The sequence below is a fragment of the Moschus berezovskii genome, chromosome 20 (assembly GCF_049115385.1).
Source record: "Moschus berezovskii isolate FMDL1 chromosome 20, NW_MosBer_1.0, whole genome shotgun sequence".
Taxonomy (NCBI): domain Eukaryota; kingdom Metazoa; phylum Chordata; class Mammalia; order Artiodactyla; family Moschidae; genus Moschus; species Moschus berezovskii.
In genome coordinates, this window is record NC_142479.1 from 62,321,851 (window position 1) to 62,381,085 (window position 59,235).

At 56.2% G+C, this 59,235-nt stretch overlaps 8 protein-coding genes and 1 long non-coding RNA gene across 20 annotated transcripts; 6 read left to right on the forward strand and 3 right to left on the reverse strand.

Annotated features, from left to right (window-relative positions):
* The first annotated feature begins 1,798 nt into the window (after positions 1–1,798).
* MYADML2 (myeloid associated differentiation marker like 2) lies at positions 1,799–4,084 on the forward strand. Of its 2 annotated transcripts, XM_088829245.1 has the most exons (2): positions 1,799–2,748; positions 3,673–4,084. In XM_088829245.1, exons 1-2 carry the CDS (start codon positions 1,974–1,976, stop codon positions 3,684–3,686), a joined length of 789 nt encoding a protein of 262 aa, XP_088685371.1. In that variant the 5' UTR covers positions 1,799–1,973; the 3' UTR covers positions 3,687–4,084. The 2 variants fall into 2 exon arrangements, with proteins under 2 accessions (XP_088685371.1, XP_055253906.1); XM_055397931.2 differs by having other exon boundaries at positions 1,799–4,067.
* A 2,748-nt stretch (positions 4,085–6,832) lies between these two features.
* Positions 6,833–11,090, forward strand: PYCR1 (pyrroline-5-carboxylate reductase 1). 4 transcript variants are annotated; one of them, XM_055408304.1, is made up of 8 exons: positions 6,833–6,892; positions 7,310–7,410; positions 7,662–7,732; positions 8,486–8,665; positions 8,908–9,129; positions 9,437–9,529; positions 9,679–9,842; positions 10,671–11,090. In XM_055408304.1, the coding sequence occupies exons 2-8, from the start codon at positions 7,344–7,346 to the stop codon at positions 10,834–10,836; spliced, it is 963 nt and encodes a 320-aa protein (XP_055264279.1). In that variant the 5' UTR covers positions 6,833–6,892; positions 7,310–7,343; the 3' UTR covers positions 10,837–11,090. The 4 variants fall into 4 exon arrangements, with proteins under 4 accessions (XP_055264279.1, XP_055264282.1, XP_055264281.1 ...); XM_055408306.1 differs by having other exon boundaries at positions 6,867–6,885; XM_055408305.2 differs by lacking the exon at positions 6,833–6,892 and adding an exon at positions 6,996–7,147.
* An 803-nt stretch (positions 11,091–11,893) lies between these two features.
* Positions 11,894–19,159, reverse strand: LOC129544600 (uncharacterized). Its single transcript, XR_008683491.2, has 3 exons — positions 19,025–19,159; positions 14,843–14,892; positions 11,894–12,179 (listed from the first exon to the last, which is right to left on the reverse strand). It is a non-coding gene; the product is annotated as an uncharacterized LOC129544600 (long non-coding RNA).
* On the forward strand, positions 15,525–24,536 carry MAFG (MAF bZIP transcription factor G). Of its 4 annotated transcripts, none has more exons than XM_055408308.2 (3): positions 15,525–15,811; positions 19,558–19,621; positions 19,718–24,536. In XM_055408308.2, exons 2-3 carry the CDS (start codon positions 19,586–19,588, stop codon positions 20,168–20,170), a joined length of 489 nt encoding a protein of 162 aa, XP_055264283.1. In that variant the 5' UTR covers positions 15,525–15,811; positions 19,558–19,585; the 3' UTR covers positions 20,171–24,536. The 4 variants fall into 4 exon arrangements, with proteins under 4 accessions (XP_055264283.1, XP_055264287.1, XP_055264286.1 ...); XM_055408312.2 differs by lacking the exon at positions 15,525–15,811 and adding an exon at positions 16,745–16,766; XM_055408311.2 differs by lacking the exon at positions 15,525–15,811 and adding an exon at positions 16,800–16,923.
* A 58-nt stretch (positions 24,537–24,594) lies between these two features.
* Positions 24,595–31,137, forward strand: SIRT7 (sirtuin 7). Of its 2 annotated transcripts, none has more exons than XR_016035555.1 (10): positions 24,595–24,753; positions 24,824–24,961; positions 25,035–25,139; positions 27,151–27,221; positions 27,318–27,390; positions 28,430–28,528; positions 28,600–28,836; positions 28,920–29,049; positions 29,233–29,339; positions 30,449–30,586. XR_016035555.1 is itself a non-coding variant. In XM_055408303.2 (10 exons), the coding sequence occupies exons 1-10, from the start codon at positions 24,601–24,603 to the stop codon at positions 30,645–30,647; spliced, it is 1,263 nt and encodes a 420-aa protein (XP_055264278.1). In that variant the 5' UTR covers positions 24,595–24,600; the 3' UTR covers positions 30,648–31,137. The 2 variants fall into 2 exon arrangements, 1 of the variants encoding a protein (XP_055264278.1); XM_055408303.2 differs by having other exon boundaries at positions 28,969–29,049; positions 30,449–31,137.
* A 267-nt stretch (positions 31,138–31,404) lies between these two features.
* PCYT2 (phosphate cytidylyltransferase 2, ethanolamine) lies at positions 31,405–38,594 on the forward strand. Of its 2 annotated transcripts, XM_055408313.2 has the most exons (14): positions 31,405–31,584; positions 33,413–33,501; positions 34,070–34,231; positions 34,485–34,551; positions 35,187–35,271; positions 35,410–35,454; positions 35,641–35,694; positions 36,134–36,272; positions 36,526–36,608; positions 36,847–36,924; positions 37,100–37,165; positions 37,328–37,393; positions 37,672–37,760; positions 37,846–38,594. In XM_055408313.2, exons 1-14 carry the CDS (start codon positions 31,496–31,498, stop codon positions 37,955–37,957), a joined length of 1,224 nt encoding a protein of 407 aa, XP_055264288.1. In that variant the 5' UTR covers positions 31,405–31,495; the 3' UTR covers positions 37,958–38,594. The 2 variants fall into 2 exon arrangements, with proteins under 2 accessions (XP_055264288.1, XP_055264289.1); XM_055408314.2 differs by lacking the exon at positions 35,641–35,694 and having other exon boundaries at positions 31,406–31,584.
* A 2,269-nt stretch (positions 38,595–40,863) lies between these two features.
* Positions 40,864–41,330, reverse strand: NPB (neuropeptide B). Its single transcript, XM_055408315.2, has 2 exons — positions 41,082–41,330; positions 40,864–41,001 (listed from the first exon to the last, which is right to left on the reverse strand). The coding sequence occupies exons 1-2, from the start codon at positions 41,322–41,324 to the stop codon at positions 40,873–40,875; spliced, it is 372 nt and encodes a 123-aa protein (XP_055264290.1). The 5' UTR covers positions 41,325–41,330; the 3' UTR covers positions 40,864–40,872.
* A 2,174-nt stretch (positions 41,331–43,504) lies between these two features.
* On the reverse strand, positions 43,505–49,210 carry ANAPC11 (anaphase promoting complex subunit 11). 3 transcript variants are annotated; one of them, XM_055408317.2, is made up of 3 exons: positions 49,106–49,210; positions 48,496–48,616; positions 43,505–43,853 (listed from the first exon to the last, which is right to left on the reverse strand). In XM_055408317.2, the coding sequence occupies exons 1-3, from the start codon at positions 49,142–49,144 to the stop codon at positions 43,708–43,710; spliced, it is 306 nt and encodes a 101-aa protein (XP_055264292.1). In that variant the 5' UTR covers positions 49,145–49,210; the 3' UTR covers positions 43,505–43,707. The 3 variants fall into 3 exon arrangements, with proteins under 3 accessions (XP_055264292.1, XP_055264295.1, XP_055264294.1); XM_055408320.2 differs by having other exon boundaries at positions 49,102–49,186; XM_055408319.2 differs by having other exon boundaries at positions 48,817–49,168.
* A 5-nt stretch (positions 49,211–49,215) lies between these two features.
* Positions 49,216–53,143, forward strand: ALYREF (Aly/REF export factor). Its single transcript, XM_055408316.2, has 6 exons — positions 49,216–49,599; positions 50,076–50,207; positions 51,706–51,853; positions 52,407–52,470; positions 52,569–52,746; positions 52,840–53,143. The coding sequence occupies exons 1-6, from the start codon at positions 49,363–49,365 to the stop codon at positions 52,852–52,854; spliced, it is 774 nt and encodes a 257-aa protein (XP_055264291.1). The 5' UTR covers positions 49,216–49,362; the 3' UTR covers positions 52,855–53,143.
* Positions 53,144–59,235: the final 6,092 nt, after the last annotated feature.

Genomic DNA, 59,235 nt, shown 5'->3' on the forward strand with positions numbered 1-59,235 from the left:
AAAGACTGTGTATTATGTGCTTAGTTGCTCAGTCACATCCAACTCTTCATAACCCCATGGACTGTAGCCCATCAGGCTCCTCTGTCCATGGGGATTCTCCAGGCAAGAATACTGCAGGGGGTTGCCATTTCCTCCTCCAGGGGATCTTCCCAACCCAGGGATCAAACCCAGGTCTCCTGCATGGCAGGCAGATTCTTTACCGACTGAGCCAATAGGGAAGCCCATGACTGTATATTAGGTGATCATTCTTCAATTTCCCAAGTGTGGCCACTGAGTTCAGGTTCTGCAGGAGAATGGCCTCACTCTTAGGTGTTCGTGGAAGTATCTAGTGGAGAATTGTCACATTGCAAGAATTAATGTTATTATTAATTATTAATGGAGGAGGAGAAACAGCATGAACAGGGCAAAATATTAATAATTCTTGAATCTGGGTGAAAGACATATGAGTGTTCATTGTGCTATTTTGAAACTCGTCTATAAATCTGAAACTTTTGTAAATGAAATGTTGGGGGAAATACACATAAGACTATACTTATAATTGTCTCTCGTGTCAGAAGGGATAGGTTCTAGGCGCCCCCCCACTCCCACCACCAGGATACCAAAATCCACCGATACCCATGTCCCTTGTATAAAACGGCATAATATTATGCACATCCTCTCGTACACTTTATTTTTATTTATTTATTTATTGGCCACACCTAGTGGCTTTCAGGATTTAATTCCCCAACCAGGGACTGAAGCCAGGGACATAAGAGTTGATGTGCCAAGTTCTAATCAGCTGACCACCAGGTAATTCCTCTCCTTAATACTTTGAATCATCTCTAGGTAACTTATAATACCTAATAGAAAGTCAATATTCGGGCAACTGAACCCAGGTGATAGAATAGTAGGCAAATTAATTACACTTTTCATGTGTTGATTGGGCCTGAACAAAAACTTTCACGGTCAAAATTTTTTTTTCCTTTTCAAAAACATTTCCTATATTTTTAATATTTTATTTTATTTTAACACTTATTTATTTGGCTGTGGTGCCCTAGGTCTGGTTGTGGCATGCCGGATCTTTAGTTGTGGCACGTGAACTCTTGGCTGTGGTGTGTGGGATCTAGTTCCCCGGTCAGGGATCGAACCCCGGCCCCTACATTGAGGAGGCCACAGAGTCTTAGCCACTGGACCACCAAGGAAGTCCCTATTGTTAATATTTTAGGCTAAAAATGGGAGAGTTGAGTTTTTCCTAGGAGTTTACATGACTAGAAAGATCTAGTAAAAAGTTCCATTATAATCCCCACAAATAAAAGCTAAAACTCAGCCCCCAAGACAGGGTGAAGAGAATGAGGGTGGGCACCTTCGGAAGGAGGGCACAGAGTCTCAGGGTCTCCACTCCCCTTCCCCGCCACCTCCCAGGAATCAGAGCTGAGTGCGGGCTGAGGGACGAGGACAGTGGGGTCCTGACACCATCCTGGCTCTGAACCAAGCCCCGCGGGCCTCCCAGATAGATAGCTGCCTCAGAGTGGCTGCTGCCCTCTTCTCTCTGTGCCCCTCCCCCAGCACTGCCACCCGAGGCTGCTCGAGCTGGGGCGCCTTCTGCTCTTTTCCCTCCCCCTCTCCCCCAGGCAGTGGAGCTGACTGACCGACAGAAGCAGGTGCTTCAGAGATGGAGGCGGTGCCAGCGGCCAAGGGGTTAATGGCTGGGGCTTGGCGGGACGCAAGGGTCAAATGTCCCTCTAGGATGGGGACAGGCACTCAGGCTGCTATTCCGGGGCTCTGATCCCGGTCGCCTATTTATAGCGCTGGGGGGGCCGCCCCCCCTCCCCGACACACACACACAGGCGGCAGAGAGGCTGCTCTGCTGCAATGTCACCGGCGGCGTGACCGCCACTGCAGGCTGCCGGCACCTGCTACTGCCGCAGGAGACGGAGCCGAGAGAGACCCCAGGGTTTCCGGGCACTGTGCGAGGCAAGGACGCGGCCGGCCACATGGGCAGCACCATGGAGCCCCCCGGGGGCGGCTACCTGCACCTGGGTGCTGTGACGTCTCCCGTGGGCACTGCCCGCGTGCTGCAGCTGGTCTTCGGCTGCACCACCTTCAGCCTGGTGGCCCACCGGGGCGGCTTCTCAGGCGTCCAGGGCACCTTCTGCGTGGCGGCCTGGGGCTTCTGCTTCGCGCTGTCCGTCCTGGTGGTGGCCTGTGAGTTCACCCGGCTACACGGCTGTCTGCGCCTATCCTGGGGAAACTTCACGGCGTCCTTCGCCATGCTCGCCACACTGCTGTCTGCTACAGCGGCAGTCATCTACCCACTGTACTTCACCCGGCTGGAGTGTCCACCCGAGCCCGAAGGCTGCACGGCCAGGAACTTCCGCCTGGCAGCCAGCGTCTTCGCCGGGCTCCTCTTCCTGGCCTACGCTACGGAGGTGGCCCTGACCCGGGCCCGGCCAGGCCAGGTAGCCAGCTACATGGCCACAGTGTCAGGCCTCCTCAAGATCGTCCAGGCCTTCGTAGCCTGCATCATATTCGGGGCGCTGGTCCATGATAGCCGCTATGGGCGCTATGTGGCCACCCAATGGTGTGTGGCTGTCTACAGCCTTTGCTTCCTGGCCACGGTGGCGGTGGTGGTCCTGAGTGTGCTGGGCCACACGGGGGGCCTGGGCTGCCCCTTCGACCGTGTGGTGGTGGTGTACACCTTCCTGGCCGTGCTCCTCTACCTCAGCGCTGCAGTGATCTGGCCCGTCTTCTGCTTCGACCCCAAGTACGGTGAGCCTGGGCGGCCCCCCGACTGCCCAAGGGGCAGCTGCCCCTGGGACAGCCAGCTGGTGGTGGCCACCTTCACTTATGTCAACCTGCTCCTCTATGTCGCCGACCTGGCCTACTCCCAGAGGATCCGCTTCGTGCCCACCTTCTAGCATAACAGGTGGCAGCAGCCCACCCACCTCTGCTCTCCAGGGGCTCAGGCATCATGAGAGGACCCAGGTGAACCCAGACCCGTGAGGATGACTTGGAGGGAGGCAGCCAAGAGAACCATGCCTGGGCTTCTGGAAGTGCTCAGCGGTGCAGCTCAGGGAGGCACAGAGAGGGGACAGAGGGGCAGGGAGGCCAGGAGGCCATGAACAGGTCACGGGGGAGGAGTCTCACCAGGCAACTCCCACTCTGTCTCTCCGTCTCTCTGTCTCTCCTCTCTTTCCATCTCTCTCCATTTCCCAGCACGCCCGCCCTCAGTGCTGACCCCTGTAACACATGAGAAGCCTTTGAAGCAGGTACTCTGCTATGACCCACTATGCAAATGGGGACCTTGAGACCAGGATTACAAAGTTGGCCCAAAATCCCATCAGTGTTTAGAGACCACATCTGGGTTGAGTCACCTAAGCAGAGGGTGTGGGAAGCCAGCGCTTCCTCTGGCCTTGGGGGGGCAGATTCTGGAACCCTGGAAAGATCCAGGCAGATGCCCTCCTCCTGCTGGGGTATCTGTGCCCGCATGAGGAGAAGAAGCCGAGAACTAGGACCCCGCCTTGCCCATCTCTGGTGGCCACAGCCTTGGAAGCCGAGCAAGGACTCTAGAGTGGTCACATAGGGCAGACTCAGCAAGCTAGAAACAGCGCAGGCTTGGAGGGGCCTATGGGGCCAGCAACACTGCTCAGGGCACAGCATGCTAGGAAGACACTGGGTTCTCTCACCCACCAGGGAGTCACCACTGAGCCCCCAGCGTCTACACCGAAGTAGCAGCTCCTGCCAAACCTGCCAAGGACCTGGGGGGCCTGGCCTGGGGCAGCCCTGATCCAGAGGAGGACCAGCTTGGTGCAGCCACTGAGACACAAACCTGGATACCAGGCAACCCCTGGTGCTCACAGACTAACGACCTCCGCTCAAGAGTTCCTTTGCCTGGTCGCTGACCACCAGGGCCTGCTGGGGCCACTGCTCTCCACACTCCAGCCAGCTTCTCCCACTCAAGAGTCCAGACTGGGCCAGCTTGGAGCAGACCACTAGCTGCCCAAGCACAGTAGCTGCTCAGCCCATAGCCTGGCCCATGGCCTTGAGCAGGAAATAAACACCAATGCTGATTTGCACTGAGTAGTTTCTGCTAAGGGGGTGGTGGCCAGAGGGGGTGGTGGCCACCTGTACCTCCTGGGCCATCTGCCAGAATGTTCCCAGAGGAGAGCCTAAACTAGACCTGGCTGAGGAAGGAGGCAGCCGTGGTGGGGTGGGGGTGGGGGGGCGGGTGCTGGGATACTGGATGGGAGGGGCAGCCTTCTCAGGAAGTAGGGGGTGAACACAAGGGGAAGATGGGGGTGGGGAGTTCTCAGCACTCACCACCACCACTTGGGTTCCCAGGGGTCCTGGGCATGGCAGTGGCAGAGGGGGCACTACACTCGTGACAGCAGAGCCCAAGCAGCTTTTAGGCACAGGGTCTGAGGGCTCCCTGTGCTGGCACCATGCACAGTGAGAGAGACATGGCCTGTCTGCCCACCAGGGAGGGCACATGCACAGGGGTCCTTCACCTGCAGAGGGCCGAGTTCAGCAGCAGATCCAGGAGGGGGCAGGAGCCCCTGTGTCCCAGGGTGTCCTGATGGCCCCGCTGACTAAGGAGGGTGGGGGTTGGGAGCGTGTTCCGTTCCGTCGCTCAGTCATGTCCGACTCTTTGAGACCCCGTGGACTGTAGCCTACGTCCATGGGATTCTCCAGCCAAGAATACTAGAGTGGGTTACCGTTTCCTTCTCCAGGGGGTCTTCCTGACCCAGGGATCGAACCCGGGTCTCCTGCATTAGAGGCAGACGCTTTAACCTCTGAGCCACCAGCGTGTTACCAGGTGACAAAGGCGCCTACAGGCCACACCCTTCCCAGCCCACAGGGAGGCCTTAACAGTTTTCCTTCCTTTTCTAACCCAGTTTCTAAAATGAGTTATCTGTCACACGTCCCGTTTGTTCACTGCCCTGTGGTCTTCTGCCCCCAAAGCTCCATCCACTCTAAATTTCAAGGGTCCTGAGCGGGGAGATGGAGGAGGAGAGGGGTTCCAGGGCTCAAGACAAGCGTAGCAGATGTCCTCTGTCTCCTAGGAGGCTGCACTGGGGAATGTCCTCATGATATTCACTCCTTGGATCAGAGGACTCTTGCTTTTTGGAGGAAGGAGTTATTTGTTGTTGTCATGTGAAAAACAATACTTTTTAAAGGATGGACTCTTGTTCTCTGATTATATGTGCACGCGTGGGTGCTAAGTCATTTCAGTCACGTCTGACTCTTTGCAACCCCATGGACTGTAGCCCACTAGGCTCCTCTAGCCATAGAATTCTCCAGGCAAGAATACTGGAGGGGGTTGCCATGCCTTCCTCCACGGGATCTCCCATACCCAGGATCAAACCTGGGTCGCTTGCATTGCAGGCACAATTCTTTACCCACTGAGCCACCTGGGAGGTCCCCTCTCTAATAACATACAGTCAAAACATGGTAGGACCCCTGGCTTTGCATCTATGCGTTTGAGTCTGGGTCACTCCCTGAGCAATCCATTTTGGACCGGAACTTACAACAGCTCCTCCCTCAGAGGGTGAGGACTGAAGGCCACAATAAACACAAGGAGGCCTGAACATCTGCTGTGTACACGAGCTCACTGCACAGTGGTCTGGTGGTGTTGGTGTTGGTCATTATTATGTCAAGAACTCACAGCCCTGCTTTCTGGGACACAAACATCCAAATACACTGAAATTACATTTCAGAACTGCTTGTCATCATTTAAGATACAGAACCAAAAAAAAAGCAGCTCATCCCCTCCCCTGTCAATGAGGATTACTTCTTACTTTTGCTCTTAACTTTGCTGCTGACTGGGACTCCAGACTATTCTGAACCCCAAAAGCAGGCTCAGTTCAAATGAGCCCCGAGCATGTCCTTCACAAAGATAACTAGAGATCCTTTGAGAATCTTTTGAGAATCCAGGGCCAAAAGATTTCATGGACCCTGCAGACAAGATGTCAAGAGACATGGGGTGCTCTGTGGGAACTTGGGCCATTAGGAGGTCATTTTCCTCTATCTACTGGCTGACCACTACCCACCCTGAGAGCCTGTTTGGGGATGGTCATGTTGGTAATAGGCCAGTGACCCCCAGGGCCATGTGGTTTTAAAAGGGCACCTGAGCCTGAGACTAACAGAGGGGAAACTGTAGTGGGGAAGGAAGGGGTACAGATCTCAGGGGAAGGGACCTGGACTTCCCAGGTGCCTCCCAGTTTTGAGATTATGAGAAAGCCCGGACTGTCTCTCCAGTTTCCACACTTTCGGATACAATGAAAAAAAAAAAAAATTTAAGTGACAAAATACAGTATCAAAATAGTGTTATACCTTAAATGTTCTTATTTGATAAATTGCTTTCAATCCCCCCTTCCCAAAAATAAAGCAAGAAGCCTAGCAAGTAAAAATAAAAAAAAGCATTACAAGAAAGAAAGGAAAAAATCCCATCTGGTTGTACTCGTCCATACTCGACGATGAAGTTAATAACATGTCTGGATTCACAGCGAGCGAGAGCCGCGTCCGTGTTCAAACTACAGGGCCCCGCGAGGGGAGCCGAAGCCCAGGGCCGCTCTTTGAGAATCCGGCTCCTGCCGCCCCTCCGCCGCAGCTCTCGGTCCCCAAGCGCGGTCCGGGTTCGGGTGGGTAAGGGTCCAGAGCCCGGGCTGGGGGTAGTGGGGTGCGGGCTCTGGAGCGCGGGGGCTACTGGGCCTGGGGGGCGGGGGCGGGGGCGGGGGCGGGGGTCCGGGGCGAGCGGATGATGCAACGGCCCCGCGGCGCCTCCCGCGCCCCTGGATTGGCCGGCTCCAGGGCGGCCGCGCCGCGGATTGGCTGGGGCGGCGGGGGTGGGGCCCCCGGGAGTAAGTGCCGCGTGGCGGGCGCGGCGCTGCAGACTGGGGGCGACACGTACGGGGTAACTGGGTTATCGGGGGCCAGGCTGAAGTCGGGCTTAGGCGGATGGTGGTACAGCGGGAGGGAAATGTGGGTCCGCGCCCCCGCCTTCGGCCTGGGGAGGTGTGGGCGTGGGGAGCGGATTCGGGCGTGGGTGCGTCGGGGCGCAGATGATTCGTCTCCCCACCGCAAGCAGCTGCCGACCTCTTCCGGAGGCGGGCGCGCCTCTCCCTGCTCCCTGTGTCCGGGACCCTCGGGAACCGATCGGGAAGCCGCGGTGGGCGGGGCACCGGGATAGGGGCGAGTTAGACCGGCTGAGATAGGGCGGGGGCGGGGGGACTCCCTTTGGCGGTGGAATGGCCAGAGCTGGCACTGTCCGCCTAACTTCATGGTCTGGATTCTGCCCCTTCTGCCCCATCGTCCGGCGTTGTTCTTCCAGCTGAGAGGGCGGTGGGCACAGACCTCCAGACACCATGAGCGTGGGCTTCATCGGGGCTGGTCAGTTGGCCTTTGCCCTGGCCAAGGGCTTCACAGCTGCAGGTAGGCTCTATGGCCAGGAAAGGACAAACGTAAGAGGGTGGGCCGGTTACCCTTCCCCAGGCTGGGAGGTGAAGAGGGAGTCAGGATAACTTGCCTCATTTGAGCCCTGTGGGAAACGGTAGCCTTGGGAAATTTGGAATAAGGCAGTGGTTGCTGTTTTACTCTGGGGTGGGGGGATTTCTGTTCTTCCTGGGAATGTGGGGGAGGGATGCCAGGCCTGGCCTTGAGGGAGTGACTCTTGTCTCCTGCAGGTGTTGTGGCTGCCCACAAGATAATGGCCAGTTCTCCAGACATGGACCTGGCCACTGTTTCTGCCCTCAGGGTAGGTGCAGAGTTAGAGGGTGACTGGGTGGCTGTCCCTCTGGAGGTTAGCCAGTATTTCTGGAAGCCAGTGTGTGACAGCCTTGACCCTGGAAGACTAGGAGTAGGGACCCCAGTGGGCAGCACCATGCTGCAGTCCCCTACGCCAATGAGAAGAGGGTCCCTGGGCAAGACTATCTTAAAGAATCTGCCTCTTGGACTGTAGATGGCTTCCCTCCCTCGGCTCTTGGGACCTGCGTGATGGGCACATGTGCAGCTGGTGGGGAAAGGGTGCTGGTCAGGAATGCGGTTCCCTGAGTGGAACCCCCACAAGGGGTCACAGTGTGGGGGCCAGGACAGACATCCAAGGGCTGAACGCAGCTTCAGTTTGCTATAGCTGAGTGAGGGCTCCAAGGGTACTGGCAGGTTCCCAGCTTAAGACCACTATCTACAGCACTACTCACACCTGGAGGGCACGGGGCAGGGGTCTAGGGGCTGAAGACCCAGGTGGGGTGGGCCTGGACTGCGGGCAGTTTCCCTTTTCCACCCACAAAAGGGTTACTTTTCAGAGCAAAATGCTTCCTTCACCTTGGGATGGGAGTGGCAGTTAGAGAACATCAGCGCCCCATACCCTGAGCCCTTAGCCCTGCCATGCCGACATTCCCAGAATCGTCTATGATGAGGGGCTACGTGAGGGGCTTTTGGCCTGGGGGGACACTGCAGGGGCCAGCCAGCCACGAATCACAGGCTGAGCCTGCCTGGGCGCTCCCTGCAGAAGATGGGGGTGAACCTAACGCCCCACAACAAGGAGACCGTGCAGCATAGCGATGTGCTCTTCCTGGCCGTGAAGCCACACATCATCCCCTTCATCCTGGATGAGATCGCCACTGACATTGAGGCTCGGCACATCGTGGTGTCCTGTGCAGCCGGTGTTACCATCAGCTCCATCGAGAAGGTGGGCACTGCGGCTCGAGGCTGGCTTGAGGGTTTGGAGATGGGGCAGATGTGTGCGCTGCAGAAGGCTCAGGAGTCCTGGCCTGCTCCACACCTAGGGTCCCCAACCTGTGAAGTGGGTACAGCCCATAGAACTCAGGAAGTGTTCGGTTGGGTGAGTTGGGTGAGCACGTTCACACCCACATCCAGCACAGCCCGCAGGGCAAGAGGCCGGGATGGACACACAGCTGGTTTCTCCTCCAGAAGCTGACAGCATTCCAGCCAGCTCCCAAAGTCATCCGCTGCATGACCAACACGCCCGTTGTGGTGCGGGAAGGGGCCACAGTGTATGCAACAGGCACCCACGCCCAGGTGGAGGACGGCAGGCTCCTGGAGCAGCTCATGAGCAGCGTGGGCTTCTGCACGGAGGTGGAGGAGGACCTGATTGATGCTGTCACGGGGCTCAGTGGCAGTGGTCCAGCCTATGTGAGAACTGGGGAGGGGCAGGGGCAAGTAGGAGGTTCCCAGGACCTAAGGGCATGTCTCCCCATCTTCCACCCTCCTTGCTCTGGGCTCCTGCGGGCAGAGCCACTGCAGACACACCACACACAGTGGTTCTCAACCAATGCCCACCAACTCGGTCATTCACACAGCAGATGTTTATAGAGCTCTGGCCGGGCAGTGGGTAGGGCACAGGGAGCCATGAGGTTCCCTGGGGTTGCTGTTCTAAGCACTGCCCAGAGGAAAATGGGAATGGGCCTGGGACAGCAGCTTAAGTGCTTTCTCCCTGCAGGCATTCACAGCCCTGGACGCATTGGCTGATGGAGGTGTGAAGATGGGACTTCCAAGGCGCCTGGCAGTTCGCCTCGGGGCCCAGGCTCTGCTGGTTAGTGTTTTTTCTGACCCTCTGGTGGGGGCCACTCCTTGCCAGGACCAAGACTGGTGCATTGGGGCGGATGGGTGGTGAGTCAGTGGGTGTGGCTGGGATGGGGGGACAGTACCCTCACAAACTTCAGCCCCTCTCTCTGGCTTTAGGGGGCTGCCAAGATGCTACTGGACTCTGAACAGCACCCAGGCCAACTCAAGGACAACGTCTGCTCACCAGGCGGGGCCACCATCCACGCCTTGCATGTGCTGGAGAGCGGGGGCTTTCGCTCCCTGCTCATCAATGCTGTGGAGGCCTCCTGCACCCGCACACGGTGGGCCTCAGCCACTGCCCATCCACTCTGTCACTGGCTCAGCAGATGGTTATCGAGCTTTGACCTGGCAGTGGGCAGGGCACGGGGAGCCCTGGGGTTGCAGTGCACAGCATCCCTCACCATCCCCCATCATCTTGTGAGGAGGTGCTGCCTTCCAGGCCCAGGCTGTGCTCCTCATTGTTTCATCCCTTGTGGCCTTTTGACCGGGGTGGTCATCCAAGCCAGGGAGGCAGGCCAGGAGGAAATCTCTGTGGGGCTGATGATACCACCCTCCTCTTGGCCTTGCGGGGAGAGTGAGAGATGCTCAGGAGGTACTGGCACGACGTGAGTGCAATCAGTGAAAGCTGAAAGAGCAGGGGATGTCACAGCGTGGCATCTTGGTTCAGAGTCCCTGTTGCAAGTTCAGGTCTGCAGGATGGACAGGCCTGTTTCTCAGCATCCCGCCTGCCCTCCAGTCCAAGCCCCCAGGCTTCTCTACCACTGTCTGACACTGAGGCTAGAACACAGCACTGCCCTCTGGGTGCCAGCCTGCAAGGGAGGCAGCTGAGGCCCGTGTCCCGTGCTCAGGGCCGAGAGGGCTCCGTGTCTCCAGTGCTGCTGGTAGATTTGGTGACCCTGAACTGACCTGAATGGGGTGAGCGGCAGCTGGATGGCAGTGTAGGGGAGGGGTCGCTGGCAGAGGGCATTGCAGGGACAAAGGCCCTGACGTAGAAGTGAGAGCGCAGCAGCTCCCTGCTGGAAGCCATGGACTTCCTCCCACTTCCCTCGGGCCCCTGAGCTTGGAAGGAGGCGGGGCCCTGGACTCAGCCCTCCTCACTGTCTCCCCAGAGAGCTGCAGTCCATGGCCGACCAGGAGAAGGTCTCACCAGCTGCCATCAAGAAAACCATCCTGGACAAGGTGAAACTGGACTCCCCTCCCGGCGCCTTGCTGGCCCCTTCTGGCCACTCCAAGCTGCTGCCCCGCAGCATGGCCCCAGCAGGCAAGAAGGACTGAGGAGTCCAGCCTGCCTGTGGGCCACTCTCTGCCTTCTCCTGGGCTCACAGCTCTAGCACTGGGAGTATCTAGCCCCAGGCTGCACAGGGTGTCCTCACGTTGATCCACACTGCCCATGGTTTGGTCCACTCGGATCCACAAGTCATAGCCAGGGACAGGACACATCACCTCCCAGTGGGAACCTCCATGGTCCCCCAAGTGTGTCCTGGTCCAAAACAAGGATTCTCTGACCTCAGCCTCCCGATTCATCCATCCCCAAACCATGTCAGGACCACCTTCCTCCAAAGCTCAGGAGGCTTGAGGGGGCTTTACTCTCCCCCTCCAGCATTAGCTGGCTTCAGCTTGAGTACATAGGTCAAGGCCCCACCCAAGGAAGGCCCACCCAAAGAGAGCATCTGCCCTTTCCCCACTCACACCTTTCCTCAGTGTGGGAAGAACCTGAGGGTCCCCCACATCCCTCAGAAGGGCCCATGGTTCTTGGCCAGCAGGACATTTGAAAAAAAGGCTCCTCAGGTGGTTGGACTTCCGAGGCCCCAACACTCAGGCCGTCATCTCCCTTTCCTAGCCTGACCCACAGAAGCTGTCAGCTCTGTCTCTTAACTTTTTAGGTTAAATAAATTGGTTTCCAGCCCCAGTGCCTGGACTTGCAACTTTGTCCCTTCGTGGGGAGGGAGGCTCCCACCTGTGCCGGAGGGTCATTGCTGTTTGGTATAACATTGAAGGCTGGCCGCCCACATGCCCAGAGCCCTACATTCCAAGGCAACCAACCTGGCTGGTGGGGCTGAGTCTCCCAGTGAGCAGAGTGCAAGGGGGCTTCTGGGGAAAGTCACTAGAGGCATGACTGGAAGCTGGCACCATAGCTGGTCTTGGCAGGCCCTGCTGTGGTGGGGGAGGGATACCAGCCTCAGCACTCTGCACCTCTTGGTTTGGTGGGGGCTGGTGGGGACAGATGTCTCCCCCGCTCACCCAGGCAAGGCCAAGGGCAGGTAAGGAAGAAGCCCCCTAGGAAGATGTGTTAGAGTTCTTCAGAGGAATAACCAGTAGGAGATGGCATATATATATATATAAAAACAGGATTTATCATGTTTTATATATGTCGCAAAGCTCATATCTGATTTATCATGAGAAACTGGCTCACAATTATGGAGTCAAGCAGGCAGGCTGGAGACCCGCAGAGAAGCAGTATTTCGATTTGAAGGCCATCAGGCAGGGAGAATGGATGTAGGCAGGTGAGGTCTGAAGTAGGCTGATGGACGATTCTGTCTCACTCTGCAGAGAGTCAGTCTTCTATTCAGGCCTTCAGCTGCTTCATTAATGTTCACCAACATAAGGAGGGCAATCTGCTTTATTGATTAAAATGTTAATTTGGTCTAATGTTGAAGTCTACTGATGTACGTGTTACTGTCATACAAAAATACCCTCGCAGAAGTAGTATCTGATCACCCCATGGCCCAGTCAGGTTGACTTAAAATTATCCATCATCAGAGGCCCACAAGATCAGAGGAGCCGCTGAGGGTCAGAACCTTTTCTGGGGCCAAGAGGGCTCACATTCGTTTGATGAACAGTTACTGAGCATGAAGACAAGGCCCCTTGCCTCCAGAGGTTCACACTCACACACACCTGAGTGAGTATGTCAGAGGAGCAAGACTGGGAATCTGTAGGGTGTTGGTGGGGGGGCACCCAGGTGAAGCGATGGGTCCTGGGAGGGTGAGGGGAGGGGACCAGGAGAGCCCCTGGGCATAGGTTTTCCAGGAACCGCATTGAAAGGTCTCAACTCTGGTTCATTTCCTTCCCCTGGGCCCACTTGGAACCAAAGCCCTGTGCAAATGTGGTGGGTAGAGGGAGCACTCTGGGGACAAGGACATGGCCTTCCAAATCTACAGGAGACAGAAAAAACAGCAGTTAAGGGGCAAGACTACAGCAGTGAGGGCTTCCCTGGTGGCTCAGTTGTAAAGAATCCGCCTGCCAATGAAGGAGACACAGGTTCAATCCCTGGGTTGGGAAGATCGCCTGGAGGAGGAAATGGCAACCCACTCCAGCATTCTTGCTTGGAAAATGCCACAGACAGAGGAGCCTGGTGCGCTACAGACCATGGGGTCGCAAAGAGTCAGACATAATTGAGCATGCACGCACACAAGGGGCAAGAATGCATTCCCTCGTCCCTGTCAGGGTGGCCTCCAGAGTCCCAGTCACTCCCCAAGGCCCTCCTGAGACCTGGAATCCCTGCAGGGCCCCCCTAGGGCATGAGCCCCTGGCACCCCATGCTGGTGGGTAGAAGCATGAGTGGGCTATGGGCCTCACCCGGCAGAGGAATTGACAGTGCAGGGAGACCCTGACACCATCCCTCTGGGGGAAACATGTCCTGGAAGAGATGGTCCCACAGACCACACATCTGCCCAGGACCAAAACTTCTGCTTGACTGTTCCCTTCAAGTCAAGGTCAGTCTCACTGTTGGAGCGCCTCCTGTGTGTCAGGTGTCTGCCAATAAGACGAGGGGGTCTTGCTGCTTCCACATGTGCCTGGTCTGCGCTTTGGAGAAAGCCAGAAGGTGATTCCAAAGTAAGGAATCACCTGTCACAGCCTCGGAGGAGGCACAGGGATCCAGACGAGCTTTGCAACAAGTTTTGTGCTACCCCGTGAAGAACACATTGGGTTTCATCCAGCAGGTCTGTGAACCTTGATTCCAACCACCAAAAGCCAGACGTGGGGAAGTGTAGCAGAGCCACACAGGCCCGAGAAGGGGTGTGATGGGAGAATGCTAGGAGGTGTTTGGTATCCTGCAGGAAGTGACACCTGGGGAAATCCCTGCAAATATGAGAGACCTAAGCAGAGCAGGACAGAAGAGCCTGCAGCTGGTGGTGAGGATGTGAGAGGTCCAAGAAGACCTCTTTCTTGGCCTCAGGGGCAAGTCTTTGTGGTCTAGTACATTAAGAGTTGAGGGTGAGATTTCCCTGGTGGTCCAGTGGGTTAAGAATCCACCTGCCAAAGCAGAGGACTGTGGGGCAACTTAGCCTGTGTGCCACAACTACTAAGGCGGTGTTCTAGAGCCCAAGAGTCACAACTACAGAGCCCGCACATCTAGAGCCTGTGCTGTGCAATGAGAAGCTACTGCAATAAGAAGCCCTCACTTGCTGCAACTAGAGAAAAACCCATGCAGCAATGAAGGCCCAGCGCAATCAAAAATAAAAATTAAAAAAAAGAAAAGAGTTGAGGGCTTTAGAAGTCTCTCCCTGGGTATATTAAGGCCCTATAATCTGTGAGACTCAGGCTACACCCAGTGCCCTTAAAGAACACAGACAGAATGATAAGACAACCACATGCAACTCTGCAAAGTAGGTGACAAGGTCCTGTGGGATTCTGAGGGAGAGAGTCTGGGAGAGAGAGCTGCTGACACCTTGATGTCGCCTGGCTTTGGGAGCCTCCTGGGTTGGCCTCCATCATTCACTCAGTGGCACTGAATCCTGCTAAGGACAGGCAACCTCTCACTCATCCTTCTTTCAGCTCATCTGATCCCTCTCACCTGCCTGGCAGGGTAGGTCCCCTTCCTGGCTTTACACTTGAGAAGGTAAATTCTGAATTTCAAAGTAGAAATTGGATCCCTTCAATTTCCCGTCTGCCTTTTGTCACCTTTTTCTCTGGGAATTTTGAAGAGCCATGAGAACTTAGAGTCCCTTGGACTGCAAGGAGATCCAACCAGTCCATTCTAAAGATCAGTCCTGGGTGTTCATTAGAAGGACTGATGCTGAAGCTGAAACTCCAATACTTTGGCCACCTCATGAGAAGAGCTGACTCATTGGAAAAGACCCTGATGCTGGGAGGGATTGGGGACAGGAGGAGAAGGGGACGACAGAGGATGAGATGGCTGGATGGCATCACCGACTCGATGGACATGAGTTTGGGTGAACTCCGGGAGTTGGTGATAAACAGGGTGGCCTGGCATCCTGCAATTCATGGGGTCGCAAAGAGTTGGACACGACTGAGCGACTGAACTGAACTGAGAACTTACAGAAAGTTCAGGAGCAGACATGGACCGGTGACCTGAGTTCCAGGCAGATGCTGATGAAACAGAAAAGGAAAAGTACAATTCAATTCCTACATCAACTGTTAATTAAACAGATGTTTACCCCTCACCCATTCTGAGCTAGACGCGTTCCAGGGACCACCTGAGTCCTTGTGAGGTCTCTGGATGTTGGCTGAAGACAGATTACACTACAGCAAGGATGCTGGAAGTGGCAGACAGACCTAAGTTTTGAATTCTGGACAAGCCCTTCACCTCCGGGAGTATATGGGTCTTCTGTGAGCCAGGCCAATGTTCCTGGCAGGGCTGAGGCCGGCTCCAGTTATGGAGGCAGTGCATGCAGAGTCTGACAGGCGGCATCATAACTACCGTGAGAATTTTCTCCGTTATGCGTGAGACTTCTGATCCGCAGCTGCCCCCTGGACACGTGGCCTTTGAAATGTCCTGCATACACAAGCTACAGGAGAGTTTTTGAGCAGGATGGCCAGGCCCCGCCTTGAGGGGGGCGTGGCTGGCCGGGAGCGCGCTCCTGGGCTAGTCCCGCGAGACCTCACCCACCGGGCGCGGCGCGCGTTGCCCAGGCGACGGCGCCTGGGCGCGCAGACGCAGTACAGGCTTGCCCCGCCCTCGCCGCCGCCGCCGCCGCCGCACCTTCCCCTTTAAGCCCCAGCCGGTCGCGTCGCCGCTTCATGAATGGAGCCCACGTGACCAAACATCATGTGACGTCTGTGGAGCGGCGGCGGCGGTGGCTGTGGCGGAGGTGGCGGCGGCGGCGGCGGAGAATCCCGAGCCCCGAGCCTGGTCCAGCCCGGCCTTCCCAGCGCGCTCGGCGCGGCCCGCGCAGGCGGCGAGCCCCCACTCTGGGCCCGGAGTACTCGCTCGGCCAGCCTAGCGCGGCCTCGGAGTGCCCGCCCCGCCCCGCCCCGGCCTCGGCCCGCCGGGCCCGCAGTGTGGTGGGTGAGTGCGGCGGCGACCCGGCTAGGGCCGGACGGAGGGTGGCCGGGGATTCCAGGCCGGGGACGGGTGCTCGCGGGGCTGCGGCTTCTCCCGGCGGCGCGGGCCGGGTACTTAGGTCTTTAGGTCTGCCTGTGCCCTGCTGGCGGCCATGCCTCGATTTCCCCACCGGTCAGGAGCGGTTCCTGGCCTCTGAGCCGGGGGTAATGGGGTGGACGCAGGGGCGCTCAGGGGCAGGGCGGGGCGTGTTCTGGGCTGGCTAGGTAAAGCCGGGGCGTCCTGGAGGGAGGGGCGCCCGGGGTGGCGGGAGGAAAGGGTGGGGTCGAGCAGGGCGCCCAGGGCTCCGCGGAAGAGCTCGGCGGCCCCGGCCTGAGCTGCTGATTCATCAGGTGTCTGTGTCAAGGCTTCCCTGGCGCGGGGTCTTTGGCAGGCTAGGGGCAGGAGACGGCACGTGGGGGGCGGGCTGGGAAGACCCTGCCCGCGCCGGCTTCGCTCCGTCACACGCGTGCCAGAGCCCAGAGGGAGACTTGCTGAGTCATCAGCATGAGGTCACTAGATGCTCGTCCTAATTCCTGGGGGGATTTGAGCTAGGGGCCTGAGAGGCCGGGAAACGAGGGTTGGGAGGGAAACCGTGGGAAGTTGGAAGGGGCCAGGCTCCAGGCTGGGGCGCCTGCTTAAGTTCGGACTGATACGTGAGTTTACGATAGGAGTGTGAGGAGTAAACGGAGCGGTCACGGTGCAGGTTATCCCTGTGTAGAGGGTGAAGCCCCTTGTGTGTCCATCCCCTCCCAGGCAGGCTTTTCTCAGGCTGCTGGTCCCTGACCCGCCTCTGGGACAGTTCCCCAAACTGGGAAATAGTTCTGAGAAGAGGGGAGGAGCTTAGGGGGGGCCGTCCTAGCGGGCTGGAAAGTAGGCTTTCCCTATGGCTGGTGTGGTTGGCCAGGCTCGGCTGTCTCAGGTGGGAAGACATGAGGCAGTGGGAGAAGGAGGTGTGCCTGTACTTGAGTCCTCGGTGACAGTGGACAGTTCAGGGGGCAAGTCAGTGCAGCTCTACCAGGAAATTGGCAAAGGAGAGGACGCAGAAGGACTTAGACTTCACGGGAGTGAGGTGTCTGGTGAGCAGGCATTGGCTTTCTTCACAGCCTGGCCTTGAGGTCTGAGTGGTGGTAACTTTGAGGGTGCCTAGCCTTCAGGGCATAACAAGTGGACTGGTGTGGATGGCAGGAGTTGACGAATCCCGGTCACCCCAGAGTGGTTCCACTTGAGGTTGGGGCTCAGTACTGTGCAGGTTAGCAAAGAATGTGGCCCTTCTGGGTGTCAGGCCAGTGGTAGGGACTCCTGGGGAGTGACAGCCTTGAGGGTGGTGTGGCCTGAGCTACTTTTCCAGGGTGTATGAGTGGTTCCTGGTCTTCAGGGTTAGGGGAGCACTCCATCTAGACCAGAACAGACTGCTCTTGCCCAAGGGTTCATGGCTAACCAAGGCTGAACTTGTGGTTTGTCCTGCTTCCTCTCCAGCCCTGGGCTTATAGATGCCAGGTGATTTAACACTGAAGCTGATCTTTTGGCTGGAATTCCATGCCCCAGGAACATGTAGATTCTTCTCAGCTACTTATTATGCTCTGGTGAAAATTAAGTTTTAGACTTTTTACAAAGGGCTTCTGGAGAAGGTTGGCCTAAAGGGCAGGGTGGGAGTGCAGTGGGCTAGGTGAGGGTGCCAGAGTGACCAAGGCCACACCTGCCCGGGCAGTTTGGCCATTGGTGTTTGTGATCAGGAGAAGGAGAAGGGGCGGACTGGCCTCCTGTCTGCTGTCCACACCTGGGAAAGGGGTCTCAGCTTGAATGAGTGGCCCTGGGTACCTTGGTGGATTCCTGCCCTTGGGACCACCCATGCCTTCTCCACAAGGTGTGCTCAGCCTTAGCAGAAGCAGAGATGAGAGGCAGGGTAAAGGTTCTCCTTGATCCGGCCTCTGAAATCCCCTCCCTCTGGTTTCTTGTCGTGCCCTGAGCCGCCAGTCCCAGCCCATGCCCCAAAGCTGTCTCCGTCCCAGTGGTGTGAGTCCGCAGGTAGCACAGACCAGGCCAGGAGGTCGCGGAAGCCCCTGCTTTGCTGAGACCTGCCCCTCCCCCTCACAGTAGTACACAGGCACACCTTTGATTAGGAGGCGATTGGCTACACTTGTGCTGAGTTCAGGGCTTCTGTGGAGGGTGAAATCTGCCGAGGAGGCACTTTTCAGCTCCCAGCCGCCACGCTCGGCACTTTTCTGTGTGATCTCTTCAGGAAGTCACCGTGTGCTCAGCATTGGGGGTTGGGGGGGTGGGGGGAGGATGGCGCGTGGGAAAAGCTGGTGCCAGGGCTTTTCCTTCGCGCTGACAGTGGCAGGACCAATGCAGTGACCCTGGACCCAGACTCAGGGCTCGGGGAGCCCTTCTGGCTCCACCTGGAGGACCTGGCTCCTGCGGTAGGCATGGGTCCCTGAAGACCTTGTGACCTCCAGGTCCTCTGCCCCACCTACTGCTCTGGGCAGTAGCGCCATAGCTTCTCCAGGAGGGCGCCACAATCCTGGTTAGGCCTCCATTTACCTCCCTGCATCTAACTTGGAAGGTCACGGAGGGAGCAAGGGTGCAGAGGTGGTCCAGCTGAGCCAGGAATCCAGGACCCAGTGGGGAGAAATGTCCTTGGCAGGGCTGCAGAAAGTGAGGGCGGGATGCAGAAAAGATGACCAAGTGGGTGGGTGAGGGGGCCCTCTGAGTTTTGTTCCCTGCCCTGTGGGTGGGGACCCCAACCAGGGAGCCAGAGAACAGTCACTGGCCAGAAAGGGCTGACCCCTGGGGGGTCAGTTGTGGGCACTCTTGTGAAATACCCTGGATGGGGTGGGGCAGGGGCACAAAAAGCTGCAACCAAAGCCACAGGATGGTTACTCCATCGGCAGCAGAGGTGGACAAAGAGGGCGGAGGGGCATGGGGCTGGGCTCCCCTGGCAGGAGTGTTTGCCTCCAGGAGGGTGGGGAGCTCCCACCCGTGCTAAAGACAAAATTAGAGCGGCTTGGACAACTCTGCTTGCTACTCTTCAAAGTGAGCAGTCTAGGAGAATTGGCAGTCTCCTGCATCCTCCCCTCTGCTCCAGTCCCCAGTGGGGACAGCTCACTGAGCCTTCATGGGAGCAGGGCTTTGTCCCAGGCGGCTTAGGGGAGATAGAACCCTGGCCCCGAACCTCACCTGCTGTTGGCCAGGCTGGCCTTCGCCGCCCCAGTAGCTTGCTGCTGCCAGTCCCCTGGGGCTGTGTTGGCTGGCGGCCTCGGGGAGCGCCAGGCCGGTGAGAGAGCAGAGCGGGAGCAATGTGCTGAGTCAGCATGACTCGCCGAGAACAGCCATGCTCTGGGGCGCACTGGGGTTATTTTTAAAGCTCCCGGTTTCCTTCTAGGCTGGCCCCTCCCGCATCCTTCTAATCTCTACACCCCCCTCCCCGTCCCGGCCCCTTTTCTTGCCTCTGCCTCCCTAATAGCCCTTCAGTTCCCCTTCCCCCATCTGACCCTCCTAGCCTCCCACCTAGTTCCCTAGGGGCAGGGTGGACAGGGAGCAACCCAGCTCAGGAGAGGCCAGGTATCAAAGGGAAGGGGCAGGCTGGTGGGGGTGGCTGGGTGTCTTCCCCTGGGTAGACGGAGGGTGTTGGGGGGCTCAAGTGTCTGGATGGATTGGGGAGGGAAAGGGAGTGGTCTCCAGAGTCCTGACCTTCGCTCCCTGTCTCACAGAGTGCCTGCTTGCCGTGCCCCCCGGGTTATGACGACCCCCAATAAAGGAAACAAGGCCTTGAAGGTGAGCAGATAGGGTGGCAGCGTCTCAGGGCTGGGGTGGCACAGGGGCGGATGGCCCCAACTTGGCCCATGACCTCGTGCGCTGTGCCCTCCCCAGGTGAAGCGGGAGCCAGGAGAGAATGGCACCAGCCTGACGGATGAGGAGCTGGTGACCATGTCGGTGCGGGAGCTGAACCAGCACCTCCGGGGCCTGTCGAAGGAGGAGATCATCCAGCTGAAGCAGCGCCGGCGCACGCTTAAGAACCGCGGCTATGCCGCCAGCTGCCGTGTGAAGCGGGTGACCCAGAAGGAGGAGCTGGAAAAGCAGAAGGCGGAGCTGCAGCAGGAGGTGGAGAAGCTGGCCTCTGAGAATGCCAGCATGAAGCTGGAGCTCGATGCCCTGCGCTCCAAGTACGAGGCCCTGCAGAACTTCGCCAGGACCGTGGCCCGAAGCCCTGTGGCACCAGCTCGGGGTCCCCTTGCTGCTGGCTTGGGGCCCCTCGTCCCCGGCAAGGTGGCTGCCACCAGCGTCATCACAATAGTAAAGTCCAAGACGGACGCCCGGTCGTAGGGACACACTTGGCCAGGCGGGTCTGCAAGGGGCCAGTAGGCGCATGGCAAATTCGGCAGCCCTGTCCCCTTCTTCCTCCCTCCTCTTCCTCTTCTCTCCTTTTCCTCCTCTCCTACCTCCTCCCTTCCCTGCAAAGCACAACCTGCACCCCAGGGGCGCTGGGCTGAGCCCCTTTGATCTCGTCTTTGTCATCGTGTGTTTTGTACGTTGGGATTGGTCAGTTTGGCGGTGACGTGGGGTCGCCCCCACCCCCTGTGTACCACGGGCAGGTGGGCTTGGAGTCTAGAGTCAGCCTGTGGGAGTGGACAGAGGAAGATCAAGCAGGTTCTCTAGGGCATGTGTGTCCCCAAGCACGGAGGGCTGCAGGGCAAGAGAGGCTGTTCTCACTGTGGAGTGGCCCACAGGCTCTGACGGCCACTGGGTTAGCAGGAGGCCAGGAGGTTCATTCTCAACCTAGCCCACAGGCCTAGACGGGATTGGCTATTCCCGAGAGCCCTGGACGGGCGGGCCACCAGTCTGGCGCTAGGGGGATGGGGCGTTGTGTGGCTGTGGGCCAGGGGCCTTGGCACTCACGCCTGACGTGTTGCACTGAACAAGACCAAATCACTGGTTGTGAGCGTGAAGGGTGTGTCCAGTGTCCTTCGATGGGTCCCGTGTCACTGTTTACATGACCTGTTTGTGTGGTTACATAGCCCTTTATTTAAAAGAGAGAAGTTCCTTTTACGAAGTTATTAAATTATATGTTTAAAAGCTAGAGAAAAAAAAAGCTGCAGAGTATTTATAAAACTGTCTTTTTAAAAAAAAAGCAAGAACATTTGACCATATACATGGAAAAGGGAAGAAAGTATAATAGAAACTTTGCTAGTTTAAAAAAAAAGAAAAAAAAATCCTTTCTTGTAAACTTACAGACAAGTCTTTGTGGCTGTTGGAGTTTAGTTTTTATATACACAGAGTTATCAGACGTTATTTATAAAACTTAGTTTAAAAAAAAAAAGACAAAAAAAGCCAAGCCGCGAGCGACCAGAAGGCGTGTCCTGACGTCCACTTTGCTATCTCTTTTGCAATTGTACCGAAAGTGACTTACTCCCTTGCCCCTTCCTGCTTCCGTCTCTTGCCGGTGCCGTGGTGTCGTCCGTGCCTGGTGAGGTCTTGTGCAGCGTCACGTGCTGGTGCTTCTGGTGACCTTTGACCTGTGGGTGTCACTTCTTGTGTGTGTTCTCCCGTGTTTGTTCTTTTGGATTTGGTTGTGGTTTTGCTTCTGCTGACTTGTCAGGCCCAGGCTATCGTGCCGGGCTGCGCCTGCCCAGTGGAGCTTGGGGGTCTGCGCCGCCAGCCCTGCCTCTTCTGCTTTGGCACTCACCTTGAGCCCCAGGGTTGGGGCGGGGCGGCAGTCATTTGCAGGATTCTGCCATACCCTGGGCTGACCCTTGGCTTCGCATGTGTGTCTCAGGCTTGGGCTGACCCAGCGGCATTGTAGGTGAAACTGGGGGCCATCCTGGGCGCCGCCCCCCCCAGCCCCCCACACTACTTCCTTATCCTTGGCCTCTGGCTCTGGGTGGGGGCTTGCGGGAATCAAGGAGTCACTGTGGGTGCCCACCAGACCAGGGCCAAGCTGCCCCTGGCTGTCTTCCTTTTGGCCTCCAGTCACCGTGTTTGGCCTCCAGCCACCAATCTGAGATTTGTTCCTTTGGGTTTCAGGTGGACCTCAGCAGGGGAAGCCCAGGGACCCACTGCCCACTCATCCCAGAGCTGTTTCCATGCTGCGGGACGGTGCTTCCCAGGCAGAGCCAGGTGGTTTCGGGGCCCACCTGGAGCAGCCCCTTCTCCTTGCCTGAAGGCCTGGGGGTCCCCACCAGTGCCAGACAAGGGCTACGGTCTCCGGGACCAGGCCCTGTCCCTCCTCTCCCCCCGAACATGCTGGCAGCTCTAGGCTTTGGGCCTTCTTTCACCACCCTTTGGGGTCTGTGTCTTCCAGGGATCCACTGCTCGACTTGTGGAGGTGCTTCCCCAGGGCTGAGCCCACCTTCCCGTCATGGCCGCTCAGTGAGGCAGCCAGTCTCAGACTTGGCTTGGGCAGCTGCTTGTAGTCACGTGATGGGGGCTGCCTGTGGTGCCTGCCCCCCGCCCCCCAAGAGGCTAGTCCCCTGGCTCTGGCTATGTGGGGCTTGGCTACTGCTTGGGGTCACTGGTTGGCTTCTCTGGGGGCCCTGAACCCCTTGAAAAAGCACAGAAGTGGGCTGGTGAAAAGAAAATGTGGCTTGGCAGGGTTTAATCTTGTGGACAGTGGAATCTTCATCCCAGAGTCTGACGCAGCATGCCCAAACTCTGGGGAATTTGGGCTGTCAGCTTCTGTTGTCTTGATGGGCTTGATCTGACCCTAGACGCACAGAGACATTCCTGGCTATACCCAGGTTGGCCTGCAGTGGAGATTTTGACCATTGACTCTGAATCACTTAGTGGCTTCCTTTGGCTCCCTGCAGTCTGGCTTTGTCTACCTAAGGTCCAGAAGAGAGTGGTTGATGTTGTTTGTAGAGCAAGTTGGAATCACATCATAAGAATCCCTAAAGAGAGATCATGCCCTGTCCGCGACAAGGAGAGAGACAGGCTCTCAGTGTCCAAGTACAATGCGCACTTTTGTTCTGGAGGTGGGGCCTCCATCTCTGTGCACTCCTGTCATGCTATAGACCTGGAGAGAGGAGAGTTTGATGAACAGAATTACAGGTCCTTGGTTTGGTTTATAGACGTGTCTGGAGTGAGTGAGGCTATGCTTCCTTTTTTGGTTTTTGGATTTGGAGTGACTCTTCCTTGGATCTGGGGAGCATCCTGCTCCCCTTAAGCCAGCTTCTTGGGGCTGCTCTGCCCCTTCCCCACTTCACTTTGGTTCTTGACAGTAGATCCTGTGTCCTCGTATGGCTGTTTGGTGTCTTTTTGATTCTCGTTAATTCAGTTTTCCTACTGTAAGTGTGTCGTGTTCTCTTTCTCCTCAACTTTTTGACACAGCGAATTGAGGACTTTGGCCCAGGCCAGGTCTCCCAAACTTGTCCGCTAAGTAAACCATAATGTGCACCTTCCTGTACACTTTGCCCTCGCCCAGTCTTCCCTTATCCCAACATGGACACTCAGATTTCAGAGGCAAACCCCTTTGGGAACAGGTCAGCTGCCCAAAGTTATGGCTCCAGGGAGCCCTCCCTGTGGCTCTTGGCCACTGCTCCAGGTAGCACTCATTGCGTTGGAGAAGCTGTGGCTGCTGGGTGGTGTGCTGGTTTCTGCCAGGTGCCAGGTCTCCCTGGAGGCTTTTCTACTCTTGGTCCAGGCCTCCAGGTCTGGGCACAACCCTGACCATCAGCAGCAGCCTCAGTGGTCGGTGCCTGGGCCTGCATCTCTGATCCGCTGCAGCCTGCTTTGCGACAGATGGTCAAGCCCCATCGTGTCACTGCTGCTTCCCTCTCTGGGGTGGCCGGTTGGCCAAAGTTTCCGTCCACAGCTGGGAAGCCACAGCCTGTAGCACTGTTTCCGCTCTAGGATCTTGTAAGTTACTTTTTTAGGCTGTGGTTTGGTGAAAGGAACCAACACATTAACGATTTTTCCCCCCAGAAGCCACCGAATAATTCTTTCTGGCAGGTTTTTGCCTTCCTGTTAGCTGTCTGGTTTTGAAACTGATGGGAAGAGGCAAGGGTGTGCCCTGGAGACTGGTAGCTTGTCTTGCTCTGGTCTGTGTCCTGAGCATGTGCTATACTTGTTGGACCAGTCGCACACGTTTCCACCCCACCCTGGAGCAGCAGCCTTGGTACGTGGGTATCCCTCCAGTTTGAGCTGGAGTGTTAGGAGAGCCGTCCCTAGTGACCTGTGAAGGGGGACCCCTCTAACAACCTTGTGTCCCAGCCCCACCCTCTCCACATCCCCTCAAACTGCTAGTCCCTGAAGCCTTTAACCAAACGGGAGTGGGTACAGAAAACCTTCTCCTGGCATCTTAGGGCAGCAGGATAAGGGCTGTCCAGTGTATCCAGCTCTGCTGCTCTCCTGGCGCTGAGAAGGTGGGCCGAGCAGAGTTGATCAGATCCTACCTGCCCTGCCTAAGGCTAAAGACAGAAGGTGGGGGGGCCGGGGGTACGCTGGGATCTGCCGGGGCGGGCGGGGGTTGTTGAAGATCCAGGTGGGGAAGGGCCTCACTGGGGCACCCTGGGTGACCTGGGCGGCTGCTGCCTCGTGCCCTCCCTGCCCTGTGCAGTATTTATTGCTAAATTATTGTCCAGGAGGGGCGGCACTGGGCCAGGCCCCGGGTATTTATTGCTGTACATAGTGTATGTTTGTGATATATAAGGTTTTCTTTATTTTGTATATGATCAATAAACACCTTTTAAAGAGACTGGCAGGTGTTTCTTTGGGGCAACGCGCGGGCGGGGCGGAAGGGCGGGGCGGGTCTTGCGCGCATGTGCTGGTGCGTGGCCTGCCGGGAGGCGGAAGCGGAAGCGCGAGTCTCCACAGGAGTGATGGCTGCCGGGGGTCTGAGCCGGTCCGAGCGCAAGGCAGCGGAACGGGTCCGGAGGTTGCGAGAGGAGCAACAGAGAGAGCGCCTCCGCCAGGTACGCCGCCGCCCGCCCCGCGCCGCGTTCCCAGCCCGCGCCGCTCTCACCGCCCGCCCCGCGCCTGCAGGTGTCGCGCATCCTCAGGAAGGCGGCGACCGAGCGCAGCGCCGAGGAGGGTCGGCTCCTGGCCGAGAGCGAGGACCTGGTGACCGAGCTGCAGGGCCGGAGCAGGCGGCGCGAGGGCCTGAAGCGGCGGCAGGAGGAGGCGAGTCTCGGGCGCGGGCGGGCTGGGCGGGCGAGCCGGGGCCGGCTCACGACCGGCCTCGGTATCTTGGCAGGTGTGCGACGACCCGGAGGAGCTGCAGAGGAAAGTCCGGGAGCTGGCCAGCGCTGTCCGCAATGCCAAATACCTGGTCGTCTACACGGGCGCGGGGATCAGCACGGTAGGGACCCGAGGCGGGGACGACTGCGCCCTTGATCGGCTCCCAGTTCCTGGGAAACACGGACTGCTGGAGCTTGGGCAGACGAGGGGCGCCCCCTTCTGGGTGTCTGACTCCGGCACTGAGCACAGTATTCTGTTAAGCAATGTTACTGACTTGCAAAAGCCTACTGTAAAAGCACCTCCTGAGCGTCTTTACTTTTTTAGAGAAACTCGAAATGACTCCATTTGGAGCTTTGTTAAGTAGATAGACGTTTTTAAATATTTGAAGTTTGCGTTATACCCGGTTAGAGACAGGAAAGGAAGAATGATAAAAACAGGACTTGATAGTTTGGTGCTTGTCCGAAGGTTATGTGGACAGAGCTAAGCCCCGAACTACCTCTCATTCCCCGTTCATTCTGAAGGTTGAAGTAAGGTAAGTAGAATACAAAGCAGTACGTATTAGCGTGCACTAGTAAGGAAGGGGAGAAGGCAATGGCAAGCCACTCCAGTACTCTTGCCTAGAAAATCCCATGGATGGAGGAGCCTGGTAGGCTGCAGTCCGTGGGGTCGCTAAGGGTCGGACACGACTGAGCAACTTCACTTTTGACACACTGGAGAAGGAAATGGCAACCCACTCCAGTGTTCTTGCCTGGAGAATCCCAGGGATGGGGTAGTCTGGTGGGCTGCCGTCTATGGGGTCACACAGAGTCGAACACGACTGAAGTGACTTAGCAGCAGCAGCAGTAAGGAAGGGAAATGCTGTGGCTTTTGGTAAGTTTTATAGAGAAGCTACCTGGGCAGTCGAATGTGACTAGCTTGGAAAGTGTGGATAGCACGTGCTTTAATTGCTGGGTGAAAGTTAAGTGTGACCTGCATGTAGGCCCAGCAGAGATGAATAAGCAAGGATTTCCATCAAGAATCCATACGTGATGATAGTAAGCCGTATAAGCAAATGACTAACGTGAAGCTGGCTGTGCTAGGCCCTTAGAATGGAAATCCAAATACACCCTCTGGTTTCAGCTGGGAAACCCATCTGATTGATTTTCCGTGGGAGGTGGCATGGCATTGAGTCTGGACCTTGAAGGGTGGGTAAGATTTTACAGGCACTTGTGAAGTAAGACACTCTGTGCAGGGGTGACTGAAGAGGCCCAATAGCGAGAATGTGTAAGGTATGTTAACTGCTTTAACTTACCAACACCTGGAACCCTGGCACATGTGAACTCCTATTATGTGATTATGTGAAAGCAGTGACATCACTTTTTAAAGAATTGTAAGCAGCTACTAAAACCACATGCTGTTCATTAATTTTCTCTGAGTGTTACTGCTTGAGGTTCCCATTTTCCATGTGCATAAGAATTACTGGTCAGGGTGGGCATTTTTCTGAACTTAAGCACCTGAGAAGAGACAGGGCTCCCCACAAGGGAGGTCACTCACAGCCTGGGGAAGCACAGGATACCTTGATCCTGGCACACTCTGTTTTCTTTTCTCGGGGTAGCTCTGTTTCAGTGGATTGGGAACTTGGGCAATTCAGTAACGTTTATCTTGTCTGAAGAGGTTGGCCTTTGTGAAGGTAGGCCAAGATCAGGGTCAGGATGTGAGAGCATCAGGATGTGAGAGCTTGGAGGGTGGAGTGTTCCACTTATGGGTTCACTGTTTGCTAAACCTTGAGTACTGGCTAGACCCTGGGGACACACTGATGAGCCTGATCGGTCTTCCCCCTCAGTATGAGGACAGACCTGTCCACAGCGCCCAGGCTGGACTACATGGTAAAGAGGCTCCCAGCATGGACAAGGCTCCTTGGAGCTTAGAAGGATGAGCTGGAACAGGTTGGGGCAGGGGTCCTAGTGGAGCGGAAAAGCCACTAGGGGTGCACTCCATCTGGGTGGATGTTAGACTAGGAAATGCTCAGCCTGTGGAACGAATTGACCAGTTTTTGAGGGCCAGCCTGGGAAGTCCTGAGAGAATTTCTTGGGAATTCTATCAGTGCCTCCAGTGATCTTTTCACTGGGCTTATCTCCTTTCTGAACCTGCAGGCAGCCTCTATCCCAGATTACCGGGGCCCTAATGGAGTGTGGACACTGCTTCAGAAAGGAAGAAGTGTTAGGTGAGCAACCTAGCACAGCATTCCTACCGGATTGAACGGGGCACATGTACCTGTCCTTGCAACTCCCCTCACCTTTGCTTCCCTTCCACCTGGCAGTGCTGCTGACCTGAGTGAGGCTGAGCCAACACTCACCCACATGAGCATCGCCCGCTTACATGAGCAGAAGCTGGTAAGAGCCCATGGTGGCTAGTGTCCAGCCATCCTTCAGTATCCCCCTTAGATAACAAAGTCTGCAGATGCTCAAGTCCCTTGTATAAAAAGGATGTAATGTTTGTGTGTAACTTGTGCATCCTTTCCTATACTGTAAATCATCTATGAGTTACTTATAAAACCTAATATAATATCAGTGCTATTTAAACTGGTGTAAATACTATGCAGATTCTTGCTAGTATATGGCCAATTCAAGTTTTACTTCTTGGAATTTTATGGATTTCTTTCCTCCGAATATTATCTCCATCCTGGATATTTTTGATCTTTGCTAGGTTGAATCTGCGGATGTAGAACCCTCGGATATAGAGGGCTGATTGTACTCACTGGGTCCATGACTAGGACCCAGAGGGCCACCTTGGTGCCCAGGTGACAGTTGCATAGTACCTCTATCAGCCAGTGGTACCCCTGATGAGCACCCACCAAGCAGTTTAGATTCTGGTTTGAGCTGCCATCTATTCCTCCTGTGTTTCCACTCCAAGAGTAGAGGGCAGACTCTTTGCTGAATCATCTCACAGAGAGTCCACCTAGGCCCAGAGCTCACGAGGATAGCCCCTTCCCCTCGTGTTTCTCTTGCATTTTTCCACAGACCTCAGGAACCACCTAGATAACAGGGCAAACTAGTAAGAAGTCTCTGGAGATCCTCCTCTAAGCACCTGTTGCCCAGTGGGAGAGGGGTCAAACCTCTAGGGCTTCAAGGACCTAAAGCATCACTTTGGGTCCCGAGCCCCTTTTCAGCCAAGAGGAGGTGGTGCAAACATTTGCCCTCCTGGGGGCTCCTAGTGCTTCTGAGTTGTTGGGGGTGGGCCTGGTGCCCTCCTCATCAGAGCCTCCTGGGTCCTGCTGGGACCAGCCTGCTGCTCTGGGTTTGCCTTGGGTGCTTTGTGCAACGTTGTAGTTTCTGCTGGGCTGGGGGCTCTGGGACCGGCAGGGTTTGGTATGCTTCCACACCTGAGTGCCGCCCCCTACTTCCCTGCTGACCGTCGCTGTTGCCCCTCCAGGTGCAGCATGTGGTGTCTCAGAACTGCGATGGGCTCCACCTGCGAAGCGGGCTACCTCGCTCAGCCATGTCGGAGCTCCACGGGAACATGTACATTGAAGTGAGCGATCCCTCCGGGACTCGGGCCTGGGCAGGCCAGTGGCTCCCACTCACGGACCCTACTCTCCTCAGGTGTGCACGGCCTGCATTCCCAATCGGGAGTATGTGCGGGTGTTTGATGTGACGGAGCGCACTGCCCTGCACCGGCACCAGACCGGCCGCACCTGCCACAAGTGTGGAGGCCAACTCAGGGACACCATCGTGCACTTTGGGGAGAGGGGGACGCTAGGGCAGCCTCTGAATTGGGAGGCAGCCACCCAGGCTGCCAGCAAAGCAGACACAATCCTGTGTTTAGGCTCCAGCTTAAAGGTATGCAAATAGCACCGTGGATGGGAACGGGGTGAACCTGCCTGCATCTGGTCAGTTCAACCTTAGACCCCATCTCCCTGTAGCCTCCTTCTCTGGGGTGTGTGTGGTCTGTCCATCTGTCCATTCCCACAGGTTCTAAAGAAGTATCCGCACCTCTGGTGTATGACCAAGCCCCCCAGCCGGCGGCCCAAGCTCTACATTGTGAACTTGCAGGTAACTCAGGTGCTCAGAGCCGCCTCCTCAGACCTGCGCCTTAGAACAGGAGAGCCAGCCATCCCTGGGACATCTGTGTCCCACAGTCATGCACCTTGGAGGTCTGGCTGAGCAGGGTCCAAGTCCAGCAGGCTGTTGGGAAGGAGTGAGGTGCTGTCCTCACTCACCTTCTCCTGTCCCCAGTGGACCCCGAAGGATGACTGGGCTGCCCTGAAGCTGCACGGCAAGTGTGATGACGTCATGCAGCTCCTCATGGATGAGCTGGGCCTGGAGATCCCCTGCTATAGCAGGTGAGGGGTACAGGCACGTCCCCCACTTCCCTGCCCCTGTGTGGATGGGCTGTGTCTGTCGTCTTCTGTGAGCTGAGCATAGAGAAAGCTCTGAGGTGTGGCAGCTGGCATCTGAGGCGTGACTGTGGCGTGGTGGCCTCTGCAGGGCCCAGCCCCAGCATTGGCTGAGATGTCCTGGCTGGTGTGATTCCTGCGGGGAGAGGGAATCTGCCAGGGTATGCCTGGATGTCCCCCCTTCCCCTCAGGCAGCCTGGACGGGAAGGTGCCTTGAAGGGATGTGCTCTCAGCAACTCTGCTCTTCAGGATCTGGGTGCACTTGGCTTGGGGAACTGGAATACTTTGGGGAAGCTTAAACAAATTGTGCCTTGATACAGAATTTGTGATAATTTAGACGTGGTGTGTGTATTGAGTAAAAAGTTTACACTTTCTTTCTCTGTGAATTTTCAGGGTCTTATAGGGGAAATCAATAACTTCTTTTAATCAAAGGGTTCAAGAATTAAGGATCCCTTCACCTTCTGGGCCTGGCAATTCTTGTATGTTATGTTTGTGGTGTTCTGTAATGTGGGCCTATTGTGTACTGTACTTTTTTTTTTCACATTAACTTAGCTCATTTTCTTTATCAGTGCTTATCTGTATCTTAAGTTTATAATATGTGGTTCTACATCTCAGACACATGATCTCGTCACGGTGTAGTGTTTAGGCCGCGCCTCCCTAGTCAGCTTTCCTCCTGTCAAATCCTGCCGTCTGGGAAGGGGAAGAGGGTCTGATCTGCCTGTCCCTGGCCGTATGAGTGAAAGGTGGGGCCCAGGGTTGACTAGTGACTCATCCTTCCCGGGGCTAGTGCCTCCCCACCCCCTGTGTGCACAGCCCCTTCAATCACCAACGAGGAGTGAGTTCTGCAGAGGCCAGGCTAGTCTGGACCCTGGCCTTTGAGTTATTCGGGGAACTTACCCCTCTCACATGTTCTGGAGCTACCACTGAGCACAGCCCAGCCACAATTAAGACACGGGAGGGATGCAGGGTAACCTCAGTCAGCTTTCCCGTCCTGGGGCGGGTTGTGATTGCGAGGGGCTCCCTGGCACACCTGACCCAGCTTTCCCTTTCTGTAGGTGGCAGGACCCCATCTTCTCCCTGGCGACTCCCCTGCGTGCTGGTGAAGAAGGCAGCCACAGTCGCAAGTCACTGTGCAGAAGCCGAGAGGAACCTGGGCCTGGGGACCGGGGTGCACCACTTAACTCAGCCCCCATCCTGGGTGGCTGGTTTGGCAGGGGCTGCACCAAACGCACAAAAAGGAAGAAAGTAACGTAACCTGGTGCTTGACCAAGGACAATGATGGCACTTTGAAAATGGCTGGGACTCTTGTTCAGGGGCAAGTGGCACCATTAATGCCAGGACTGTCCCCTGAGAAAACCTGAGGGTGACATTTTCACCCTGACATGTTTAGCCATTTGTCCTCGTGGGAAGCCCCCTTGCACTGCTGTGGTTGCCCCCTGCATGGGCCTAATGATGGAAGAGGCCTCACTCAAGCGGCCTCTTCCTAAAGAGGTGGCAGTCACACCCTCTGTGAGAACAGAACTCCGGTTATTTCACACCTGGCCAGCTAAGAGGAAGCACAAGGCTGCCTTACCTCATTCACCAGGCCAGTCTCAGGGGCCTCAACCCAATTTCTACTACTTCTTACTGAAAACGTTAAGTTTATAGAAGCCTTTTTCTGTATTGAGTATGCTGCAAAGGGGTGATTTTTGAGCCTTGGCTCTCAGCAGACCTTTTTATTGTTATTAAACATCTCTGCACTGTCTTCCCCGTGTCAACGACTACCTTCCTGAAGCGGTGGGTGGGAGCCGGCGCCTGCCCAGACTCCTGAAGGGGCGGGTGTGCCCCATGTTGTCCTGCCCCGCCCCTCTGCCAGGTGGGCGCTCAGAGATCCTGGACACAGGTCATTGGCCCGGAGTGGAGGGGAGGAACCCGGCTCGAGCGGGATTCCCCATTGGCCGCGTGTGTGGTGAGAGGGAGGGGCTCCGCGCGGGGGGCGGGGCGACGTTCGCCATTGGCCGCGCGAGGCGGGTGAGGCCCGCGTGACGGCGCGTGCGTGCGCGGGCTGCGGCGGCTCGCAGTCGGGAGCCGGCGGGGCAGTGTCTGGCCGCCGCCACCGGGCCATGATCCGGAACGGGCACGGGGAGGCGGGCGGCGCCAAACGGCCGGGCCCGAGGGCCAGGCGCGCCGTGCGGGTGTGGTGCGACGGCTGGTGAGCGCGGCGGGGGACGCAGGGCGGGGGCAGGGGCGCGGCCGCGGCCGCGGTGACCGCTGTGGCCGCTTTCGCCGGAATCGGGCCGCCGGCGAGCTCGGGGCGGCGGGCGAAAGGAGTCACAGGCTGAGAAAGAAGCCATGGACCCGAGTTGACGCGGGCAGCGCGGCTGAGGGTCGCTGGAGGCTTTCTGCGGATCCTTACATGAGCGCTTTATCTGGGTGCTCCTTTGCCCACGTTTGCCTTTAAGCCAGAGACCCAGCCAGGCGGTCCCACCTGCCTGATTTGTGCACAATAGTGGCCAGAGTTGCGGGTCTAACCTTGGTGACTTTAATCATTTCAGAGCCTTAGGAAATCTTCCTCCGAGGGAGCCGTGCACCCAAAATGCCTTCCCAGAGTTCTCCCTGTCCAGTCCCCAGCTTGCCCAGGACAAAACGTGGAAGATTCTCCTGGGTGTCTGGGCAAGTGCCAGTGCAGGCATTGGCCAATCCGTGTTAAGACCCTAGTGAAGCCCTCAGGCTCCTGGATCCATCCGAGGAGAGTTACAGTGCACAACTGTTCTCTCTTTTTGGCAAGCCAGATAATTGGAGTGGTGGTGTTAAGATAAGTTTGAGGCTGCCGGGGGACAAGAAGAAAGTGAATGTCTAGTGGTAACTTGCCACCTTGAATACTGCCTCAGACCTTTATTTGATGAAAGCAGAGAAAGCAAGCGCAGGGCTTCAGCAGTCAGCATGCGGGGCTGCCATACTTCTGTGCCTGCACCTGAGTCACCTTGGGGAGGGGGTGTGGCTTCGTGTCTGTGGACTCTGACCTTGGCCCTGGCCAGGTCTGGCCCCATCCCCAGCAGGCCACAGTGACTGGGGTAGGGCCTGGACCCAGGACTACCCTGAATTACGTGCTATGCACCCCTCCTTCTGCCCAGTCTGTCTGGTGGGCACAAGGGCCAGCCAGGCTCCTGAATTTAGACTCGCCTCTTCCCTTAGCCCAGGACCGGAATACTGTGCCCCACAGGCTCGTCTGCTGGGGCCCGGTGTGCTGTGGTGGTGTTAGCAGGTGGTGTTGAGTAGAATGGTTCTGTACACCTGGTGGCCTTGGTCACCTGGAGAAGCAGGGACAGCTCCACCTACTCAGAAGGCAGTACAAGGCTGGGAGGAAGCAGAGCAAGCATGAGAGTTCACCCCTGAGCCCACCGAGAAGTGGGGGTCTCCCCACACACATGACAACTTGAGTGGAGCTGTGGTGCTATGTGCGGCCTTCATCTGAGAGTTCTGTCTTAACCCAGACCTGAATTTGAGGGTGAAAGCTCTAGAACCCCAGGTGACAGGGAGATGGTTGTTGGTTCCAGAGAGCAAAGCTTCACTGTTTCCAGAGGCCATGAGGAGCAGGCAGGACTTTTAAAGCCAGCAATTGCCCTTGGTCATTGGTTAGACTTTGTTATGTGTTGGCTCCAGGGACTGCGTGGCTGTCTCAGGGTAGTACAGAGTCCACTGTACGCTTGAATTATCACCAGTTTATACTACACTTTAAAGGGACTGCCCATGGGAGCTAAGGGCAGAGCACTGTTCCAGGTGTGGGGAGCAGGGACTTTCTGTGTCCTCACCAGCCCTCAGGGTCCCCAGACCTGTCCCTGGGCACAGCCATGCTTGCTCAGTCTGACCCTGTGCCCAGAGACTGGTGATAAGGAAAACTGAACACCCCTCTCTCAGAAAGCTCAACCGGGACCCTGGGGGCAGTTCCCATGGTGGCTTTTTGGCGGGCTTCCTGATGACACTGCAGAGGAACAAGGCTGCATCCCCAACACGGGATGACAGCCCTGCGCTCTCCACAGCTACGACATGGTACATTATGGCCACTCCAACCAGCTGCGCCAGGCCCGGGCCATGGGTGACCGCCTCATCGTGGGTGTGCACACTGATGGTAAGCCGGGCTGCGCACGCCCCCCCACCCCGTGCCTGTGACAGACCCCACAGGTCCCCGTGGAGGGTAGGGCCGGGCCTAGACCATCCTCCCCATTAGCACGGCTCTGCAAGCTCACCCCCCTAACCCCAGCCGAGGCCAGGCCGCCCACAGTTTTCCCATCTTGTACCCTGTCATGAGCTTGGGTGTAGGGGGTGTCCAGTGGGTCCATCTGGGTATGCCACCCACTTCCTACATGCTTTCTGATTCTCAAGGCCTTTGAGTACAGAGTACCCAGCTATCAAAGCGAACCCGGACTGTACCTGGAACTCTAGTCGACTGAGGCGGGGGGTGGCGTGCAGTTCCCAGCAGATACATCCTTAGCGCCTGTACCAGCTCACAGGACTTCATGGGCTTGGTACTTCATGGGCTGAGGGCCCGGTCAGAGACAGCCTCCCTCCACAAGCCTTTGTGTGGCTGCACACCCTGCTCAGTGCTGGGAAGGGACTTCTGAGGAGGGGCTGGCAAGCCTGTGGCCAGCCCTCCAGGAGTCACCCACCTTGTCCTTTGCCCTCTTCTCTCTCCCTAGAGGAGATCGCCAAGCATAAGGGGCCCCCGGTGTTCACGCAAGAGGAGAGGTACAAGATGGTGCAGGCCATCAAGTGGGTGGACGAGGTGGTGCCGGCAGCCCCCTATGTCACCACACTGGAGACTCTGGACAAGTACAACTGTGACTTCTGTGTCCACGGCAGTGAGTGGACGGGACTTAATCCCAGGGGCTGGGGACTCGGGCAGCTCAGGACCTGACCGGGGGGTGTCTGGAGGTGCTGGCCTCCTCACACTTGGGGGAGCATGGATCCCTTTGAGGGTCTGAGGAAGTTTTGAGTCCTTCCCCAGAAAGGAGTGTACACACACCAGGGCAGGCCTGGAGTGAAGGTATGGGCCTGGAGGTCTTCGTGGCTTTGGATTAAATTCCATGTTCTTATGTGCATGTCACACCTTAGATGACATCACGCTGACTGTTGACGGCCGGGACACCTACGAGGAAGTGAAGCAGGCCGGAAGGTACAGGTAAGCTTTAGCTGCCAGTTGGCCCACTTTTAGAGGAGTGGGTTTCCTGGGGCCCCTCGAGCGCCTTTGCTCGTGAGGGCAGTGTCCGGGCCACAGCTTGTGCTTCCTGTGACTTGTGCGGGTGTGGTGCGATGACTGGGGGCGCCATGCACCTGGGTCACCCAGTACGGGAGCTGCTTGGCCCCAGGTGGTTGCAGAGCAGTGGAGACGTGGGATTCGACTGGGGAGCTCGCTTTTATCTGAGCAACTCTTGAAAAGGCCACACGGCCAGCAGCTCGAATTGGGCAGTAAGGCCTGAGATTCCCTTGGCAGAGTGTGTGGTGAGGCAGGACCTGGGCATCAGCAGGCTGAACAGGATCAGAGCCACCCCCTCGAATGGTCTGCGAACTTGAGGCTTGATAATCCTGTTCTTCTGTCCAGTCATGTGGTCCCTCCGCTCTCTGGGTCTTGATTTTCTGTCCTGGCCAAGAATAGCGGGGAAGTGCATGGTCTGTGCACAGCAAGGCCGCCAGGGACTGGACAACGGTACAAGCAAAGTTGCCCTTACCCTTGGGTGGGGCAACTTAGATGCCTTTAGGAGGCAGCCTTGTACATGTGTCCCAGGATGAGAGACCCAATCCCACCTCTGTCCCCAGAGAATGCAAGCGCACCCAGGGGGTGTCCACCACAGACCTCGTTGGCCGCATGCTGCTGGTGACCAAGGCCCATCACAGCAGCCAGGTGAGTGCGGGACTGGGAGGGAGAGATCGCCTGCCCTACTCTTGCCCCTCAGAGGGCACTGGAACAGCAAGCTTTGGGGTTCTGGGGTTGGCTGCATCTGGAGGGCCAGGCCTCTCACCCCCATACCCTTCTGTGCAGGAGATGTCCTCCGAGTACCGGGAGTATGCAGACAGCTTTGGCAAGGTAAGCGTACTGTCTGGGCCACTGCCTGACCCCCAGGCCACACCTGAGGAAAGGGGGTCTCGCTGTATACCCTGCTCCCTGCTTTCTGGGTACTGACCACCAATCTTGCTGGCTGGCCAGTCCCAGTGGCCACTGTGTGAATAAGGGTTCTCTAACCAGGTGGCCTGGTCCTCTCTCCTTCTGTAGCCCCCTCACCCGACACCCGCCGGGGAGACACTTTGCTCAGAAGGCTCCTCCCAGGTGACCAGACGGTGGCCTCAGGGTGCCAGGTCCCCACGAGGGCTGTGTCCACTGGCCTCTTCCTGGCGGGCCCATTGCCGAGCCAAGGTGCTGTTGGCTGCAGTGCCTGCTGTGGCCGCAGGGCAGGACCCCGGTCCCGCCAGCCACAGGCGCCCCGCCTGCCCGGGTCTCGGTGTGGACCAGGCAATGCCAGTCGGCCCTCAGCATCCCTGCCTGAAATGCCTGCCTGGGAGCAACAGCAGAGTGAACAAGCGAGTGGCCGGCAGCGGCTAGGGGTTCAGAGTCCTGGCCCGTCGCCCCTGTACCTGCTCCCTCCACCCCACATCTGTGCCTCCCAAAGCAGACGGACAGGCGGGTGTGGGCAGGCCCAAGGGTGGTCACAGGCAAAGGACATGCCTGCAAGGCTTCCATCACTGACCAGACTGTTCTCGGCTTGCAGGGCCCCGGGGGGCGGAACCCCTGGACAGGGGTGTCCCAGTTTCTTCAGACATCCCAGAAAATCATCCAGTTTGCTTCGGGAAAGGAGCCCCAGCCTGGGGAGACGGTCATCTATGTGGCTGGCGCCTTTGACCTGTTCCGTATCCTCTGGGATTGGGTGGGGTTTGTCCCTGCCCCAGGCCTTCTGTCTGCTCCTCCACATCTTCCCCAGTGGGCCCCAGGGGTTCAAGGGGCCTCCCTGACTCTTCGAGGACCCTGAACTGGGGTGGGGTGCAGGGACACAGCTGTTAGCAGGGAGAGGCGTGAGCAGGCGGGTGGGAGGGGACCTCACTGAGCTCCTGCTCCTATGGACAGCTGGCCTGTGTTGATTCTTTGCTCCTTAACTGGGTGCAGACATTGGGCATGTGGATTTCCTGGAGAAGGTATATGGCCTGGCGGAGAGGCCCTACGTCATCGCTGGCTTGCATTTTGACCAGGTCTCACCCCGGGGCATCTGATAGTGTGGGGACTCTGGAAGGGCTCCTAGGGATGGGGCTGGGCACAAGTGAGGAAGAGGTGGCGAGCTTGGGCCTCTGCCCAGGGAGAAACCCAGGGAGGGCCTCCCCATACTGGCAGATGTCCCCGAGGGATTGTTGGGAGGGAGCACAGCCTCACACGCACAAACACACACCAGTCCCGAGGTTGCCAACTGACTCAGCCTTGCTCTGGCTCTAGGAGGTCAACCACTACAAGGGGAAGAACTACCCCATCATGAACCTACATGAGCGGACCCTGAGTGTGCTGGCCTGCCGGGTGAGTGCCGGCGCGCAGACCAGCAGCCTGTCTCCCAGGCTGGAGCTGCTCCTCCCCATCACCACCCCCCGGCAGCCTCCCAGGGGTATGAGTCTGGGGCTCCACCATGCTCCCTCTCCGCCCCTACCCTGCTGCCTGGCAAGTCCTAGTTAACCAGCTGTGCTTGTCCATCCAGTACGTGTCTGAAGTGGTGATTGGGGCCCCGTACTCGGTCACAGCAGAGCTCCTGGACCACTTCAAGGTGAGGGTGGGGCTCCTGGTGGGAGGTTTCCGGGGAGGACCCGGGCCGCGGGGGCCAGGCCAGTGCTCTGAGCCCTGCCGGCCTCCCTGGGGAGGCACTCGGGGAACAGGGTACCACATAGGTGATGCTGGGAGGGCTTCCTGACCCCTGCCTCCTCCCCAGGTGGACCTGGTGTGTCACGGGAAGACGGAAATCGTGCCTGACAAGGATGGCTCTGACCCATACGAGGTGGGTCCTACAGGGCCCTCAGTGGACACGAGGTGGCCACTGTCTGGTGCTTCCCAGCCACCTGATGCCCCTGTGCCTCACCTTGATTGTCTGGGAAATGGACTAGGTAACAGCTGCCTTGCTGGTGGCCTCACGGTCTAAGGAGGCAGGGACTGAGTGCGAGTCATCACGCCCACCAGGATGAGGGTGGGGGAGACCGTCGGAGCCAGGGCAGCAGTGCAGTCTCCACGAGGCCCAGGGGAGAGCTCTCACGTCCTTCCCCTCTTTCTGGCCTCCAGGAGCCCAAAAGGAGGGGCATTTTCTGCCAGGTTGACAGTGGGAACGACCTCACCACAGACCTCATCGTCCAGCGCATCATCAAGAACAGGTGAGTCCTGGCTGGGGTGCCTGGGGCATAGGGTGGCACTGAGGCCTTGGCTCTGGGTGCACACCTCACCCCATCTGGTCCCCAGGCTGGAATACGAGGCCCGGAACCAGAAGAAGGAAGCCAAGGAGCTGGCCTTTCAGGAGGCCATGAGGCGGCAGGAAGTGCAGCCCGAAAGGGAGAGTGACTGTGACTTCTGACGACAGGTGGGAGGATGCCAGGGGCCCTCTGAGGGGCTGGCCCTCTCCCAGCCCTGCCTTGAGAGCTTGGCTCAGTTTTTAGCAAAGCTGCGGTGCCCTCTTCTCCAACCACCCAGCCGCGGAAGGGCTGGTGTGGAGGACATGGCCTGTCACCCTGCTTGCAAGGTACGTGTCTTGCAGCAGGCCATCCTGCCCTTCCTGCTGAGTTGCACAGAGAGGACATCCAGCACAGTGGAGCAGCCCAGCCGGCAGGATGGGCAGGGGGCACCTTTGACCAGAGGGGTGCCATCCTGCGTGCCATGGAAGACCCAGCTTCCATCCTCCCGGCCCTGCTGCTGCTCACCATCTGCCCCCTCGGGAAGCTCCTATACGCCCTCCACCGCTCAGCTCAGGCAGCCTTCCCACCTGCCTTGCCTCAGTTCAAATAGGCTTCAGGGAGCAGTGACCCAGGGGGCTGTCCCCTTTCCTCCTCGGGGTGCAAATCAGGCCACCTCCCACATGGGCAACCTCTGCCCCAGGGCCTGGTGCCCAGACGCTGCACCCGGTTTCCTGGACCAGCCGCCCCAGAGACTGTTCTTGGTTTTGTACCTGACTGGCTGGTGTGCAACCAAATAAACCTGCTGGGAGGGGCTCTGCATCATGCTCTCCATTCTGCAGGGCAGGACCAGAAAACCTTGGCCCTGCTCCCTGCCACCCAACAAGGAGGCGGATGGCCGCAGCAAGAACCTCCCTATATCCAGGCTCCCCAGCCGCTTCCCACAATGGCCAGAAACATAACAGGGAGAGAGGCAAGGGCCAACAGAGTGTCTGGCCCCAGGGTCTGTCGTGAGGAAAATGAGAGTCTGACACCCTGCAGTCCCCATAGAGCTCCCTGATCCAAGAAGGAATTGGAGGCTGCTCCCTGGCCAAGTCCACAGAATCTCAGGATGTCCTGCACCCAAGTCAGGGCCCACTTGGAGCGGTGTAGCGGCTGCAGGGTGCTGACCCCAGTCACGTCTTTTTGGGGGAGGAGAGGGACAGTGGCTGTGGTTTATGGCTCTGTGGTGTTCAGGAGTGAGGACTGGGATGTTCTTTCAGTCCTCTTCCAGTTCTCTCCAGAATGGCCTCTACCCTGCAGCTGCTGGGCCAGATGGGGCCAGAGTACCCTGTGGCCTGGCCCCATGGGAGTCCTAGACCAGCATTCACTCCTTCTGGAGGGTGGACCTGTCCTTTCTGTTGGTTCTTAAGGTCCAGTCTAGAACCTGTGTGGGCCGCTGCAGTGAGGGGGCTGGGGGTACTGTAGTGCACATAGCCTCTCGGGGCAGCCCCTGCCCCACTTCCTTTCCTCCCTTTCCCAGTGGGGGCAGCACACTAAGCTGTGAGAGGCACAGGGCCCTCCCCGCACCCCTGCCCCAACTTCAGCAACCCAGTGGTATTGGACCTTCTCACTCCAACCCCTGGCGGCAGTGATCAGCCAGTTCCTGTAAATTGATTGGCAGTGGGCGGGGCTGGGCCGGGGAGGGATACAGGAGCAGCCAGTGGATTCCTCTTGAGACCAGAGTCAGCCCTAGGCCTTCTCAGAACCCCCTGCTGGGTAGCACCCCAAGGTGAGGACTGGGGGACAGCCTGCAGCAGCAACCAAGAACCCCCCCCCCCAGCTGGACCATGGTTGGAGGAGACTTGGAGCCTGGGTGTCCAGGAGGTGGGTGCCTCTGGAGACTTGTCCACGCAGATATAATAGGATTTTGGGTCCCACCCACAGCCTCAGCAGAGGGCTGACTCGTGGGTCCGGCTCTCGGGTCCCTTGAGGCCCAGCTGATGGCAAGGCACTCCATGGGGTGGGGGACGTCGTCGAAACAAGCCCCAGATCTTGGGCCAGAGCTCAGGCTAAGGGACTCAGGTCAGCATCATTGGCTAGGGTGTAAATCAACCTGAGATCCCAACAAGTCAATTAGGGAATTAGCCTGAGTGGGGCAGGGGTCCTGGGCTGGCACAAGGCAGTTGTATTCAGGAGCCATGGTCCTGCACAACTCCTCCCTTCTCCAGGTATGGCAGCACCCATGCTGGCCATAGTGGGGGTACCGCTTTCCTATGAGTCTAGACTGGGATGAACAAAGAGCTCCCAGGCCCGGGAGGAGCCAGCTTCCTGACTCAGGATTCAGCTGGGGCTGTGCCCAGCTCCCAGCTCTGTCATCCCCCTGCTGCAGCCCCTCCCAGCCCCGGAGCCGCACATCTAGCTGCCTTCCCCCTCTTGCTGAGCCCAACCTATTCTTTCTTTCATTTGGCACAAGTATTGTCCCATGCTGTGTACTTTGAGGTGTTTTGGGGGTGCTCCAAGAAAGGAGTCACTCCAAGAGCTGCCCCTCTAGTAAGGGAGGCCTCGAGAAATGTAGCATTTGAGGCAGGAGGGCAACCTGGTGTGGGGTGTTTAGGGGAGGCTTATTACAAGGTAGGACTTTTGAGTGGTAGACTTGATGGCTAGTGGGGGACCCGGGCAGCACCTCCTAGGAGGATCCAGGAGCTGCCTGAACAAAAGCAGGGAGGGGGCAGGGCATGGAGCGGAGCCTTGCAGAGTCAGATGTAGGCTCCAGATGTCTGGGTTTGATATGGCCGGAGGTCCACTGAAAGTTCCCAGCAGCATTTTACAGTAGTGGTTTTTGGGAGCTCCTGTACAGGTGTCTCAGTGAAACCTGGTGACCTGGCTGCTGTCTGCAAGCCTAGGTGAGCAGAGTGTGGGTGTGGAGATTCAGGAGACGCCCACTCCACCCGACGCCCACGCCACTCGCTGTGCCCACCTTCCAGAGGCTGCAAGTCATTTATTCATTAAGCCATTTACTATGGGGGTGGATGGGCGGTGCTGGGTGCTATCTAGCGCCAGGGCGATGCTGGGTGCTATTTAGCGCCCCGGTACCCGGGCATTTAGGCCGGGGCTGGGCTCACTTGCCGCGACAGTCCGAGACGCTGAGCGACAGGAAGACGTCGGCCTTGCACTGGAAAGTGGCGCGGCCGTCGGGGAGCGGCTCGCAGCTCTGCAGGTTCGGGGTGACCTCCTCGACGCACACGGCCTGGGGGCGAAATGGGATGGAAGGATAAGGGGGCGCCCGCACCCTCCAGCCCTCTACACCCAACAGCGCCCATTACTCACGAGACTCCGCAGGTTGGGGCGCATCTCCCGGAAGGTGCCGGCCCCTCTCAGGGATCGCGTGCCCCCGCGGGGCTCGGAGCGCCGTGCGTACGGCGACCTGTGGAAGCCGGACAGCAGCCCCGCGGCGCGGCCCACGGAGTAGTACCCCGGCCCCGCCGTCGGCTTGTACCACGCGAGGCCGGGGGACGCCAGCAGTAAGCACAGCGCCAGAGCGGCGGCCACCAGCATCGCGGGCCCGGCCATGGGGAACTCGGTGGCAGCGGGCGGCGGGGCGCGGAACGGCAGTACCCGCGCCTTATATCTGCGGAGGGGCGGGGCGGGGCGCGAGGGCGGGCGCCGGGATGCGCGGGCCTCCGCATCCTGGAGGGAGAAGCCCGCGCGGGGTTCAGAGCCTCTTGGGAACAGGGGCACGCTGTAGAAAGATGGTCCAGGTCTTGAGGGGATGCGACGCCCCCATCCTCCCCACCTTCGCGTTTCTGGCCCACTCAACTTTTGCTGGGAGGAAGCCCCCAGGCCCCTCCCACAGACCTTAGCCCCGACTCAGTAGGAGGGGCGGCGGTGCTGCAGAGCCCTCAGAGTCCGACAGCGCCCCAGCCCCGAGTCACCCCCCGGGGACTGTACCCCGTACCCTGGAGACAAGGAGCAGTTGTCTCCCTATACCCCGGGGACAAGGAGCAGTTCCCACCCTAAAGGGAGCTGACCAGGGGACCAGGCTTCTGGAGGAGGCACTGAAATCTAAGAGGGCCAGAGGTGGGGAAGGCAGAGATGGGTTTCACACCCATGAGAGTTTTATACCACTGATCTGGTCCTCAGAGCTAGCAGGATGGCACACAGGACAGATGAGGAGGGGAGGCCAGGGGACAGCCTTTGCAGAGGTGGGTGCTGTGAGCCTGTGCCACTGTGGCAGAGGAAGAGCTGAGATTATGCGGCCTGAGAGGACCTGGCAGAGCGCTTGAGCTTCCTGGGAGGGAGCCAATGGCTGGGCTCTGGGTGTGTGCTGGGCCCGGCAGGTAGCTCTGTGTCCCGCTTGAGGGGACCACGCAGGCCCTGGGAGGACCAGGCTGGAACCCAGTAAAGAATGGAGAGGAGCCCACCTGGCAGCGAAGTGGGAGTGTATGACCTGTGGCAAGCTCTACACTTCTGGGGTGAGGGCACCTGTCCCGGTGTGCCAGGGCTGAAAGCCTGGAGGCTCGGCTCACAGTCTGGCACCCTAGGCATGTGGGTACTTCCTGTCACAGGGGAGAATTCCCCTGGGAAGGCAGAACTCCAGGGAGGGGAGGCCGGCAGGGGCAGGCCAGATGGAGGCCAGGCCACGCTGTGGGATCCTCTGCAGTTGCCACTGCCTACCTCCCAGTGAGGGCTGGGCTTCCTACTGGTCTGTGAACTCAGTGGCCATGGATCCAGACACACCGTAGATAGGCACTTAGAATTCAGTTACTGCCTAGAGCCCAAGAGCTAAATGGGAGCACCCAGGCTGAGTCCAAGGGCCCAAGACGGAGGGCACACAGCAGGTGACATAAGGCTTACCCAGCCACCCCTCCTCATGCTCACACTTTCCAAACACCCCGGCCATGTGCCTTCCCAGGACAGACACCAGCACAAGGGCCCTGGCAACTGGGTTTCTGGGCAAGGAGCATATGACCTCCAGGTTCTGTGAGGGTTCCTTCCCTCTGGGCACGTTGGTCTAGACCATGTACCGCCCTGCCTTCTTCCCCGGGGACTGGTGCTCAGAAACCAGCTACCCACTGGGCAGAAGGCCTTACAGGGACACAGGGCAGTGATCCCAGGTTGCGGGGGGGGGTCATCGAGAATAGACTGGAAGGAGCCCATGCTCACAGGACATGCAGTTTACAATGGTTGCCACCCAGAAGCTGCTCAAAACCCTAGGGCTGGGTTTCTGGCCCCTGCCCCACACCAGGCCACCAGCCAACAGGAGCTGAGGTGGAACAGAGGTGCCCAAAGGACGTCCCAAGGGCTGTCCTTCCCTAGATGGGGAGACCCTCAGACACCTGCGGACACACATCCTGATGTCAAGGACATTGGCCCTGACAAGGGGGCTGGGAGAAAGGGACTGAGACCACCAATCACAGCCGCCTTGGCAAAGCCCTCTTAGCCAGCACGTATTCAGGGACAGCCTTCCAGAGGGAGGAAGCATGGCAGTGCCTGCCAGCTGTGTTCAGCCAGGGTCCCAGTGACCACCCTCAAGAGGGGGCCCCCGGCCTCTCTACCCCACCAGGCTCTTCCAACCCGAGCCCACTCCTCCCACCCTGGCTCCTCTGGCTGATCCCTGGCTCCTTCTCCAGGGTTGTGACTCAGGGCCTCTCAGCATCACACTGGGATGTTTATTCATGAGTTTTCATACTGGCGCACACCGAGGCTGCCTCAGCACCAAGAAAACAAGCAACTGAAGCCTCCGGCCAGGCTTAGGTGGTTTAATGAGTTTTTATTTATTGGGTAAAAGTGTCAACGTTGTGATGGGAGAACACAAACACAGCTCCAGTCCTCATTTCAACCCTGTCAGAGCCCAGAGGAGACTGTCCCCGTGGAGGAGACAGCCACTCAGAGCCACTGTGGGGGTGAGGCCGTCTCAGGGCGAGGGCAGGGGCATCGGGCAGCGTGGTCGGCCTCACTCCTTGAACTTCCACTCCTGGCGGCACATGGGGCAATGCTGCTGCACCTGTTGCGCGTTCAGCCACTTGAGGATGCAGTGCATGTGGAAGCAGTGCGAGCACTGGCCCCACACCAGTGGGCAGTCGTCACCCGGCACCTTGCCTGCGGGAGGGACGAGAGACCTGTGAGGCACCCAGAGCACGGGACAAGTCCGAAGGGGAAGTGTGCCCAGGGTGGCCTCAGGGCTCAGAGAGGACAGGCATCTGGAAGGAAACCACGGGCTCGGCTGAGCAGCTGCCTCTACATCAACCTCTGCAAAGACCACCTGGGCTGCTCCCACCTCCACGCAGGAGCAGCTCTAGGGGAGCGCAGCAGTAGGAAGAGCTCTGGCCGGGCCTGAACCCCCGCCCACTGGCCTCCCAGGGCCTGGGCCCATCTGCAGACACACCGCAGCTCTGCCATTTGGCACCGGTGATGCCAAGGTTACATCAGTGTGTCAAGGCGCCTACACAGGTGACCTACCTCTGAGCGGTGAACCATTCCTCTTGATCAAGGTGAGGTAAGCCAGGGCCTTAGAAACTAGATGTCGCCATCCCCAGGCAGTAGGGACCCAGTTCAGTACCAGGGAGCAGGTCAGGGACACAGGTGCTTATGGCCCAGCTTATGGCCTCCAGGGGTGTGACTCAGGGCCTCTCAGCATTGCATTGGGATGTTTATTCATGAGTTTTCATACTGGCGCACACGAGGCTGCCTCAACACCAAGAGGCACTCAGCTGGGAGTGACATGGCACTACCTCCCATTTCCTTCCCATTTCTATCCTATCTCCAAGGTCCAGAGAACCTGGTGCTGGCCCTCCAGCCCACACTCCTGCACACGCTACTACTGTGAAGAGGGCCTGGCATCAAGAGAAACAAGTCTCTGATTTTTAAGAATCTAGAAAACCCCATCACACAGCTGGTGCCGGCAGAGCACAATGTCCTCCTCCAGCCACGAGCAGGTAGGTCCCCATGAGCAGGGGGAGCTGCAGCTTGCTGCCTCCACCCTCTAGGGGGGCCATTCCCCCAAACCATTGCCATGGGGGCCCTTCATGCCTATCAAGCATGAGCCAAATCCAGCAGTCACTAGGGCACACAGTGCACCAGCCAGATAAGCTGGGGTGAACAGCAGACATCTTAGCCACGAAGTGGTTCCTAAGTGCTGGCCTGGTCACCTGTGGTTCTGGTCTTCTCTCTGGACACCAGACACAGGGACAGGTGACTGTATGATGTGTTAAAGAGATAACACCATGGCTAAGCCACATGACAGTGCTCTCAACACCTAAAGGAGCACCTGCTCTGAGCTGCACAAGGAGCTGGAAACCTGACCTGAGCACTTGTCCAAATCTCACAGTGCTCCGCAGTCTCTATCACTCCACCGCCAGACAGGAGGCCAGAGCCACGTGACTCACGAGGGCAGCTGCCACTGCCTGAAGGGAGCACACCAATCAGGAGGCTGGTGTGAGTGCCAGGTCTTAAATATCCTTCAGTGGCTGCTGAAAACCTGCACCTCCTTCCCAGTTTGGGAGCAGCTCTTGCCCCACAGTGGTACATTCACCCTATGGAGTCAGATAGATGGGCACTGCCATCTTCTTACTCTCTTGTTTTGGGGCAGTGTTTCTCAATCTTTTTTTTTTTAACTTTTTATTTTGTACTGGGGTATAGCCGATTAACAACATTGTGATAATTTCAGGTGAACCATGAAGGGATGTGGCTATACATATACATAGATCCTTTCTCCCCCCAGAACCCTCAATCTTTTAAAAGTAATCCTCTCTAAAACAAAACATCATTCCTTTTTTGAATCTTTTATGACCAAACAACCAAAAAACAATTTACTTGGCAAATAAATACAAAACTATCTAGCTCACTCTGCTTCCCAGGGCTGCGGTGGGGGGGCGAGGTGGACGGCCCTGTGCCAGGAGCCCACAGGGTGTGACACCTGATTTCTGTTGGTCCCACCACCACCCCACCCCCACCCAGGGTCTTTCCAACCTCATCAGAACTATGCTTGGAATCACCCCTAACACATTAGAGCCCTTACAAATAGAGGACGTAAGAGGATGCGCAGGGGCCAGCTAGCCTAACTAGCCTACTGGCAGGAGTACCCCAGCTATCATGTCCATTCATGGGGAATCTGACACCACCTTCCATGCTGACAGTGACTCATGCTAAGTGTCGATGGGGTCCTCTCCAGAAGACTTTCACTCACAAAGCCCTGAGACAAGGAGCTGGTTTACCACAGTCTGAGTCACTCTGGATTCTTCGTAGGAATTCCATCTCAGCAGAGAAATCCAGCATCACTTGATCTGTATAGAAGGCATCCTGGGCTGACCAAACACTTTGATCATTACAGCTGGCTCACAACCAGCAAGTCCAAAGTTCAGTCTCTAAACACCCCCCTCCTCTTCCCAGCAGCCAGCACACCTAAGTCAGCCCCACACACTGGGTTCCACAAGCTGCATGCAACCCCTGGTGCCATCTTTGACACACAGGTTCACTCACCCACACTGGATCAAGGGCATAACCACATAAATGCTACCCTAGGACTTTTCTTTTCAGAAGCCACATCTGCTGCTGAGAAAGTTGCAAGTACCTACATATAACCTGTGTTGTACCTTTGAGAAAGGGTGGTTTTAGGATTTCCCTGGTGGTACAGTGGATAGGAATCCACCTGCCAATGCAGGGAACACGGGTTCAATCCCTGGGCCTGGAAGATTCCACATGCTGCAGAGCAACTAAACCCGAGCAATGCAACTACTGAAGCCTGTGCGCCTAGAGCCTGTGCTCCACAACGAGAAGCCACGGGAACTACAGTAGGGCTCTCTCAACTAGAAAAAGCCTGCATGTAGTAACAAGACCCAACTGAACCAAAAAAAAGAAAGGGTGGTTTTAAATGGATTAAACCAAGCCAGACCTTGTGCTTCTATTCTCTCTCCCTGTTACAAAAAACCTCATCAAGTAGAACCAATCATGGATTTCCTAAGATTATATCCCAGCCTGATTAAATCAGGATGGATTAGCCCATAGGTGATGAGATTTTCTCTCACCAGATGTAAAGATTTTAAGATTAGGATAAAATTATATTTGCACTAAAATTCAAGTATTTGAATTTCACTGTAAGAAGCAAAGATCTAGTACTATTCTGATGTTCCCAGCCCCACAGGACAGGCCTGGTCATTGACTTCTCAGTGGTCCCCAAGTCTCCCTTCTCTCGTAGCAACACTTTCGTTCCCTAGGCAAAGCCTTAGACCCTTCCTACTGCTTCTGGTTCACTGGGTCTGACTAAAAACTAAATTCACTGGTCCGAAAATCTCCTTTTGACCCAAATACTTTCAAGTCACAGAACACATGGAGACAAAGGAACGATGCAAAAGACACCGCAAAGATGAAATCTGATAAAACCTGAGGTCAGGCATTTCGCAAGACAACACGTTCTGAAAGAATCAGATGGCTACGGGGAATTCCCTGGTGGTCCAGTGGTTAAGAATCTGCCTTCCAATGCAGGGGATGTGGGTTTGATCCCTGGTCTAGGAACTAAAATCCCACCTGATACAAGACAACTGAGCCCAGGCAACACAACCAGAGAGAAGCCTGCCCAACGCAATGAAGGTCCCCACGCAGCCAAAAATTAACAAAAATAAAAACAAGTAATTCGATGTCTAAAACACGATACAGAAGGTGAAGCAAAACTATTCTACATTAAGTAGTGAAGGGAAAAAGTGATCACACCTTGGGTCTCGGCTCACACTACCCAACAATAAAAAGATATTTGAGGACAACTAAAGAAATCTGAACAAGGGCTAAGAGTGAGGGGCAAACGGTAAGGGAATATGTTGTCTAAAGTGACTGCTGGGAGGAACTGGGGGCGGGAGGAGACCGGGACGGCAGAGAGTGAGATGGCTGGATGGTATCACCGGCTCGATGGACATAGGTCTGAGTGAACTCCGGGAGTTGGTGATGGACAGGAAGGCCTGGCATGCTGTGATTCATGGAGTCGCAGAGAGTCGGACACGACTGAGCGACTGAACTGAACTGAACTGAAGGCTTCCCTAGTAACTCAGTGGTAAAGAACCCACCTGACAATGCAGGAGACATTTAGCATTTACTTTAAAACAGCTGGGCAAAAACTAACAGATATGAAAACGTGCTATTCGTTTATGTGCTGGATTGAGGGGGAAACCTTGTAACATTACATTTTTTTGTTGACTTGAAATTTTCAAATAAAACGTCTTAACCTATCTTTGGAGAAGGCAATGGCAAGCCACTCCAGTACTCTTGCCTAGAAAATCCCATGGATGGAGGAGCCTGGTAGGCTGCAGTCCGTGGGGTCGCTAAGGGTTGGACACGACTGAGCGACTTCACTTTTACTTTTCACTTTCACACATTGGAGAAGGAAATGGCAACCCACTCCAGTGTTCTTGCCTGGAGAATCCCAGGGACGGGGGAGCCTGGTGGGCTTCCGTCTATGGGGTCACACAGAGTTGGACACGACTGAAGTGACTTAGCAGCAGCAGCAGCAACCTATCTTTGCGTTCCACGTGTCTCGTAGTGACTTTTATCAGGATAGGAAACTGTGCTCTTTTCCTTACAAAACTTTTGACGGGATCTTTGTACAAATATGGGCCCAAATAGCCTGGCTTTTCTCTATCAACTTTTCTTGGAAAGAGGAAACCAAACCCCAGGAACGCTGTGGAAGTACTTTTGGGGACACGCCAAGGCCAGAGGATAGGCACAGCTCGAGAGACAGCGGGCAGGGGGCACTCACAGTCCGGGCAGCAGCCATTGAAGGCCATCCGGCAGATGCCGCAGTTCTCGTCGTTGGCTACCCAGAGCCAAGTGGCCACGCCGTTCCAGCATTTGATCTTCACCTTCATGGCGCGAGGAGCCTGCGGGGAAGGAAGAGACCACCGGGCTGTGCTGAGTCTGCAGAGCTACGGCACCTGGAAGCCAAAGAAGGGGTGTCGCCCCGAGAGTCCAGCGCAGGCAACAGCGGCCGCCGAAGGGTAGTAAGAGCTGTCTGCAAGGGGGCTGGGGCGGGCGCCGGGTCCTCGGGAAGACCGGTGTTGGTCTTTCGCCAACAACGCACTTCTGCCCCGGGGTCCGCAGAAGAGCTCGTCGGCTTTCTTTAACAACCGCAGAAACGCGCCGTGCGCTACTTCCGAAAGGGCTGACGGGGCTGAGAGATGGAGCCCCAAGCCGGCTCCCTACGAGGTCACCCCGGAAACAACCCCGGCACGGGCCGCACTAACTCCCGCCGCGGGACTAGGGCGCGGGGTCCTGGTGCGGTGGGGGAGGAGCAAGGGAGGGGCGCCACGCTCGGCCACGCCCCCAACGGCCGCGCCCCCGCCGATCTAATCGTGCGCGGCCCCACCCGCCTTCAGTTGGCAGCGCCGGCCCCGCGCGGGAAGGTACATAAACGCCAGTGGCGGCGGCTCGGCACTTCTCAGAGGCGCCCGCCGCGCTCGGTGGTTCAGCGCGCACGCGCGGCCTCGCCCCCTGAGACGCCGAAGGCCAGCAGCCAATCCGCGGTCGCTCTGAGGACGCGGCACCGGAAAAGCCCCTAGCGGCGCTGGAAGTGACGCGCCGACGTGCTGACGCGCGGGCTCGAGCCGAGGCCGATTCCGCGCCCGCCATGGCCGACAAAATGGATATGTCTCTGGACGACATCATTAAGCTGAACCGGAGCCAGCGAGGCGGCCGCGGCGGGGGCAGGGGCCGCGGCCGGGCCGGCTCCCAGGGTGGCCGCGGCGGCGGGGCCCAGGCCGCCGCGCGAGTGAACCGAGGCGGCGGACCCATTCGGAATCGGCCGGCCATCGCCCGCGGCGCGGCGGGCGGCGGCGGCAGGAACCGGCCGGCGCCCTACAGCAGGGTGAGTGTGGAGACCGGGTGGCGGGCCGCGGCGAGGGAGCGAACCGGCAGGGCGGTACTCGGGCGACCGGCCGACTGGCCGGCCGACCGACTGACCCGACTGGGCTGGGGGGCGCGGGCGCCGGCCGGCTCGGCGGGCGGGAAGGTCGCACGCCTGCCGGGCACCAAGGCGGAGACCCTGGCGGCCTTTGTCTTAACAGGGCGCCCGGCCTCACGGCGCTGGGGGCTAAGGCGCCGTTGGCGCGGCCGCCCGGGTGGCGGGAAGTTGGTTGGAGGGAACCGAGAAGTTGCGGGACGTGTGGCCTTGGCGGCCGAGTACGGCCTGACGCGGGCGAGAAGCGGGGCTGCGGGGCTCTCTCAGCGCCTGCCTCCCCGCCGTGATGGGGGGAGGGTCTTGCTGTGGCCGTGAGGGCGAGGGCGAGCCTTGGAGTGAGACTCACAGATCTTTTTCTGTTCTTGTGTTTTCTTTTCCCTCAGCCGAAACAACTTCCTGACAAATGGCAGCATGACCTTTTCGATAGCGGTTTTGGGGGTGGTGCCGGCGTGGAGACCGGTGGGAAACTGCTGGTGTCAAATCTGGATTTTGGAGTGTCCGACGCTGATATTCAGGTAAGGGACTGGAGTTTCTTGGTGGGCGGGTCACTCCGCACGGAATTGGTTGTGGTGTTAGGGACTTGGCCCTGAATCCCCCACACACGCACCTTGGGACGACAAGCTCTCCCAGGCACCCCAGGGCCAGCCACTGTTCCCTGTGAGGGGCTCCAGGAATGCAGAGCAGAGGTTGAGCTAGAGTTGAAAGCCTGACCAGTGTGTCAGTTTGTGCTGGAAGACAGGCCCCAGCTTAGTCTGGAGCACTGCTGTTCTTCCTTGCTAAGACATGTTCTGTAGATGAAGGCACTCTGCCCAAGCTCTTCTGACAGAAGCTTGGTTGAATGGTTCCTTTTCTGTTCATGAAACAGCTAGGCTACTTGCTTTCTTTACTTTTTGCTTATTTTAATGGTTTGTTGGGAGGAGAAAGCACTTCCTTTGTACAACTGACATAGCACAGAAGCAGGATAGTGCCTGTGTCACTCTGGCTCCATTTGCCTTAAGCCCTGTGTCTCACTTGGAATTTCATCCCCTGTCTTTTCACTTATCCTCACCCCCTGGGTTTTGTTAGTGGCATGATTCTCAAACATCTTTGGTTGAAGCCTTTTTTTTTTTCCCTCTCTCTCTTTCCCCTCCTTTTTCTTTTTTTCCTTTTCTTTTTCTTTTCTTTTTTTTTGGTTGAACCCCAATGGCCTTTAAACTTGCTGCCTAAAACGGTTAAGTAATGACATCTTGGGGGTCAGTCCAGGAGATGGCTGGGCAGGGTACTGGGCCTTCCTGGGTTCAATTTCCCAGAGCCCAGCCATTTACTTTGCCTTGGGAGGACAGAGCAAGGCCAGTGAGCACTCACAGTGTCTCAACACTTTTTTTAAGGTGGTTTCTGGCATCCACTGGAAACCGCTTTTGGTGAACTCCACTTCCCGCTGTGTGCCTGCGGCCGGAGTAGCCCCACACTCTGGGTTCCCTCTCCAACTCCCAGCCTGCCTGAGGTCAGGGCAGTTTCCATGGCAGCGCTTGACTTCAGGCTTTGCGGCAGGCTTGAGTAGGAGGAGAGGGAAAGGTGAGCCAGAATCTGCCCTGGGGGAGGGGCTGGGTCAGGGCTCCCAGTCAGAGGGCCCTTGGAGCTGGTCCACAAGTGGATAGAGCCCCTTGCTCTGTGATCTTGGCCTTGGCTGCTTCTTGGCACAGTCCTTGGGTGTGTTGTAAATATTCCTTTGTTGAAGAAGATAGCAACTTAATCTTTGCCCTTCATTGGTGGGCTTTGTCATCCTTCACCTGCATCGTGGTACAGATGTCAGGTTCCCAAGTGGGCAGGAGCCCTCGGGCCCAGCTGCTCCAGGAAATTGCTGTCCCACCTGTCCCATCCCATACCCCAGGTCCCACTGCCACTGCCCTGCCCCACCACATGTATGTCTTCCTCCCAGGGAAATACCCCAAAGCAGTTTACACTTCCAGGGAGTGTCCCTGGGCCACCAGAAGAAAAATTGCTTTGCTAACAACTGCTCTTTCTGACTCTCAGGAGCTCTTTGCTGAATTTGGAACTCTGAAGAAGGCGGCTGTGCACTACGACCGATCTGGCCGCAGTTTAGGAACAGCTGACGTGCACTTTGAGCGGAAGGCAGATGCACTAAAAGCTATGAAACAGTACAACGGCGTCCCTTTGGATGGTGCGTTTGGGATTGGACCCAGAAAGGCTGCAGCGCTATAGCTAGTTTGCGGAGCCAGAGGCTGGCCCCATCCCTGCAAGAGTAGGGTCCCCTCTGCCTGAGGACACTTTGCGTTCGCCCCTTTGTCTCTCTTCCACACTGCCACCTCTCATGCTGCCCCACACATCTGGACCAACCTCTTGTGAACCCCCATCCAGCAAGCTACATCCCTCCCCTCCTTCAGCTCCTTCCGGAAGATTCACTCCTGTGAAGCCTTCTCAGAACCACCATAGTACAGCTCTTGAGTGCGGGGCTGTAGTCGTAAAGACAAAGGTACCTTTCTGCTCCTGGGCACCCTGGACACCCGACAGACACCCACCTGCACTGGATGAGAAGGAGCGAGGAGGCGCTGGTGGGGCTGTTCTCCCACCAGCATTTCCAGGCTGTCCTCTCGTCGGGAGCATCGAGATGCACAGTGTCCCTTTCCAGTGCTTGCATGGAGGCCAGGGTGCTGCCCTTAGCAGGCTTCAGAGTCCTCTAACAGGAGCTGGCCCTCTTGTGTTCTCTGCCACAGGCCGCCCCATGAACATTCAGCTCGTCACCTCACAGATTGACACGCAGCGGAGACCTGCACAGAGGTGAGTTCCGGGGCCTCTAGTCAGGGCTGGCCTGTGGGGTGTCTCCTCACGCTGCAGGTCTTCCCAGGCATGTGAGCAAAGTTTCCTTTTCTTGCTAGTGTAAACAGAGGTGGGATGACTAGAAACCGTGGTTCAGGAGGTTTTGGTGGCGGCGGCGGCACCCGGAGAGGCACCCGTGGAGGCAGCCGGGGCAGAGGCAGAGGCACCGGCAGGAGTTCAAAGCAGCAGCTTTCCGCAGAAGAATTAGATGCCCAGCTGGATGCTTATAATGCAAGAGTAAGTCACAGAGGAGGGCTGGGTGAGGGTCAGTCCCAGACCAACTGGAGGAGGGCCTCATTTTGAGTGAGCACCTGTCTTCCTCTGTTTCAGATGGACACCAGTTAAACAGACCGGCAAATCCGTGCATGGACCAGGACCCAGAAGTCTCGTCCGTGCTCCCTGGCGGGAGGGGGTGACAGACTGGGGCTGTGTGGCCAATGATGGATTTGTTTCTTTTATGTTTTAAAATAGGATTTAAAATTCATGTAAAGGTTTCTTTTTCCTTTTTTTTTTTTTAATTCTGAAACAGACCTGTTTTGTACTGAGTTATTTTTGGGATAAATTTTACTGGTTGTTGTTGTGGAGAAGGTGGCGTTTTCACCTTTGCCATAATAAAATAGAAATGTGTGTAGAACTGGAACTGTTTAATTCTCCACATTCTCAGGGTCCTCACCTGGGCCAGAATGCTGGTGTGATCTGGTAGGCGGGAGGGACGTGGGCTCTGAGGAGGAAATGAAGCAGGCCTGCCGGGCACATGGCACCTGGCCTGTGGGTTGGAGTTCTGCAGGAGGATGCTGGCTGCCACGCTGTTCCCACAGATCCAAACCCCTTTTTCTCACCCCCCCAGGTGGGAGGATGTGGAGCACTGGTCCTCCACGTGTAGCTACCCGTCCATTGCCTGTACTGCCTGGTGAGGGGTGGGGCAAGGTGGGGTGCCCTGTGTTTCAGGTGACTGCTGGGTTGAGCTGTTCCTTTCCTTCTCGTGCTCTGGTTCTCAGAAACCTGGGTTTGGTAGTTCTAACTTTGCAATATAATCCCTGTGTGTTTTTCATCTTTTGTGTCATGAAGGAAAGATCACTGTATTCGGTGTTTGCTTAATTATGTACTTGGAGATGTAGCTAGTGGGAGCTGTGGTAGAATCTCATTTGACCCACAGGGAACTGGGGGGGCAGACAGACACTGGCGCCCATCTGGACCCCTCCTGGGACAGACTAGAGCATGATGGTCATGTTACTTGCCCGAATGCTCGTGTGACCTGCCATGCAGTTCCTACGGTTCGGGAGGGGCCAAGATCCCTAGGGTGTAGGGCATGGACATCTCTTTGGGCCTCCCCTCCTGAGGACATGCCTTTGAGCCACTCAGTTATGCCTAAAACCCAGATAGAAACTGGAAAATTCTTAAAGAGATGGCCCACCTTACCTGTCTCCTGAGAAACCTGTATGCAGGCCAAGAAGCAACAAAACCAGACATAGAAAACAGACTGGTTCAAAATTGGTCAAGGCTGTATGCTGTCACCTGCTTATTTAACTTACCTGCAGAGTACATTATGCAAAATGCCAGGTTGGATAAATCAAACTGGAATCAAGATTGCTGGGAGAAATATCAACAACCTCAGATACGCAGATGATACCACTCTAATGTCAAAGCGAAGAGGAACTAAAAAGCCTCTTAAGAGGGTGAGAAAGTGAAAAAAAACTCAACATTCAAAAAACAAAGGTCATGGCATCTGGTTCTATCAATGGCAAACAGAAGGGGAGAAAGAAACTAAGATTTTATTTTCTTGGGCTCCATAATTACTGCAGAGGATGACTGCAGCTCTGATGTTAAAAGTCACTTCTTGGAAGAAAAGCTGATAAACCTGGACAGCTTATTGAAAAGCAGAGAGACATCACTGCTGACAAAGGTCCATATAGTCAAAGCTATGGTTTTTCCAGTAATCATGTACAGATGTAAGTTGGACCATAAAGAAAGCTGAGCCCCAAAGAATTGATGTTTTCAAACTGTGCTGGAGACTTGAGAGTCCCTTGGACAGCAACATCAAACCAGTCAATCCTAACGGAAATTAACGCTGAATATTCACTGGAATGACTGATGCTGAAGCTGTCCTTCAGTACTTTGGCCACCTGATGCAAATAGCTGACTCATTGGAAAAGACCCTGATGCTGGGAAAGACAGAAGGCAGGAGAAGGGGATGGTGACAGCCTTTTCAGAATAGGGACTATGGGGAGGGGTAATTGGGGGCCAGGAGGGTCACCCCAGCCTTAACAGCAGCTGGTGCCTTGGCTCTTCCAGAAGCAGCTGCCATGGCCCGCAGCTCAGATGGTTTCCATGTTTGGGATGAGGCTGGAGTGAGTCAAGGAGTGTGATTAAGGGGTGGCCCTTGGTCAGTTAATGTTTGTCACTGCAGAGCCAGCAGCTGCCATTTGAGCCATCTGAGCCATGCCAGGCACTGATGGAAAGATGGTTGAGGTGACTCATCCCTACCTCTAGCCCAGTCCTAACGGGAAGGGATCAGCTGGGGCTCAGCTTTAGCTGCAGTGTGGTGAGGGGTGGCTGGTAGAGTTCAGACCATCCGGACGGAGCCAGGCAGCCTCTCAGATGTGGCCTTGGGCTAAGCAGGCACATGCCAGGCAGGGAGACTGCTTTCTGGATGTTGGCTCTGGTGTTTGGAGGGAGCGATGACCGGGAATAGGGGGCTTCTGGGGCATGGTAAGGGGTGGCCAAGGTGCCACATGGGCGGAGGGTGTCATTAGTGAAGAGAAAGTCCCAGGAAGAAAGCAGGCAAAGGACGGGCTGTGCTCAGTGTTGGGTCTAAGAGGCAGAAACACCGGATATGGGTAGGCATACAGATGTGGACCCAGACAAGTGTTGCTGTCAGCTAGATGTCTGTGAGCTGGAACTTGACGTGTGGACACTGCAGGTAGAGGTAGGGATATGGGGCTGGAGGTGACAGGAGTAGGGAGGGGTGACATATTTCCTGGAAGTCTATAGTAGGAAGATGACCAAGTCAGAAAAGCTTGCAATTTGGCAGGGAGCTGAGAGAAACCTCCCCATCACTTTATTTTTTAAATTATCTTTGGCTGCACTGGGTCTGTTGTTGCGCATGGGCTTGCTCTAGTTGCAGCGAGCTACTTTCTAGTTGCAGAGCACGGGCTCCAGAGCACAGGCTCAGTAGTTGTGGCACATGGGCTTAATTGCCCCACAGCATGTAGAATTGTCCCTGTCCAGGGATTGAACCCCTGTCCCCTGCACTGGCAGGCAAATTCTTAACCACTGGACCACAGGGAAGTTCCTCCCTGGCACCACTTTAATCCTCAATCTCCTTAACTGTGAAATGGGAAATCATGCATTATCTCAAGGGTGTGCTTTGCTGTTCACGTGGGGGTGCTCTTGGGAGGAAGTGCTCTTGGGTGGTAAGTGCGCAGGGGCAGTTCCTGTGCTCTAAGGCAAACCAGGCTTCTGGTTACCTGAGGGCAGTGCTGGGTATCCCTGCAATGGCCAGCACTTCATCCCTGAAAGTACAGACCAAGTGAATAAAAGGATGAGATCGACTTGGTGCTTTTTCTCAGTTTCTCCTTCATGTTCTTTTCTCAAATTCTGGATTGCAGTCTCGCAGACCAGGTGGATGGGGCTGTCCCACTTGCAGGGCACTGGAATGTACCCCAGCTTGTGGTCTGAGTGGAAAGTTCAGTGATCAGTCCAGGAGTGGGCACGTGCCTCATCTGGACAGTCAGTCTTCAGGAATCTTGAGGATGTTGAGGAAGCCAGCGCCAGGGAAGAGGGTGGCATGCCCACAGGGCCTGGGGCTCCTGGACTTGACAGGATGCTTGTGTGAAGAGGAGCCACTCAGCTCCAGGTGCGTGCTGCTTTGCTTGGTTGAGCAAAGATACACGTGGTTTACAGAGCAATTTGGATAAGGAGGAACAGCCCTGTCCCTTGGCAGGTTGTGTGAAACCCAGCAGGAGTCAGGGTGTCAGAGTCGTTGAACGGTTGTCACACTCAGACGTGATCTGAAATACCAGAAGAGAAATGTTGCTTTCTCTAAACAACAAGGGTTTTGTTCTTGCTTGCAGGGAGCTAAGGCTCTAATACAGGAAACAAAAATAAGAAATTATGATAATAGTGTAACAACTACAATAGAAATAAGTGGAGCAGGACACAGAGCATTTTCTGTTCTGGAATATACATTCCAAAGGGGGAAAGACAGGAAAAGTGAAATACAAGATGTCAGGTCATAACAAGGCTGTGGAGGAAAACAGCAGAGGGTGCTAAGGAGTAGGGAAAGGCCTTGCTGGTGAGGTGGAGTTGTGAGCACGTGGATATTTGGAGGGGAGCCTTGCTGGAAGAGAGAAGAGCAAGTGTAAGGTCCTAGGGTGGGAACACGGGGACAAGCCAGAGCCCCACTGTGGCTGGTGGAGAGGGCAGAGGTCGTGGGGCCCCAGTGCTGGGCTTCAAAGGAAGGGCATCTCCCAGAGGTGCAACCTGACCCGGGGAGGGGCTGCCAGGACTGAGCATTTAGGGACTGACATGGGGGACAACCAAGGACAATGACTGAAAAGGCAGAGCCATGGAGTGGGCTTCTGTGTTTCTGTTTCAATGAGTGTGAAATGTGAAATACTCTTAAGAACACTGGTTTTTTACCTGAAAAAATAACACAGTCAGTACAAAATTTGAGGTAATGATGTATACAGAATAACCTTCCCAGCACTGTCCAAATGAAACCCTTGTTACTGCAGGTTGTTTTTTTTTTAATAAGAGCTTGATTAACATTTAGTCGACATACCATGGAGTTAACCCGTTTACAGTAATTTTACTCTGTTCACCAAGTCACAAATTCACCTCCACATTCAAATTCCAGGATATTCTCATCACCCCAAAAAGAAACCCACTAGCCATCATGCCTCTGTTCCCGTTCCTCAGCCTTCACTTGTCCGCTTTCTGTGGATTTGCCTGTTCTGGACAGTTCATACAATCTCAGTGTCTGGCTTCTTTACTCAGCACAATGTCTTTGAGGTTCATTCTTGTTATAGCCTGTGTCAGTATCCGGTCCAAATGAAACTCTTGTTACTGCAAATAATCCTACAGTGGATAGTTCACATTTTGTTTTGTCCGTTCATCAGTTGATGGACATTTGGGTTGTATCTACTTTTTGGCTATTGAAATAATGCTGCTGTGAGCATCGAGGTACACATTTTTATGTGGAGATAGTTTTCAGTGGTTTTAGAGTAGAATTGCTGAATCATAAAGCAACTAAGTTTGCTTCCCTGATAGCTCAGTTGGTAAAGAATCAGCCTGCAATGCAGGAGACCCCGGTTTCTGCATCATTTCTGTTAACATCAGCCACTTCTCCACTTAACTGGGAATGTTCCTAGGTGTCAGTTTGTAATTTTGATAGTTCAGTTCAGTCGCTCAGTGTCCGACTCTTTGTGACCCCAAGGACTGCAGCACGCCAGGCCTCCCTGTCCATCACTAACTTCTGGAGTTTACTCAAACTCATGCCCTTTGAGTCGGTGATGCCATCTAACCATCTCATCCTCGGTCATCCCCTTCTCCTCCCGCCTTCAATCGTTCCCAGCATCAGGGTCTTTTCAAATGAGTCAGTTCTTCGCATCAGGTGGCCAAAATATTGGAGTTTCAGCTTCAGCATCAGTCCTTCCAATGAATATTCAGGACTGATTTCCTTTAGGATGGACTGGTTGGATCTCCTTCCTGTCTAAGGGACTCTCAAGAGTCTTCTCCAACACCACAGTTCAAAAGCATCAATTCTTCGGTGCTCAGCTTTCTTTATAGTCCAACTCTCACATCCATACATGACCACTGGAAAAACTATAGCTTTGACAAGATGGACCTTTTTTGGTAAAGTAGTGTCTCTGCTTTTTAATATGCTGTCTAGGTCGGTCATAACTTTTCTTCCAAGGAGCAAGCGTCTTTTAATTTCATGGCTGCAGTCACCATCTGTAGTGATTTTGGAGCCCAAAAAAATAAAGTCTGTCACTGTTTCCCCATCTATTTGCCATGAAGTGATGGGACCAGATGCCATGATCTTAGTTTTCTGAATGTTTTAAGCCAACTTTTTCACTCTCCTCTTTCACTTTCATCAAGAGGTTCTTTAGTTCTTCGCTTTCTGTCTTAAGGGTGGTGTCATCTGCATATCTGAGGTTATTGATATTTCTCCCGGCAATCTTGATTCCAGCTTGTGCTTCATCCAGTTCATTTCTCATGACGTACTCTGCATATAAGTTAAAAAAGCAGGGTGATAATATAGTCAGATGTATAGAAAAGAAGTGATAATCAAAGAATTCCTGATTGTCATCCAGACCACCAGATGGAACCCTGCTCCTTTTCATTCTCTGTTTCTTCTGGACTGATAGAGAGTAAGTTGCATCGTGATGCCACTTTACCCCTAAATCCTTCCTCATGCATGTCTTTAAAAACAAATGCATCATCTTACATAATCAGATGTGACCACTGATAACAATACCATTATCTGAACCATAATCCTTATTCAAGTTTAGCCAGCTGTCCTGTAGTCTATGTTGTAAATGCTTTTCCCCCTTCTACATGGGAAAGGAATGTCTAGACCACTGCCTTGAGCTAAAGATGTCTAGTCATCTTCAACTGGTAGTGCTTTTAGCCTTTTCATGTCTTTCATGACCTTGGCACTTTTTGAAGATCAGTCCCATTGGGGATTGTCTTGCTTCGTTTTGATTAGACCAAAGTTACATA

What these genes read in the sequence shown, in the direction of transcription:
- MYADML2 (XM_055397931.2), top strand. Translation starts at nt 1,974, where the DNA reads ATGGGCAGCACCATGGAGCCCCCCGGGGGCGGCTACCTGCACCTGGGT.
- ALYREF (XM_055408316.2), top strand. Translation starts at nt 49,363, where the DNA reads ATGGCCGACAAAATGGATATGTCTCTGGACGACATCATTAAGCTGAAC. An exon ending in TGTCCGACGCTGATATTCAG is followed by an intron (nt 50,208 to 51,705) that starts GTAAGGGACTGG and finishes TCTGACTCTCAG; the next exon opens with GAGCTCTTTGCTGAATTTGG. An exon ending in CAGCGGAGACCTGCACAGAG is followed by an intron (nt 52,471 to 52,568) that starts GTGAGTTCCGGG and finishes TTTTCTTGCTAG; the next exon opens with TGTAAACAGAGGTGGGATGA.
- PCYT2 (XM_055408313.2), top strand. Translation starts at nt 31,496, where the DNA reads ATGATCCGGAACGGGCACGGGGAGGCGGGCGGCGCCAAACGGCCGGGC. An exon ending in CGGGTGTGGTGCGACGGCTG is followed by an intron (nt 31,585 to 33,412) that starts GTGAGCGCGGCG and finishes CGCTCTCCACAG; the next exon opens with CTACGACATGGTACATTATG. An exon ending in TGACTTCTGTGTCCACGGCA is followed by an intron (nt 34,232 to 34,484) that starts GTGAGTGGACGG and finishes GTCACACCTTAG; the next exon opens with ATGACATCACGCTGACTGTT.
- MAFG (XM_055408308.2), top strand. Translation starts at nt 19,586, where the DNA reads ATGACGACCCCCAATAAAGGAAACAAGGCCTTGAAG. An exon ending in AAGGAAACAAGGCCTTGAAG is followed by an intron (nt 19,622 to 19,717) that starts GTGAGCAGATAG and finishes TGCCCTCCCCAG; the next exon opens with GTGAAGCGGGAGCCAGGAGA.
- NPB (XM_055408315.2), bottom strand. Translation starts at nt 41,324, where the DNA reads ATGGCCGGGCCCGCGATGCTGGTGGCCGCCGCTCTGGCGCTGTGCTTA. An exon ending in GCCCCAACCTGCGGAGTCTC is followed by an intron (nt 41,002 to 41,081) that starts GTGAGTAATGGG and finishes TTTCGCCCCCAG; the next exon opens with GCCGTGTGCGTCGAGGAGGT.
- PYCR1 (XM_055408304.1), top strand. Translation starts at nt 7,344, where the DNA reads ATGAGCGTGGGCTTCATCGGGGCTGGTCAGTTGGCCTTTGCCCTGGCC. An exon ending in CCACTGTTTCTGCCCTCAGG is followed by an intron (nt 7,733 to 8,485) that starts GTAGGTGCAGAG and finishes CGCTCCCTGCAG; the next exon opens with AAGATGGGGGTGAACCTAAC. An exon ending in CCATCAGCTCCATCGAGAAG is followed by an intron (nt 8,666 to 8,907) that starts GTGGGCACTGCG and finishes TTTCTCCTCCAG; the next exon opens with AAGCTGACAGCATTCCAGCC.
- SIRT7 (XM_055408303.2), top strand. Translation starts at nt 24,601, where the DNA reads ATGTGCTGGTGCGTGGCCTGCCGGGAGGCGGAAGCGGAAGCGCGAGTC. An exon ending in GTTTAGGCTCCAGCTTAAAG is followed by an intron (nt 28,837 to 28,968) that starts GTATGCAAATAG and finishes CCATTCCCACAG; the next exon opens with GTTCTAAAGAAGTATCCGCA. An exon ending in TCTACATTGTGAACTTGCAG is followed by an intron (nt 29,050 to 29,232) that starts GTAACTCAGGTG and finishes TCCTGTCCCCAG; the next exon opens with TGGACCCCGAAGGATGACTG.
- ANAPC11 (XM_055408317.2), bottom strand. Translation starts at nt 49,144, where the DNA reads ATGTACCTTCCCGCGCGGGGCCGGCGCTGCCAACTGAAG. An exon ending in GCCGGCGCTGCCAACTGAAG is followed by an intron (nt 48,617 to 49,105) that starts GCGGGTGGGGCC and finishes CCTTCCCCGCAG; the next exon opens with GCTCCTCGCGCCATGAAGGT. An exon ending in CAATGGCTGCTGCCCGGACT is followed by an intron (nt 43,854 to 48,495) that starts GTGAGTGCCCCC and finishes TCCCTCCCGCAG; the next exon opens with GCAAGGTGCCGGGTGACGAC.